The sequence below is a fragment of the Capricornis sumatraensis genome, chromosome 11, assembly GCF_032405125.1.
Source record: "Capricornis sumatraensis isolate serow.1 chromosome 11, serow.2, whole genome shotgun sequence".
Classification (NCBI taxonomy): domain Eukaryota; kingdom Metazoa; phylum Chordata; class Mammalia; order Artiodactyla; family Bovidae; genus Capricornis; species Capricornis sumatraensis.
The window spans coordinates 9,411,850-9,483,938 of record NC_091079.1 but is presented as its reverse complement, the minus strand read 5'-3'; the positions used below and the strand labels follow the sequence as shown (position 1 = coordinate 9,483,938).

Sequence of the window (72,089 nt, the reverse complement as noted above, 5' to 3'; positions counted from 1 at the left end):
GGGTGGGGAGTGGGGTGGTGGCACGTCATAAAATAAAAAATCAAACAAGACCTTTCAGAATTTGCTCTATGGAGGGATAGCCAAGACACGAACAAAAGCACAAGACAGATCTGATCAGTGCTTTGAGAGCTATAAAGCACCGTGGGAATCTGCAGTTGTAACTGGGAAGCTTTGTGAAGGAGGTGGCATTGAGCCGTTGTTAAAGGAGGCACATGAATTTGAATCAACAAAGGTAGATCATATGTATATATATACACATATCTGTGTGTGTAACATAGTTCAGTTGCTCAGTTGTGTCCAACTCTTTGCAACTCCATGGATTGTAGCATGCCAGGCCTCCCTGTTCATCACCAACTCCCGGAGTTTACTCAAACCCATGTCCATTGCGTTGGTGATGCCATCCTACCATCTCATCCTCTGTCGTCCCCTTCTCCTCCTGCCTTCAGTCTTTCCCAGCATCAAGGTCTTTTCAAAAGAGTCAGTTCTTCACATAAGATGGCCAAAGATTTGGAGTTTCAGCTTCAGCATCAGTCCTTCCAATGAATATTTAGGACTGATTTCCTTTAGGATAGACTGATTGGATCTCCTTGTTGTCCAAGGGACGGTCAAGAGTCTTCTCCAACATCTCAGTTCAAAAGCATCAGCTTTCTTTATAGTCCAACTCTTACATCCATACATGACTACTGGAAAAACCATAGCTTTGACTAGATGGACTTTTGTTGGTAAAGTAATGTCTCTGCTTTTTAATATGCTGTCTAGGTTGGCCATAGCTTTTCTTCTAAGGAGTAGGCATCTTTTAATTCCATGGCTGCAGTCACCATCTGCAGTGATTAAACCCATACATGCATACTTATGATGAAGATACACATTTTACATGTATGTGTATATAAGCACATTTATCTTTATTCTATATTTTATTGGTCTGTCTGTAATATTTTGGTCTATCTAGCTATCTTTTAATCCAATAATATCTATCTTTCAATCCATTTTCAGCCCTATACCAATACAACAGAGTTTATTCCTTCTCTGACATTTAGAAACCTGGTGCTCAAGGTTTACAGTATAATTTGCTTTTTTATTCAAGCTCCCACTCTAGCTCACACAAAGTAGGTTCAGAATTGCTAACTCATAACTCTGTGAGGAGCACATTTACTAACTAGAATACTTTTTGTTTTTAGCCTTAATAGTATTCAATCAAAATACTGCTTTCCAAAGCTGTTGGGTTGGGTCCTTCCTTCCCCACCTGAATTAGATAGTGATGTTACATATTCATAGGTTAGATAATAACATTTGTTAGGGTTTGTATTGCATTTAGAGGTGCCCCATACATCCTGCTATCTTTTCATTTAGAGTAAATTTCACTTGTCATGGTGTCTAATTCTCTGGGTTTGACAGATGCTTCAATCCAGGTATCTACCACCACAACCATGAGGCAGGGTAATTTGTGCTGTCCCCACAAAGTTCCCTTGGCTACCTCTGTGCAGACAAGCCCGGCCCCACCTCCAGTCCAAAGCAGTCACACTTCTATTTTCCATCTCTGGGCCATTTCCAGAAAGTTACAAAATTAGAGTCATAGACTCTATGACCTTCAGAGTCTGGTTGCTTTCACTGGCAAATGTATGGGAGAGTCGTCAGTGTTGTCGCCATAGTGAATGGTTCAGTCCCTTCACCTGCTGAACAGGTGACACACCCTGGTCTTCCATTCACAGGTGAGAAATCATTTGGAGTGATTCTGAATAGAGGTAGGAGAGATGTTGGTGTGGACATGAGTTTCCAGCTCTCTCGGGTAAATACCTAGGGGATTTATTTGGGTTTTGGAAACACCCGAATGAACATTTTGCCCAACCCAATAATATTTTCTTCCTCTTTGTGTGTCAGTTTATGTAATATCTGCTGATCACTCATCAAGTTCACTGATTTTTTTTGTTACGTTTCCTGATGAGCCCATTGAAGGCGTCTACTGTGGCTTCATTTTGGTGGTTTGCATTTCAGTGGGTTGATTCTTATACTTCTCATCTCTCTGCTGACCTGACCCCTCAGATCATGCATGCTGTCCTCCTCGCCTCATAGAGCTTTTTCACATTACTCAGAGTTATTTTAAATCTCCATCAGGTAGTTCTCACATCTCTCCATACCTGAATCTGGTTCTGTTGATTGCTTTAATTTTTGACAGGGTGTTGTCTATTCTCACCTTTCTGCATGCCTCATAATTTTTTGTTGAAAGCCAGACACCTTGTTCAGGACTCTTGAGATGAGAAAAATAGCTTTTATGTCTGGAATTCTTGAGAGTCCCTTGGACAGCAAGGAGATCAAACCAGTCAGTCCTAAAGGAAATCTACCCTGAATATTCATTGGAAGGACTGATGCTGATGCTGAAGCTGAAGCTGACTCACTGGAAAAGACCCTGATGCTGGGAAAAATTGAAGATGGGTGGAGAAGGGGATGACAGAGGATGAGATGGTTGGATGGCATCACTGACTCAATGGATGTGATTTTGCGTAATCTCCGGGAGATAGTGAAGAACAAGGAGGCCTGGCGTGTTGCAATCCATGGGGTTTCAAAGAGTCGGACATGACAGCAACTGAACAAAAACAAAAATGCCTGGGAATGTGTGCACATGTCCTCCTGCTAGAATTTTAGCTGTTTGACTTTGAGTTGGGCTTGGATGAGTCTGAGGTTCTCTCCTTGGTGTGCCCGCAGGCATCAGACACCTTAGCAACTTATGTTTCCACTGAGGGCAAGTTGCTGATAGTTTTTGCTCGATGTTTTGTTTGCTCACCCACTGCCCCAGGTCCCCCTTTGCACTGCCCCTTGGGAAAGGTCTGTCTGCAGCCTCAGGCCCTCTTCCAGCAGCAGCCTGTCCCTCAGGTTGTGAGCCTGGTGGTGGGGGAGGAAGTTCTTTGCTGTGACGCCTCCGTGTTCGACAGGCACAGTATCTGGGGTTGTGGTGTCCACAGTGCTCAGCCACATGGTGATCCTTCACCTGGAAGGAATTCTCAGGCCTTGCCCAGGCTTAGGGTAACCATCTCTTCCCAGTCTGCAGGGACTTCCCCAGTCTTAGTGCTGAAGACCCCGTGTCTGTCCAAGGTGAACTGAAACTAGGGGTGGAAGGATTATTTTCTGTTCCTTTTCTCCACTGCAACAGGTTTTCACCCACATCCTATGGGTGACAACATTTGCTATCTGACTCTCTTGGGGGTTTCCTGGTAGCTCAGATGGTAAAGAATCTGCCTTCCAATTCAGGAGACTGGGGTTTGAACCCTGGGTCAGGAAGATCCCCCAGAGAAGGGAATGGCTACCCACTCCAGTGTTCTTGCCTGGAGAATCCCATGGACAGAGGAGTCTGGAGGGCTACAGTCCATGGGGTCGCAAAGAGTTGGACACAACTGAGCGAGTAACACTTCACACTTAGACCTTAAGGCTTTTGTTGCCCAGGCGAGACGAGGGAGAAAGGTCCTGGTAGGGTGGTTTTATTCCTCCTGGTTGTCAGACCTCCACGACCAAGGGACTTTCTCAGTCCCCTCTGAGGTCTGTGAAGAAGAGCCTGCAAAGCTGCACGCCTTCCTCCACTCGCAGTGTTCAGAGGCTCCACGTCTCTCACCAGCTCACACTCAGCCTGTACCGGTTTGCCGGCTGGTCTGGCTGAGGGTCTGGCTGTGTCTGCCCTGGGGAAGCAGTGGCCATGGCTCACCCCTCCAGGAGAAGCCTGTTAATCCCTGGGTTTGGGCCTCATTGGTGGCCCGCAACCTCAGCTCTCAGATGGGTTCTAGAAAAGTGATGGACTTACAATCACGTTGACAGTTTTATTTTTTGTCATGAGTGCTGAAGAAGCGACATCCTAAAGTGCTCTACATCCCTGAGCCAAATCTTTGATTTGTAGCAGTTGTACTAATACAGAAATTTCTGTTGCACACGCACTGCATGCACACACAGACTCCACTCACTCAGTTCATCACGGCCGTGGGTTGGCAAGTGGACTCGTAATCAGCCTCCATCAGGCATGTCCATCTCGAAGCAGGCAGGTCCGGCTGTAGTTTCACTGGACCATCCTGAAGAAGAGTCCTATCTGTGTCTCTTTTATATGCTGACCAGAAAGACTATGGAAGGTTCTTTCGCATCTAGAAAACAGTCACCATGGTGATGGCCTCTCTCTCAGTATATCAGGGCCTGTTTTTTCCCCCACAAATTCGATTTACATTGTTTATTTAGCTTTTTAGTCGCTGCAGTAGATTAATTCAAATGTATTCAAGAAATACATACTGAATGTCTTACAAAGAGTAAGGTGTATTAGAGACATGAAGTATATATTGAGTTTTTATGGAAAATCTTGATATCTTCCTTTTGGGCATCAAGGGTGATATTTTGTGATTTTTCAACTCTGTGCAAGTCTCTGTATTGGGAAGACTTATAAAAGAAAATTCATAGATATTTTTTTGCTATCTGTATCACCTGGTACTAAACACATTCATTTTTTTAAATAGAAAAACATTCTAAATAACCTAAATAACAATTGAGATGGCACTAGAATTATATGTAGGCACAAAATTTAAGTTTTTATTATTTTTATCACTATTAAAATTCTGTTAAACCATAAAAAGAACCATAAAAATAAAAACCATAAAATAACTCTTTTGCTATACCCCTCTATGTATTTTAATTCATGTTTGTGTGTGCGTGCATAGTCATATCTGACTCTTTGTGACTTCATGGACTGTAGCCGGCCAGGTTTCTCTGTCCAAGGGGTTTTCCCAGAAAGAATACTGGAGAGGGCATTCTTGATCAAATTGGTGTCTCCAGTGATCACATTGGTGTCTCCTGTGTCTTCTGCATTGCAGGCAGATTCTTTACCACTGAGCTACCAGGGAAGCCCTAATACATGTGTAGATTCAAATAATCACAACCCAGTCAAGACAAAGAACAGTTCTATAACCGCCAAAGTCTCTCTAATCCTAATACAGTCTCTACTCACCACTTCCCTCACCCCTGGCTCCTGCAGCTCCGCCTCTGTTCTTCCTCCCTGTGAAAACAGGGAAAAAGTTATTGATCGCCAGTTGTGTCTGACTCCTTATAACCCCATGGACTGTAGCCCACCAGACTTCTCTGTCCACAAAATTCTCCAGGCAAGAATCCTGGAGTGGGCTGCCATTCCCTTCTCCAGGGGATCTGTCCAACCCAGGGATAAAACCCGCATCTCTTACGTCTCTTGCAATGGCATGTGGGTTCTTCACCACCCACAATGGATATTACTTATTGTGGAGTAATTCACAATGAAATAATTACAACAGAATATTCATAAAAATGAATGAAATTGGCTCATTTGAAGAGACGTGTATGGACCTAGAGACTACCGTACAGAGTGAAGTAAGTCAGAAAAAGAAAAACAAATATTGTATATTTTCAGATGTAAGTGGACTCTGAAAAAATTGGTATAGACAATCTTATTTACAAATAAATAGACACAGATGTAAAGAACAAAGGTATGGATACCAAAGGGGAAAGTGTGGGGTGGGATGAATTGAGAGATTGAGATAGTCATATTTACACCACTGATACCATGTATAAAATAGGCAATCAGTGAGGAACTACTGGATAGCACAAGAATCTCTGTGTACTCAGTGGGAAGGAAATCCAGAAAAGAGGGGACATATATGTACATATAGCTGATTCACTCTGTTATACAGTAGAAACTAACACAATGTTATAAAGCAACTATACTCCAATAAAATTTTTTAAAGATTGGTGACTATGAATAAAGTTGCTAGCTTTTTTTTTTTTTTTCCTGTGAATATAAGTGTTTATTTCTCTAGGTTAAATGGGATTTCTGGATCATATGGTAAGTGTGTTTTTAACTTTATAAAAAACTGCCAGCTTGTTTCAGAGTGCCTGTGTCATTTTGGATCTCCATCAGCAATATGTGAGAGTCCAGCTGGTCTGTATCCTCAATACTTGGTATTGTCAGTGTTTTGTTTTTCGGCTACTTTCCCAAGTAGGTAGGTGGCTTCCCAGGTGGCACTAGGGGCAAAGAACGCACCTGCCAATGCAGGAGACATAAGAGACGTGGGTTTGTTCCCTGGGTCAGGAAGATCCCCTAGAAAAGAGCATGGCAACCCATTCCAGTATTCTTGCCTGGAGAGTCTCATGGACAGAGGAGCCTGATGGGCTTTGGTCCACAGGGTCACAAAGAGTCGGACCCGACTGAAGCAACTTAGCTCATATGCATGCGTGTAATGGTATCATATTGTAATTTTAATTTGCATTTTTATAAATGGCTAATGTTATGGAAATTTTTTTTTTTATGTGCTCATATGTCTTTTGGCCATCTGTATATTTTCTCTGGTTAAGTGCCTATTCAAGTATTTCGCCCATATAAAAAATTGTGGTTCTTTTCTTTCTTATTGTTTAATTTTGAAGGGTCTTTATGTATCCTGTAGACAAGTAAGTTTTTGATATATGATTTGCTAACATTTTCCCCAATCTGTAGCTTGTCTCTTAATTCTCCTAACAGAATCATTTTCAGAGGAAAGTTTTAAATTTTGACCAAAAATAATTTATGGCTTTTAAAAAGTTTTATGAATTGTGCTTTTGGTTTCATACTTAAAAATTCATTGACTAACCCAAGGTGTCCGTGAGAAGACAAATGGACCAAATCTCTCAGCTTGAATGAGAGACAAAGATAGATCAACAAAGTCAAGAGCCCATCTTAGCCAAATGAGCAGGGCATAAGGCTCTTTAAATGGACTCTCAGTGATGATTATTCTGGCAATGATATACTCCACGGGTTAGAAGAAGGGGAGTGTAGAACAGTAAAGAGCAACTGAAAGTGAAAGTGAAAGTGAAGTTGCTCAGTCATGTCCGACTCTCAGCAACCCCATGGACTGCAGCCCACCAAGCTTCGCCATCCATGGGATTTTCCAGGCAAGAGTACTGGAATGGGTTGCCATTTCCTTCTCCAAGGGATCTTCCCAATCCAGGAATTGAACCTGGATCTCCCTCATTTTAGGTAGACGCTTTACCATCTGAACCACCAGGGTTAAATCCAGGCTTGCAGGGTCTGGAGCTTAAACTAGCATTGTGACAATAGGTCATGGAAACATAAAGGAATAGATGGATAGGGCAACCATTTTAAAGTGAAAAATGAACCCAAAATGGAGATTTATCAGTATGAGAAATAAGCATGAACTAATTAAGAATGAGACCAAGATTTTTAACCTGGGTGAGAAGTTAAGACAGTCTGTGGTTTCAGAAAAGAAAGGTCATGAGTTTAGATTAGGATGTCTTGAACGGGGCTTGTGGGTCATTCATCTTTGTGTCCCAGCCCCTAGTACAGCACCTGATACTCAACACTTGTTCTTCAGATAAATGTCGCTGAGAATTTGAGATGGTAGAAAGTATCCCATAGGATTATATTCTCATCATTCAAAGGTATAGAAGTATAGGATGGCCTTGGGGTCTAGAGACATAGCAATCATGCATAATATATCAGTTAGGGTATTGTGATACACACAGTGACGTGAATTACATGTTAATTACATTGCTCCTCTTGAGAAGTACATGTTCAGTGCCAATGGCAGTGAGTGGGGCACAAAATGTAGCCTTTTCATCAACACGTGTGTACCTGTCATACCTCTCCCTAGAAGATTTGTGTCTCTGGTTTTCATAAACAAACCTGTAACTTATTCAGGAAGAAGAGATTGGTAGAGTTCAACTTGTGAAAAAATTAAAAAAAAAAATTAAATAACCAGCTTTCTTTCTCTACTTTTGAAACAACAATAGAACCCTCATGAGAAGACAAAGGTGAAGGTATAGAATGGTGGCCTTCAGCAGAGAGGTCAGATTTTTTGAGCTGATGTTGTGACAGCTGATGACTTTCTCAAGGGAGTCCGTATAAGGAGAAAAGAGTCAGCAGCCAAGGAAAGGTTGGGAGGTGGTGTGAGGAGAGCCTGGACAGGGGGGATCCTGAACACAGGTAAAGATGGAGCAGGTCATACCAGTGGTCACTGCAGCGAGCAGAATGACTTGTCACAGAGATTTCAAAGCTTATGCAGTGACTTCTTCCAGTTTTGGCAGAGTGGTGGGGAATGGAATACCACCTTGGAGGGAATGAATCATGAGGACGTGGGAACATGTAGACCACTTGGCATTTGTGGAGGGGTTTGGTAGTGAATGGAAGGTGAAGACCGGGATGGTATCCACAGCAGCATCTGCTTAAGTTTATGACTTTTTTTGAAACTAAGGAAGACCTGTGTGTGTGTGTGTGTGTGTGTGTGTGTATGTGAGAGAGAGAGAGAGAGAGAGAGCCAGTAAAGAGGGAGAGACCGACAACCTTGGAAGAAGAGTGGGAGGAATTAAATCAAGGTCCCCTAGGACTTGGCAGGAAGGAGATTGCAACATTCTATTTTCTACCTCAATCTTCACCTCTGCCTTTGTAACCAAACTATAAAACTGTTAGAGCATTTACATTCTTCTGAAGGACTACTGAAATACTCTAGGATATAACTGACTTAATAAGTGGAATTAACACTTCAAGACTGATTTCCTCTATTGAGTTTACCCAGGTTTGCTTCTTCTCACCTTAAAACAGTTCATGTAATATTCTGTCACCATCAATTAATATTCTCTGAGAAACTCCTGTATCAGGGGTTAAAGACAGTGCAGGCTGACTGGTGTCTACTATAAATTCCTAGGAATGACACTTTACTTATTACGGTAGAACTTTGAAAATGTTGTCTTGGGAATTATTCCATATGGATTTCCATGACTCCAAAGTGCAAGCCCAGAAATCTATTACACTGTGAGGTTTTTTTTTTTTTTTTTTTTTTTGGTTCCTTCTATCTTACAAAACATAAAAGAAGAAATTAGAGAAGAAAGTTTCCACTTAAATGGATTGCTAGATAAGTGCTACATGAATAGGAGGTCAGTCACAACTGATGATATGTGCTGTTACTTAGGGAGGAAAAATGATAAGATGGCATAATAATTATTTCAAAGTTAAAAAATACATTTAAAAATATTTGGCAGTTGTGGTTCATTGGTCCTTGGGGTCAGACTGGGCTCTGTGATCCCTCCTAGGATTTTTGAATGATTGAACCTATAGCAAGACACATTAAATGTTTATGCCTTGTTTAATTTTTGTTATACTTTCGAAACTCAAAACAGAAATCACTCCTTTGTGTGTTTTGTAATGGCAAAGATATCATGTCATTACAACCACAGTGTGTGAATGTATTGAATGACTGTTGAAATCCATGAACCGCTAAGAGTTCCCAATGAGAAGGAGACCAGTGAGCTATCTTTGTATTAATACTCTATTTGTTAACAGGTTTTGATGAAAGTCATAGATATCAGTTTGAAGGAACATGCTGTTACTGGGTTAGTCTTGTTTGTTCATTAACCTAATAATTCATCAGAGAGCATTTAAAAGTGCCTGTAATATGTCACCTACTGTGAAGGGCTCTGAGGAAGAAAAATATGAACCCATTGCAATTTGCTGCCTTTTATTAGAAATAATACCTGGGGCAACAATAGTGTATCTTTGAGAACTTGAAAACTGAGCTTTCCTCTGAGAACTACATTTTGACTCAGCATTAAATAGTTCTGGGTTGAAATGAGCAATTACCACAAAGACGAAGACTTCTGAGGGAGTCTGTCCCAATCAAGGTGTTCACATACACAAGAGAGGCTGACAGTGAGTCTGTGGAAGCTGAAAACTGAGACAGTCATGACCGCCACCCCAAGGAGTCCTGCCCTTTCCCAGCCACCCTGGAGCTCCCCAAACCCAGTAGCTGGCAGGGCAGGGGGCCTCCAGCCCTCCTGCAGGCATTCTGCTTGGTTAGAGCCTGTTTGAATGGGTCTTTAGAGACTTCCCTGGTGGTACTAGTGGTAAAGAACCCACCTGCCAAGGCAGGAGACACAGGAGATGTGGGTTGGATCCCTGGCTTGGGAAGATCTCCTGGAGGAGAAAATGGCAATGCATCCCAGTATTCTTGCCTGGAGAAACCCATGGACAGAGGAGCCTGGTGGGCTATAGTCCATAGGGTCGCAAAGAGTCAGACACGACTGAAGCCACTTAGCACACGCGCACATTAGAGACTTGGAATAGCCTCCCTGAGTAATCCAACCTATGAACAGTGGATCATTTGATCACTGATGGATCTTCAGATAGAACCAGAGTCCCAGAGGCACAGGGGACCTAACAGAACAGTGCCTGGATTAGAAGGTGTCCCGCTGTGCCCCCATCACACACAAGAGGCTTCAGACTTTGAATCCAATACACAGTGTCCCTGTCCTGATTCATGCTTACTCCCTCTCTAAGTGCTGGCTGCTCTGACAAAACTGCATAGACTGAGTGGCCTCAACAGCAGACTTATTTCTCACAGTTCTAGAGGCTAATACGTCTGAGATCAAGATGTGATTTGAAACCCGGTTGGGGTCTATTTCCTGATTTATAAGCTTCCATCTTTTACCGTATCCTCATGTGACAGAAGGTGCCAGAGAGCCCTCTGGGATCTCCTTAAAAGAGCACTAATCTCTTTCCTAACAGCTCCACCCTCATGCCCTAATCAACCCCCAATACCCACCCCCGCCAGTACCATCACATTAGGGGATGAATGTCAACCTATGAATTCTGAGAAGCGCTCACCAGGCCTGGTGGGCAGACACCGGTATATACTAGGAACTGTCAGTTACCATTGTGAGAATGAAGAACAGGCCTCCTGGGTTTATGGACTAATCTTTTGAGAGCCCTGGTGATGAGCAAATGCCCTCAAGCTAGGTCAACTGGGTGATGCTGACAAGAGATTCTGGGCCTGGGCTGGGGGCGGCATTTCGGACTTGCAGACTTGGCCTGTTTTCCCTCCCTCATTCCCGGGAAGTTCTCACAGTAAGAGCCAATCGACCTTTCTGATCATCTCAGCCTGCTGACTGTGAACAAGAGACAGAGACCAGCATGGGAATGAAACCCGCAGAGCAGGTGGAACCAGGTTACAGGCAGGAAGGAGAACCAAGCTGTTGACCTCATTCTGTTCCTCTGCCACTAATAGTTTTAGGGAAAAAAATAAAAATTCTATGCCAGCAGCCTCAACTTCCTTTTTTTATTCTATTGTCTGTTTTCACCATTCTGTAGAAACTGCTCCCACTGAAGTCACAATCTGACAAATTCAACTACCCCATTTCCACTTTCTTGTGATGTTTCCTCTGCCTGTGATGTTGGCCTTGAGAACAGGAATGAATGTTTCCACCAGTGTCTATCACAGAGCACAGTGACTGATTCCCAGAAAGCATCAATACCTTTTTTTTGAATTGTTATTGATGAAGGAAAGACAAGCATCGCCTCTTCTCTGGACTCCCATAGCATTTTGCTTAAGGTCTTCTGTTGTCACTTATTCTTCCTCATTTGTGTTCCCAAGGGGTGTGCAGCATCCACTGGCTCCCGGCCTAGCACAGGGCTTGGCATATAATAGACGCTCAGAAAAAGTCTGCGGCATAAATGAAGCTGGGGACTGGTGTGACTCAGCAACGGTGCTTCGGTTACTCCAGTGATTTGTAATAAATCACCTCAGGATGTAGTGACTTAAAAGAATAATCACTTATTATTTTTACTCGTGGTTTCTGCTTTGCCAAGAATCCAGGAAGGCTCGCTCACATGGCTAAGTCTGTGCTGCCTCTTGGCTGGGGTCCCTTGTTCTCCTCCTTGTAGGCCTCTCCATAGGGCTGCTTAAGCGTCATTAGGACGTGACAGGTGGCCTCCCCCCAGGCAACTGCTACAGATCAGGGTGCAAGGCCCAGCGCCTCTTGTGACCTAGTCTCAGGAGTCCCATGCTATCCTGTCCCCGTATTTTACTGACCGCACATGGCCAGTCCTCATACGGTGTGGGAGGAGACTTTGCAAGGGCCTGAATATCAAGAAGTGAGGATCATCAGAACCGTCTTGGAAACTGGGCAGAGTACACGATTAGCCATTGGAAAACAAAGTTTCAAACTGAGACAAAGCTACTCCCTAAGCATTCATCTAAAGGTGGCTGTGAGCTCTGAAGCCTGGAAGAAACTGTTGCGGCTCTCTGAAGAGACGGCCATCTGGATGGAGGATAACTTGCCACCAGCACCCAGGCCCAAGTTCTCTTCCAAGGGAGTTGCGGACAGTCTAGGAGAAGTGACTCTTTAACCTCACACAGCACAGCCATCTCCCATTGGTGAAGACTTGGAGACACTCGTCTTTGTGCAGAAGCGAGACTTGGTTCCTCTGCTGTACTGAGGCTGCCTTCAAGGCCTGGCCTAGACTGGAAGCCTGCCTTTGGGTCTCCCTGCAGCCTCTCTGCATGTCCCTGGGCTCAGTGACAGCACCTCTGCTGGTTCTGCTGTGCCCTCCAGGGGCATCTGGGCTTTGAGAAGGCTGGAGGAGACCACCCCTACAGCATATCTCAGGGAGTCTTTTCACAAGACGAACGGTAAATGTAAAAGAGAAGGGCAGAAGCTCTGAGGAACCCACGAGAGTCACACATTCCCAGCTGTGCATTTAATAACAAGCGTCCTTTTAAGCTGGCAAACAGTCCAGAATGTGTTTACGTACCCATTTCTTACTGTTACTGTCGTGTTTTTAGGTGATCAGAAAAATTTAAAGGGCTACAAACAAGAATTATATAAAATAATAACAAATACTTAATGGTAATAATTGAAAAAAGGAAATATGGGGCTACATATCTATTTTTATTCACAGATAATAAAAAATAACTTCGGAGGTGATAGGCGAAATTTCTTTTCCTTTTTTGATTAAGGTAAAAAATTTCCTATATTTAATAGCTTTTATGCCAATTTTATTTAAAAATTTTGAATGTTTTGTTTTCTTAAAGTGTAGCTAGAAAAGATCTTTTCATTTCTATTTTCAGTACAGTGTGTGAAATGAAAACCCAAAGTATAGGTCTAAAAGCTGCTGACTTGTTCAACTAAAGACTCCAATCACTGTTATTGAACAAATGTTATTACTTTTTAAATTTAAATATGATTCTATTTTTAGTCTACAGGCTGAATTTATTTGCATATTCATGCAAATGATGATTTACTACCAAATTCTTATCAGGTTAATTTCAACCTGCCTTCACTGATATCTTATTATACACTAATTAAACACTCATACAGTCTATGAACATTTACTTTTGCTTTATTAATAATTTTCATGTGATTGAACAGAGGGCTTTAAGCTATGAAAATACTCAGTACTGGATATGGATCTAAAATCGGCCTTTGAATTGTAAACCGTTTCTTAGAAATAAATGAGTCCTTTAAAAATGTTAAACTTCTCTTTTAGCAAACCATCATGATGCGTGAATTGTAGAATGTGCAGCTCTTCACATCTAAATATCTCAAGAATAAGATGCACCATAGAACCCGCTGCTTCTTAGACTCCTTGAATATGTTGTGTTCATACTTTGGGATATTAGCCCAACACTCCAGCGGCCTGAAAATGGCTGCAGAAGACACGTGATGGACACAGCCAGGGCCGCTGACTTCCCAGGTCTGCCAAGGATGTCAGTTACTTCTCCCTGCACTGTTCCCCACCCAGGGACTGAACCCAGGTCTCCGGGATTGCAGGCAGATCCTTTACCATCTGAGCCACCAAGGAAGATCTTTCCTCTTAAAACAATAAAACAAAAAGTGTCCCCTTGGATATAATGGCAATGGAGTTGCTTTTGTTAAAAGAGAGTGATTTTTTTAAATAACATATATATATGTTTTTTCCTCCATGGGTCTTCAGTTCCCAAGAGCTACTGAGACATTAACTCCTGAGGTTAGATAAAATGGCCTTCGGTCTGCCTTTTCCTTTTATTTGAAAAGCTCTTAAAGGAAATGTATAACAATAAACCTTCTCTATTAAATTCCCTAAGACACAACTCACTATTAAAAAAAAAAAAATTATGGCACATATGCCTTGGATTCTAGTCAAAAAAATTTAGATCTTGAAGTAGTGGGTGCCCCTGATTGTCAGCTCACCCTTCAAGGACATGGCTGAAACCGTGATAAGGTGGGAAAAAGCTACACTGGAACATGGCTGTAATATCTGGAGAGCTTAGGATAGCTTCTGGGTGTAGGGAGTCAGACGTTATAGGCCATTTTGACAGTAGTTTCTCCTCATTACATGTATATTTATTTAATTACTGAACTCAATATTCTTGAAGATTCACTGGATGAATTGAATACTGATTCGAGTTAATATATGTCAATTAAAAATTAATATGCGCATGGCAACGAGTGTTGAATTTTTTCCTATGAAACAAAGACATGCTTCTTTGGTGTCAATGAATAAATACTGTCAAAGTTAGGAATAATGAAAACATTTAGGTTTTCAGGTAGAGTAATTCCTGTGTACAGAACCTAAAAGATGAGAGACCTCCAGAATCAACTTTCTTAAACGCGTATATTGGAAACAATGTGATCAAGCATTGCTTCCAAACTTTTAAAAATCACTACTTAAGGTTTTTGGCAATAGTCCACGTAAATTACATTCTTTAGAAAATATACTGCACAATGGCACAAAATCTATAGCCCCACAAAAACTGATACATTTGCCAAAAGGTGGTGGAAAAGGTAAAGACTTAATTGCAGCAGTTATATATACAAATATATCCAGGCTTTTACAGATGTTTTTCATTGTGCCATCATTTGTGTAACAGGCTACTGCAAAATTCAGTGACTTTAAATAGTATTTCCTTTACTGTTTTTCCTATTTTGAGGGTCAGGAATTTGAGCAAGACTCTGCTGGGTGGTTCCTTTGTTCCACATGGCATCAGTGGAGGTCAATAAGAGGTCAGCGGGCAGATGCGCAAGTCTGGAGGATCTAATAAAACCCAGAAGGATGCAGCAGGGGACCCTGGCAGGCAGGATCCCCAGCTGGCCCTGGTGGCCAGAAGACAGACAGGGTGGCCTTTCTGGCATGGTGGTCTCAAGGGAAGAGAACTTCTTCAATGATCGTTCAGGGCTACACGAGTAGGTTCCCAAGGCCTCAGGGGAAGATGCAAGGTTCCTTATACCTTAATCTTGTAAAAAACAGATTTTCTGGAAAATCCTCCATATTCTGTTTTCCAAAGCAAGCCACAGGGGTCAGCCTTGATTCAAAAGGTGGAGAGTTAGACTGTACCTCTCAATGGGAGGAGCACAACTAACGTGAGGCCAATTCTAACTTACAGACATCTAGACCACTTGTTGGAGCACCCGGGTGCAGCAACTGGCACTACACTTTCTTTCCTAGGATGCCCACGGCTCGACAGATACCACTTACTTCTGCGCCTTGTTCTGGTCCTCTGCCAGTGGAAGACGACGCCAAACTCCCAGATCCTAGTGCTGCCCATTTTTCCTTCACTAAGCCCTACGACCAACAAGTCTTTTTATGTGTCTGGTCTGTTTGTGTGTCTATTACTTATTAGTTTCAGGTCATTCATGGATCATAGTAAGTCAGGGCTATAAGGGATGTGGAAGAGAGAATCAGGTTCTATTCTATAGACAAGGAAATTTAGGTTTAAAGAAGCTGTGTGACCTGGCCAAGGTCAGAAACTGATTATGGGTGGAGCCACAGTTGCAATGCTTGAAGAGAAGCCATCCTGACTTCCCTGTGGAATGGGCATCCTGTTCGCCTCTTCTCACCCTAGGAGCCACCCATCATTCTTGATGCAGTCTCCCATTACATCATGAAACATTTAGAAAGAAACTGTTTATTTCTTTTTTTTTTTAATTGTTATTTTTAAATTTTACTTTATTTTACTTTACAATACTGCATTGGTTTTGCCATACATCAACATGAATCCACCACAGGTGTACATGTGTTCCCAATCCTGAATCCCCCCTCCCACCTCCCTCCCCATACCATCTCTCTGGGTCGTCCCAGTGCACCAGCCCCCATCCTGTCTCCTGCATTGAACCTAGACTGGCGATTTGTTTCTTATATGATATTATTCATGTTTCAATGCCATTCTCCCAAATCATCCCACCCTCTCCCTCTCCCACAGAGTATAGAAACGACTGTTCTATACATCTGTGTCTCTTTTGCTGTCTCGCATACAGGGTTATTGTTACCATCTTTCTAAATTCCATATATATGTGTTAGTATACTGTATTGGTGTTTTTCTTTCTGGCTTACTTCACTCTGTATAATCGGCTCCAGTTTCATTCACCTCATTAGAACTGACTCAAATGTATTCTTTTTAATGGCTGAGTAATACTCCATTGTGTATATGTACCACAGCTTTCTTATCCATTCGTTTGCTGATGGACATCTAGGTTGCTTCCATGTCCTGGCTATTATAAACAGTGCTGTGATGAACATTGGGGTACACGTGTCTCTTTCAATTCTGGTTTCCTCGGTGTGTATGCCCAGCAGTGGGATTGCTGGGTCCTAAGGCAGGTCTATTTCCAGAAACTGTTTATTTCAAGCACAGCAATTTAGGCTTATACATTGGACGGTTTTTTTTTTTTTTTTTTCAGTCCTCGGTCAGCAGACAGGGTGCGCAGGCGTGGCCGCGTCGGAAGGTCATGATACAAAGTTAACAGGAGCCACTTGTTTTATCAGACTGTGCTGTTTTACCTTTGAACGTGAAAGTGAAAGCGGCTCAGTCGTGTCCGACTCTTTGCTACCCTACAGTCCATGGGATTCTCCAGGCCGGAATACTTCTGGCCTTTCCTTTCCTTTCCCAGGGATCAAACCCAGGGGATTTTCCCAAGCCAGGGATCGAACCGAGGTCTCCCGCATTGCTGGCGGATCCTCTACCAGCTGAGCCACCAGGGAAGCCCGCTTTAATTACTTCTATGACACCCTTTCCCTGGCTGTCCCTCCCATTTCAGAACAGACAAGGGGTCAAGGTTCCCGAGTTTTTATTCTATCCCGAGCACCGATGCAGAGTGGGTATTAGCGAAAGCATGCACGGATGCATGTGAGCGTCTGGTGGTTCTCGCTGGTTTTGCTGCCTAGATGAGGTGGCTACGGCTTTGACTTTCCGTGTCCGCGGCGCTGCGAGTGTCAGCCCAGACGCAGTCCCTGTAGCTCAGGTTTTCTATGGATGTGCTGCCCCATCCCCAGCAGCTGCGAATTCTTGCCGCGGCCAATCCCTCCAAGACCGGCCGGGAAGGAGGCGGGGTGCGGACGGGAATCGCCCGCAGAAGGCGACACCTCCTCGGACCCCGGTCCAAGCCCGGGGCGGGTCGGAGGCCGAGGGCAGAGGGCCTTCCGCGGGGCAGCGCAGCGGGAGCGGCGCGCGTCGGGCCGGGAGGCGGGAGCGATGGGCGGGCTCGGGCGCGGGCGGCGGCGGCCCCGGGGCCGCGGGCTCCTCCCCGCCCTGCGCCTGCCGCTCGCCGCGCGCAGGCAGAGCGGGCCGGGCGCCGAGGTGCCGCCCAGCGCCCCGGCCGCGGCCCTGCCCGGGCCCTAGCGCCGCCGCCAGCCGGAGCCCGGAGCCGGCGCCCCGCAGCCCCGCCGCGCCCCGCGCCCGCCTCTCCGATGGGCAACCTGCTCGGCGGGGTGAGCGTGCGCGAGCCCACCACCGTGGAGGACTGCGACTCCACCTGGCAGACGGACTCGGAGCCCGAGCTCGAGGAGCCGGGGCCGGGCGGCGGCGAGGGCCCGGGGCGGGAGCCCGCGCAGCCCCCAGAGCCCGCGGAGCCCGCGGAGCCCCCGGAGCGAGCCGGCGGCCGGCCCCGTGCCGGCCCCGCGCCGGAGCCGGACCCCGAGGCGGCGGGCGCAGAGCAGGTAGGCGGCCGCCGGGGCCTCGGGCCGGGGTGGGGCGGGGGGCGGCCGCGGGCGACCCCAGCCCGCAGGGTCCGGGCGCGCGCGGGCGCGGCGGTTCGTCCTCCTGCGGCCGCCCGGGGACCCAGGCCCTGCGCACTGGGGTCGCCCCGGGCCGCCCGCGGACGGCCTGGGGCCTGAGCGCGGGCACCGGCCGGATGGTCCCTCCCTCGCCCCCCTCCGCTACCCCGGTCAGAACCCAACTTGGCAGAGTGTCTTCTCAGCCTCCGCAGCGCAGCCGGGTGATGGAAGGCAGGGTGGGGGTAACCTGCCTGAGAATAGAGGATGGTGAAAACCCGTCTAGTGCGTGTTATTGGTTTCAAAAAAAAAATCGCCCAGAATGTGGTGGGGGCAGCGAGCCCTCTCCCTGCAGCGGGGTCTCCAGCCTTTAGGAATCTCTGGAAGGTCCCCATCCGACGTGAACATGCCAGAGTTCCAAGTCAGGCCTTCTGACCCAGGAGTTCAGGGCATGCTCCAAACATCTTTTTTTCACCCAGAAGACTTGTTGATCCAGATATGCTGAAGTCATCTGCCTGCTTCAGTTCGGAGGAGAGGTTAGTAACCCTTCTAACCTCTGATGGACTGAAAAATCAGGAAACTTTAGAAGGAAGGACTTGCATGACCAAGCCTCTGAAGGGCGCCTGGCTCAGCTCTAACAGGCAGGGTTACTGGGTCAGGCCCTTCTCAGCCGTGAGGGGACGAGGCTGGGAAGTGGAGACCAAGGTCTCTCGGCTCTAGCAGAGGAATCAGAAGGTTTATTTTACAGAAAGGCTGCCTCATCCATCTTGACAATCTTCTGTTTGGGTCAGCAGCAAACTGTACAGGCGCTGCGCTATACACATGTGCTTTCCAACTGCAATTTTTGGAGTGGAGTGTGGTGGCAGTTGCTCTTTTGAACTCCCGTTTTGGAGAAAACTGAGGCCTAGAAAGAGAAGTTTGCCCAGGATCATCCAGGGAAAGAGAGCTGCAGACCCAAGTCTGCCTGTCACCTGCGGCAGAACCCGAGACCTCATTGTCTCTTTGCCCCTGCTGCTGGTTGTCTTGCCTTGCAAATTCATTGTTTTTCCCTTCCACTTGTATCTCAATGAAGAAGTTTGGGATGTCAAAAAAAAAAAAAAAAAAAATCTGGTCAGATTTCGTCCAACTAACCTGGTCCATCTATATGAAACAGGTTTATAATGCATGTTCAATCAGTTAATCACAACCCCAGTAAATGGTAGATGGCTCCAATCTTTTCTTTTCCCCTTTAATGATTAATTTTTCTTGTCAGGATCACCATGTAATGTCTACTCTTTAATGCTGCTTTTGAATGTCCACCTTACTTGCTCCCTACTCCCCATGGTCATTTGCAAGAACTGATGGAGCTACCTTTAAAGTCTAACCCAGTCTACTTTTTAGACTGCTAAAAAGTAGAAAAATGACTTTTCACCAGCTCTGTTGCTGTATTCCTAGTCCAAGTGACTATTTGACAAATGACTGTGCCATTCACCAAGATGGGGAAGTCTAAGGTAGCAAGCAGCATCAGAGGTTAAATCAAGAATCCCCTTGAGTTTAATATCCTATAAGACATCCAAGGGGAGTTGATGAGTAGTTCATCATGAGTAAAGCCTCAGTCCAGGACTGGAATCGTCAGCATGTAAGAATGGAGGTATTTAAAGCCATGGGAAGATCTGGGATCATCAAGGAGCGTGAGAAATGTGGACAGGCCCTGGGCACTGCTCCGTGGAGACCATGTGAGGGAGAGAAGTCAAAGATGAGGCTGCCCAGGGGCAACCAGTGAGATGGAGCAGAAGCAACCCGGGGCAGGTGTGGCGTGTGACTGTGTTTCAGAAGGACAGATGTCAGTTGGCCCAGTGCTGCTGGGAAGTCACCTGGGTGGAGCACTGGGAAAGCTGCTCAGTGAGATGGGAATGTGTTAGGTGATGTTCATAAAAGCCATTTTGATGGCATGCAGAGGATGATAGCCTGGTTGGGGTGGGTTGTGAGAGAAGGGGAGACAGGCAGGGACTATGGGCAACTGTCTGGGAATGTTTTGCTATAAACCGGAGCAAAGCTATGGATCTGTCATTGAGGGGAGTTTGGGTCAGTCCTAGTTGATGCATGTTTAAGATTAGAGATACTACAGCATGTTTGCTGAAGGCAATGACCCAGAGGACAGGGAAATTTTGGGGACACGAGACTTAGTGACACAATATTAAAGAACAAAATCTGTGGCTGAGCAGGTGAAAGGGACCGGGGAGGAGAGCCTGTCGGAGCAGGAAGGGGAGGGAGCACGGTGATGCTGGCAGGCTGGCGCATTTAGAGCCTGGAGGAGGCAGGCGTTCTCAGCATAACCCTGGGAAATATAGGTAGGGCGTGAGTCATTTTCCTCATTTGCAGATGATCAAATGAAGATGCAGTTAAAAACCTCACACGTCAGCAGCTGAGTTAAAGACTCAGTCCAAGTGTCCTGACTCCTAGTTTTGAACTGTTGATATTCCACCATGGTTTCTATGACAGTCCTTCGCATTGGGTAGAGCTGAAATTGATTCAGACCTAATTAGTCAGACTTGGAGCCTCCAGCCTGGGGTTCTCCGTCTGGCCCTATCGCTGGGCTCTAGGCAATAGTTATTGAACTTTATTCCAAGCCTGGGTTCCCTTGTTTCTAAGATGGAAGCACTCCTGATGGCCTCCCAGGTGGGTTATAAGAATCAAATGAAATAATATATGTGCCTGGTAAGTGGAAAAGTGCTTTCTTTATGCTTCTGGGATGATGAGTCATGGGGTTGTAGCATAGGCTAAAGAGATCCAGAAACCTGCTAGGCAGAGCTATTTTGAAACGTGTGGTGAGGACCAGAATATAAGCTTTTCCTTGCTTATGTAAGGAGCAGCTATTGTTAAACATCAGCTAGTTTGGAGTTAAAGTAAGTTGCTCTGTACTTGTAGTAATAGTGAGACTCATGCTGCTTCAGAATCTGCTTGGAGGATGCCAGTCTGTCAGCACCGACTGGGGCGGGGGCCGATGAGGAAAGGTGGGCGAACCTCTTAATGAATATTCAGGCTCCAGCTTTGTCATCTGTTTCATCTTCCTCAGCAGTCTCTGCCCTTCTGCATGACTCTGGACCCAAAGCATGTTCTTGTACATTATGATAGCACGTGGAGTTAAGACCATGAGAACTGATTATATTGACTTCTGTCTTATCCTTTAAAAATTGCTGTGAAGCTGGGAATTTTGTTTAGAATTTAAAAAGTGTAAGTAAACTACCACATACAGGTTACCACAATGTGAAGTTCATTCCAGCTGAGAATTATACTACTTTGTGTATATATTTGGAATCTGCTACCTTCGAAAAGAGAATGGCTACCCACCGCAGTATTCTTGCCTGGAAAATTCCATGGACAGAGGAGTCGAAGAGGCTACAGTCCGAGGGATCACAAAGAGTCGGACACGTCTGAGTGACTAACGCATACACACATGCACCTTATATCACATTGTATTATCACTGAATTAACCGAAGGTTATTCATGCCTTTGTGTGCCTGTTATATACTGTGAAGGATGGAGTTTAGAAAGCTATTTAGTTTGTTTTAAAAGCCCCCTTTTCCTTCACAAATATTATTTGACTTCCAAGTACAACTAAACATTGCGAGATTGATGACAATCTTCTTTGTAGGATTGACTTATTATCTTAACATTTTTCATATTATGTAAAATATTTTAAAATAAGTTTTGTCATAAAATCACTTGTCTAACCTCTGGTCTTTAATTCATTGTAAGTTCTGTTTCTAATAGATACTGATCCATAATATTTGGCCTCTATAGGCTTTTGGTAAATAATAAAGTTTTTTATTTAGTAAAACACCTCAGAACAAATGTTACTGGCTTCAAGTCAGGAAACGAGAGAGCCAACAAATGTTGCTAGTAAGCATTATTAAAAGGACATTTAAAATATCTTCACTCAATGGATAGCTGGACACGGTTCAGCCTTTCTTTATGTGGGCTTGTTATTTCAAGTTTGTTCTGAAAATTCCTCAGTGAAAATGTCTTGCTTCAAAATGTAAATGGAATTTCCCCTTTTATTTTAGGGGACTGATTCCACTGAAGCACCTGCCAAGCCAAAGAGAAGTTTTTATGCTGCGAGGGATTTGTACAAATACCGACACCAGTACCCAGTAAGACTATAGAATGATTTTTTTCTAAACTATAAAATATTTCCCTTCTGTTGCTGTTATTTTATGGTGCCAATGAGCAAATGTACAAGGAAGGTCCTTGTGCCTTTTTTATGTGTCCATGTGCTGGAGATTGATTTATTTTTTCCTTTAGCAGAACTTCAAAGATATCCGATATCAAAATGACTTGAGCAATCTTCGTTTTTATAAGAATAAAATTCCATTTAAGCCCGATGGTGAGTAATCCGCTACCTTGGTAAAAAGCAAACTTTAAATAGTAGTAGTAGTAGCGCTAGCTATTCTTTGTCTACTTCCTGCTCGGTCCATTCTCAGCCTGTTGGTTCGGTGTCTGGCTTGACTCTGCCCTGCAGTCCCTTGTGTCCCCAGAGTCTAGACCCTTGAGCTGTGAGCATCCACTCGGCAGATTCTGGAGGAGTAACCTGAGGATTATCAATTCCTTCCCACCACCTGTTTACAGTGGTGACTTCTATCTGGAAGGTAGTGGGGGCCATTTCTGTGAGAGGAAAAAAGGAGATTTCTAGAAACCTAGGGTATCAGATTATTAAGAAATATTAGGGGAGAACAATTCAGTTTCCTCAATTTAAAGATGAAGTCGCTGGATCTTGATGTTGGAATGATTGGTTGGTTGGTTCACTCCATCATAGACTTGGGTCTCGGTTCCAGAATTTAGTGTTCCTTTCACTGTGCCATAACCCCAAAGTCTATAGAACATGATTGAATGTGATGTTTCTGTTGGGATCATCTTTCGTGTTGGTTTTCAGGTTCAAGGTCAGGAAGCTAGAGGAGCTTCACTTCAGCGTCTCGGTATCTTAGGGAGGGAACTACGCACAGTGCAGGTCTCCACACAACTCTGTCAGATAAGCCCGCCCTCCACAGCTCTGCAGGTTGCCTTCCTAGGACCTTTTCTAAATCTACAGTGAGAGGGTGCAGTCCCCCCGGCACCAGACTGTGGTTCATGGTGGGCAATCTCACTTTATCCAGGTCAAGCCGGAAAGACGGCTGCTCTACATAAAGCCCTTGTCTCTGTGAGGTGACCAGATGGCCCTGGCTGCGGCTCTTTGCTCTCAGTGGAAACTGAGCCAAATTCACAGCAGGGTGAATCAGGGAATGAGGGTCATGGGTTGCAAAGCAGAACCAAGTTAGTTCTTAGAAATGCTTAAGGAGTTCCCTACATTGGGCACTGGCAGACAAACCAGTTGGGAAGTAGGGTGTATTGCTGACATGGCCCAATCCACTTGACTTTAGTTATTTTCTGGTGTCCCAGAAGTCTGCCCTGATTTGGAAGGAACCCTCTAGGTGAAAATGCTCTGTTGTATTTTCTAATGGTGGAAACTGCTTTATATACTAATTGAAATAAGATTAATTAATTGTCTTTTTAGGACCTGGGGTAAGAAAAACTTTTGAAGAAATGCAGTGGTAGATTGTTCATTTGACTCTGATGTGACTTTGATAAAATTTACCCAAAGGGATGCCTTCAAATACTGAACGCATTGAAGAGAGAGATAATGACAATGTTTAACTTCTTTTTTTTTTTTTTTTTTTGTATTTCTACCAGTGAATTTATTTTTGAGGTAGTAATTTAGAGCAATAACTTAAAGCAATGAATCTTTTTTTTGGTAATCTTTATCACAAAATTTATTTGGAAATCTTATAAGACTAGTGGGGGTCAAAAGTTTTAGGTATGGTCACATAAAATATTATTCTAGTTTATTATATAAATTACATCAATTCACATTTTCCTTCCCAGTATGTGTGAACACACACACACCACACTTGTTAGTAAGCATGTCTGCAATGACGTGTATTGGGTTGACCAAAAGTTTGTTAGGTTTTAAGTACAAATAAAAGGACTATTTTTCATTTTCACGAAGAACTTTATTGAAAAACATATTCCCCAACTGAATGAACTTTTTGGCCAGCCCAATATTTTACTTTAAGTAGGAGGAAGGGGAAATGGAAGGGGAAACAAATGGGAAATTATAGGGGTATATGTTTTCAATAGGCTGAGGATTCACTAACAACGTTTTACCAAAAACCTTGAGCGTGAGGTTCTCTGATACAAACCGGTGACCTCTGGAGGAAACAGTAGTGAGATGAGCTATGTTTAGAATGGTATTATGTTGTGTGTTTGTCTGTAACATTGACTAAGTGGCTACAGTTAATTGTGAGGACCTAGACAGATTTGGGAAGCAGAATTTTGCCTGAATAAGTTCTTCTAGGAGAAGGACAGGAGGTGGTGAAGAAGAGGGCTTATGTTTCAGGACCATAAAGACCTGTGTTCCGCTCCTGGTTTTGCTGGTGTGTGACTGAGCAGATCTTACCGTTTTGTCAGTAGTCAAGCAGGAGGAGCAATGCTCCAGAAATGCTGGGTTGAGACGGTGCTGGGCAGATTCAGCGGGCTGGCTGCACTGTGGGAGCAGTCCTGCCGCTAGAAAGCACTCAACACTTTTGCCGTTGCTTTTTCTTTCCTCCCTTTCCTTCCCCTTTTCCGACTTTCCTCTGCATTCTCTCCCTCCCACCTTTGTCCTCTTCCTTCCTTTTTGCCTGGGATACATTTCATTTTTATTTGGTTTAGTATTTAAAGAACTCAATGGCTCTCAAGGGCAGGGGCTGGGCCAACTTTCGTTGTACAGGGCCATTGAGTAAATATACTCAGCTCTGCGGGCCATACCATATCTGTTGCAACTACTCGGTTTAAATACATAATACATGAATGGATATGCATGGCTGTGTTCCAAAAAAGCTTTATTTATAAAACAGATGGCAGGCCATAGTTTGCCAGCTTCTACTTTGGAGTAAGTGTCCAATAGAGTTTTCTGTGATTTGAGGTGCCATGATTTTTCTTTTCAATTAGGCTCATTTCACCACTGAGTCTGTGGCATAGGGTTTTCATCTTATAAAGGCATTGCTCTTGTGTGCTGTTATTAACGTTTTAAAAAATTTTAACGCAAAGCTTAAGTGATTCAGTCTCAAGATGCCTTCAACAGTGTTCTAACACCTCGTTCATGTTCTGAATCTTTCCTCTGCAGGTGTTTACATTGAAGAAGTTCTCAATAAGTGGAAAGGGGACTACGAGAAGCTGGAACACAACCACACCTACATCCAATGGTCAGTCACCTGCTCTCTCTCGAACCGTAACCTGTTTAATCACGTGTGCTTCCCAGAGATCACTAATATACAAATATTATTTCTCTAAAACATAGGCTTTTCCCTCTGAGAGAACAAGGCTTGAACTTTTATGCTAAAGAACTAACTACCTATGAAATTGAGGTGAGGCAAGCTGATTTCATTTCATGCGAGTTAACCAAATTAATGTTGCCGTTTGATGGCCCTGGTAATTCTGAGTCACTCCGCCAAATTTTTCTTTTTTTCATTAGGAATTCAAGAAAACAAAGGAAGCAATAAGAAGATTCCTCCTGGCTTATAAAATGATGTTAGAGTTTTTTGGAATAAAGCTGATAGATAAAACTGGAAATGTTGCCCGGGCTGTTAACTGGCAGGAAAGGTTTCAGCATCTGAATGAGTAAGTAGAGGCCCTGCAGTGAGTCCCCAAGGCATGGGTTTTCTCTGGGTTGGAATACTCTATGGCACATAGAGCCGCAAGCAGATGGACCCATGGGTTTGAATTCAAAAGCTCATCTGAAAAGCACTTTATTCCCAGTTCTATATTCTAAAGCAAAACAAAATAACAATAACAACAGCAAAAATAAAAAATAAAAAGAATGATATTCCAGGTAGAAATATGACTGCTTGGTTTGGGAACTGTTTATTCCTGCAGCCACTCTACTGCCCATAGTCAAGTGTAGCCTCACTCCCTGTTTATACTGTGTTTCTCAGCATTTATGGTTGTTTGTATAGGCTTTTCTAGACCCCTCTCCTAGGCTGTATGCTTCTGGTAGCTCGGGCTGCATCTCAGGCACTGTGCCTTCTTAGATCAAATCCATAATTAAGCCTATGACATATACTGGAGGTCCCCTACATATGAACCTTCAAGCTGTGAACTTTCAAAGGTGCAAACGTGCGTTCATATGTCCCATGTTGTAAGTTAGTTCATGGGTGTGGTGTACATTGTCACCTGTGTGCATCCTCCACAAGTGGCGGTGCTTTTGTGTACTTTACTGAACAATGCTGTGTAGAGTACAGCAGCTCAGTATCTTTATTTCAAGCCCAGGATATCTGGAAGCAAGCATAAAAGCAGCAGTGGTGTCGGTGGTATTTTTCAAGGTACTGTACTGTAAGATTTAAAATGTTTTCTTTATTTTTTTGTGTATTTTTATGTATTACTTGTGTGAAAAGGATTATAAACCTATTACAGTACAGTACTAAATATCCAATTATGTTAGTTGGATATCTAGGCTAATTTTGTTGGACTTCCGAACAAAATGGACCTAGAATATGCTCTTGGAGCGAACTCATTTGTATGTAGGGGACTTACTGTAAAAACCACTTTATAAGACTGAGAGGTACTCATACATTTTAGAAAGAGAGAAAATTAGAATCATCGCCTTATAGGTCAAAATCAGAAGCCCAGTTTTTGTTAATAAATTGAAACACCTGTGAAGAAAATTTTAGCGGTTTATCTGGAACTGATTTTCTGTGTTCTTTTGCTTGGATATTTATAACTTTCATTAATACTTATACCCCAATTTAAAAAAAAAATATTTTCTTTGCATGCAAACTGGCCTTTTTTCCCCCCCTTAATTATAGGGTGACTTATGAGCACTGGACTATAAAACCAACAACTTTAGAACATTTTTAGCACATTATAATTAGCTGAATGCGGCAAATACCAAGAGAAAAAAATTAAAACTAACCTAAGAAATATGTCTTTACACCAAATAGCATTTGTGTACATTGATAAACTAATTTTTTGTGTGTATTTTTCTATAACTTTGATCTTGCTTTGGTAAAATGAGTAGAAGCATTACTGTCTGAGCCTTCTATTTATTATTTATAATCAACACTGTTAAAATGGTGACTTGTAGTAAAACACTCAAGATGTGGGCATAAAACTTTATGATCTTGACTAGAAGACCTGTTAACTCCTACCTCGAGTTAAATTTGATTTATACAGAGCACTTTGGAGAAGGACATGGCAACCCACTCCAGTATTCTTGCCTGGAGAATCCCATGGACAGAGGAGCCTGGTGGGCTACAGTCCATGGGGTCGCAAAGAGTTGGGCACGATTTAGCGACTGACGATAGAGCGCTTACGCTGGAATGATGCAGAGAGCTCCCCTCGAGCTCTCTGTGCGCGGTTTCTAAGCACTTGTGTCATACCCTCAAAGACAGCTCTGTGCAGGTAGTCTGTTGACATGAAGGATGGCAGGAGTCAACCTCAGAAGAGGATCTGATGATGTCTCATCTTCCGTGTGCTCATGAATGTCACTTGAGAGAACCTCCATTTCCAACTTGTTTTTTTTTTTTTTTTCTTGGTTGGAATAGCACTCTTGTTTAGTAAATATTTGTTGAATGAATAAGTGGCGGACAAACCAGGTTTGTCTGCCTAAATCCTCCTTGGGGTTTAATTGTCTCTACCACTCTTGACTGGCGGTTGGAAGCAGAAGGCTTTCCTTAAATGACTTTCTGGCCTGAGACTCGGAGGGGAGCCTGACTGTTACCTGACCCTTCCTGCCCTGTCCTCTTTCCTTCTTTCCACCACCAGTTTTCCTTTCCATGGGTACAGCTTTTTTGTGTGTTTTAATCTGCATAGTATCTTAAGTCTTTTAGAGTAAGCAGGGAATTCAGAGTGTTTATAGTAGTCCAGCAGAGGAAAATATTAAAAGAAAGTCAAGTGAAATAAAGTTTAGTGAACAAGGACCATGGCTAAAACAGGTAAAATATTTCAGCCTTTCCCATTGCCCTCACCTCTGGCTGCAGGCCCAGCTTCTCTCTTCGATCTGCTAAGCCACCCCAGAGTCTACTCACAACATTAGGAGAGTGGGGCTGTTTTGTATTTCTTGGTGACATTTGTTTCAAATCATACTGAAACACCCAGTTTCTTTCTTGTATGATTCTGTTCCATAATCCTGATCTTTATTCACTTTAACCCAAGTGTGTGTTCTTTTCCACTGTTATGTAAACTTTTAAATTGGAGAATGTGTTGATACAGAAAATTTTATCTTGGTCATTCATCTTGGATTGGATATGTGAAATTGAGCTACTTGCCAATATAGTAAATTTTGTTGTGTCATATAACTCCTCTTTGGTTTTTTAAAGGAAAATATTATTCCATGTTACCATGCCTCTCTTTCTCATAGACTTAGGGAGCAGACGTTGGGATTTCACTACCAAGTTATTAGACTATGTAGCGAAAGTGAAAGTGTTAGTGGCTTAGTTGTGTCTGACTCTTTGCAACCCCATGGACTGTAGCCTGCCAGGCTCTTCTGTCCATGGAATTCTCCAGGCAGGAATACTGGAATGTACAATCATGCCCTTCTACAGAGGATCTTCCAGACCCAGGGATCAAACCTGGGTCTCCCTCATTGTAGGCAGATTCTCTACTGTCTGAGCCACCAGGGATGCCAGACTATGTAGACGCTACCCTAATCCAACTACTAGGTTGGTCCTGCTGATAATGGCACTTTGTCTTAACATCACTCAAATTGGTTTTGTCACAAAAGACTGGTACTTGATTCATAAAACTGAAGCATTATGTTTTATCCTTTGGCCTTCAAAGAGTTGACTATTAAGAGAACACTACTTTGGTAAACACCCAGAAAGACGGAAACTTGAAAACTGTTGTACTTCTCCTTTCCAATGTTTGGTGAGCCTGAATCATTCAGGATTTGTTTAGTTTGGTCCAAACTAACTCTCAAGGTCCTGGAACCAGGTCCTTCCACTCCTCAAATAATTCAGCATCCTCCACTTTTCCCAAATAAGTTGCTAGTTATTCCTAAGTGAATACCAAGCATTTGTGGAAGCAAAGGCAGGTATATGTGACGCTTGTAGAAAGTTCAATGCCTGAGGTGTGAAGAGGTTTAAGGAGGTTAGGAATAAGTGGTGGTTGTGGGGCAGTATTGGGTGAATAACTCACCTGGGCTGTTGATGACACATGTGATTAATACATGAAAATTAATCATGTATTAATGATTCCTTTTGGACACAGCCAGGTATTTGTAATAAAGCAACTCTTGGGCTGAGTGAGGTCAGGGAGGTGAGATTATGAATTGTGACAGAATAGGTTTGGAAGGCTTTCATCTGGTAATGGCCTTAGTTTTCAGACAAAGAAGATATTAGTGCAATCTGGGGAAAGAAGCATCTTTGGAATCAATGGCAGTAAAGGCAAAACTGTCAGTTCTGTGATAGGGAAAGACAAGGTGAGAGAGCTCACAGATGGAAAAGAGTTGGGGTGATTATGTTATGATAGGTACAAGCATGGTGGTCCTTAGTATACCAGTACCAACATTTATATGGTTAAATAGTGTCTAATATTTAAGTTTCACATTCTCAGCTTATGGGTCAGCTCATTTGATTCTTACAAACTCAGGTAGGTGTGGGCCCTTTTCCCCATCTGCAGACTGGGATGCTGAGCCTTCGAGATGCCATCATTTCACGCAGCTGCAGGTGCAGAGCCAGGATGTGAGTTCAGTTCTGACTCCAAAGCCCACGCTCTCTGCTGTGCTAAATAAGTCAGTTTTTCATCCTTTGTCGGAATTGTTCTAGCCAGGTAGAATGGCTTTGGCTGCTTCCCTTCCGAGTTGGTTCTTATGGTGGATTCTGCTGACCAGCTGACCCTGGAAATCATACATTCAGCTGGTAGCTAAGGCCCAGCACTGTTGACCTGTGACAAGAATGATACCTTTGTGTAGTCGATATTCATCCTCACTGTATTTCATAAATAATAATTCAACATCCGTGGAGATACATTTTGAATCTAAATGTTTTTCAAATGTGAAGAACTAACAAACCACGGAGAATTTATTTTCTATACTTGAGTTTTATATACATTGGCATTACACTGAGGCACAGAGGTTTAATACCTTCTGTTTTACGCTTCTTCAGGGAGTCTAGTGCGCCTTTTAGCAAAGTCATTACAAGGCATGTTTTCATGGTTTACACTTCCATCAAAAGTACTTTCCCAGTGGTTTTCATTCCCAGGCTTCTTCCCCCGCCTAATATTCTTCCTTCATTTTATTCAACCTGCTTCCAGGTCTCAGCACAACTATTTGAGGATCACTCGTATTCTGAAAAGCCTTGGCGAGCTTGGATATGAAAGTTTTAAATCTCCTCTGGTAAAATTTATCCTTCATGAGGCTCTGGTGGAAAATACTATTCCCAATATTAAACAGAGCGCACTGGAGTATTTCGTGTACACAATCAGAGACAGAAGGGAGAGGAGAAAGCTCCTACGGTTTGCCCAGAAACATTACACGCCCTCAGAGAATTTTATCTGGGGACCCCCGAGGAAGGCACAACCTGAGGGCAGCAAAGCCCAGAAGCCCCCCGGCCTGCCCACCGCGGGCCAGCAAGGCCAGACGTCTATGCACAAAAAACCCAAAGACTCCAAAAACGCCTCCTCAGCCGCGCATGGGATCAGTAAAGCAGCTGAAGACAAAAAGGTGGCCTCTAAGGAGTCAGGAGAAGAGACAGACAAGCCCAGTGTGGAGCCAGGCAGTGAGGCTGCCCAGCCCGGAGACCCAGGGCAGGACAGGGTTGCGGACAATTCCAGTCCTCAGGCAGAAAAGACAGTCACTGACCCCGAGGAGCAAAAGGAGAGTGCGTCTCCCTCGGAGAAGGATGAGGCGGGTGACAAGCAGAACCAAGACGGTGGAAGTCCAGGCGATGCGGGTTCCCATGATGAGACCACGTTGCCGTGAATTATCAGAAGGCCCCTATGCCTGTGCACCCCCGGGAGGGGAGGCTGTGGCGTGTCCTGAGGAGCAGAGGCCGCGTTTCCCAGCGCAGCCGGAGGTTGATGATTTTTCTGTGGTCAGCATTAGTTGTCACCTGGTTTTTAGTCTGGATGGCTGTGAATTTAATATTTAAAAAGAAGTCTGAAGACGAGACCCAGTGAATGAGTGTATCCTGTAACACTTTGGGGATGTGAGTTTTTGCATCCTGTACACAATTCCTTTTAAATTATTTTCAGTGTATCTGGAAGTAATCATGGAGTGTTTGATATAGCTGAGATAGGAATCAGTTCTTGGAGTAGACTGTACTATACCTGGAGGAAATTGAGAGGATAATTTCATTATGTGGCCACACCTTTGCCAGACTTAAAGGTTCCTGTGTTTAAGCTGCAAGAAAAAAAATGTGGTCTTCTTTGAGGTATTCAGAAAGGAATTTGGATTTTTTTTTTTAACAGCACCTCAGCGTGTTTACTTTCAGGTTCTGGTAAGGAGGATGGATGTTCTTGGGGACTTGGAATCACCTTCCCCTGCTTGTCAGTCCCGCTGTCTTTCCCGGTCCTCTCTCTCCACCCTTAGCCTCATTCTCATCAGCCACCTGTGTCGGCCGGCACCTGCATTTCTAGTGTTGACATCTAGACATTCAGATGGTCTCCTACAGTGATATTTACACGAGATGGAAGAGACTGTCAACTGTACGATTTCAAGAATTTGCTTTGTTTAAAATAATAAACATGTTTTTCTGTATTAACATGCTTAAAAACAAATTTTGATGCAAAAGTACAAGAAGAAAATCTTGCCTTTTATGGCTGTTCCATATAAATTTGGTGCTTGTGTCTGAATGCAAATGACTAAAGAATTAAAAAATAAGAGAAGAAATTATTCATTTTTAAAACGCATGCATTTTGTACCGGCAACAAGGCAGTGGTCCCTGAAACCATGAATATCTCAGTGTTATGTGGACTATGAAGTTCATAGTGCTTAGCCCACAGGGTATCTTTAAAAAAAAATACAATTTGCTGTATCTCAGTTGTCAGACCTTGAAATTGAGAGTAGATTTGATATCCCATGTATTCAGCTTTAGTAAGCACAGAATGTGTTAAAATTGGGTAAGAGCAAATAGCTTTATTTCCTATAATATTGTTACTAATTATTACACATTACAAAACAATTAAACACTGTGGTGAAAACTTCAGCATACCTACAAATATAGTAAAAGTAATTAATAGACCTTTTTTTTAAAACTTAATTTCATTTAGAAAGAAATTGCCTCTGTGTGTTTCTTAGGCTTTTACGGGAAGATCTATTCACTTTAACCCCCAAAGAATTTTTACTATTTTTACTGTGTCCTGTTTTTTAATCATATCATATCATCTTCTGTTACCTTTATTGATCAGAGGATTTTTAGCAAGGATTTCTAGAAAATAAACACACCAACAGTATGCTTTTAGAGGATTTTATTGCCTTGAAATTTACATAAAACATCACTGTTTCTCAAATCTGACTTATTTAGTCAGAATATTAGTAACCTGTATTATATATGTATTCCAATAAATATAGAATATTTTCTCATTATAATTTCTCATAATACACCAGTTTTATGTTTTTTCTGTTTTTTGAAGTGAGCATTAGGATTTGGGAAACAATTCTGCTTTTGGATTTCAGTTTCTTTTTTCACTTTAATCTAAAAAAAGCTTTCTTTCATGGCCCCATTCTTTCTTTAATGGCCTCATTGAGCTCAAGAAGCAATTTTGCAGGATTAGGGCATGAGAGTAGGTTGCCACATTGGGCTGAACTGTAGAAATATAATACATTAGAAATATCTTACCAATTTTGCATACATGATAAAGTGTTCACACGACTTTGAGTACATAATGTTAAAATTTTGTGACCAGATATTAAAATATGAATAAGCAGCAGACTGATACTAAAATGGGTATAATCTGAATTACTTAGAAGCTAGTAGTATATCAGAGCCCTTAGAAGTAAAAATGTTTCATTTGATAATTTAACTTTTAGAATATTCCTAATTAGGGATTTGATTAGATTGTACCATTTAATTTGAGAATATTTAGTCTCAAGGGAAAAATTGCCTGGCTTTCATTTAAAATAGGGGCCTTTTTCTACCATGCTGGTTTTGAAAAGTATATTCACATGTAACAGTATCAGTTCTCCATTTAGTCTGTAAATAACTTATGAGAGAATTCTTCAGTGGGAAGAAGTGAGAGAGTGCCATTCCTTTTGCAGATAAAAATTACACCTAAATTTTTTTTCTATTAAGAATATTTTGTACATTCAGTAGTTTTAAAATAAGATCTATAGGTGTGTCTTTATGTGTGTGTTAGACATGAAACAGCCCTCTGGGTTTGACTCTGATGTGTTGTATTTTAAAAAACTACTATGTGCTTGCAGAAACTCACTGAGAAGCTATTATAAAAATGCGGTGGAGCATGGCCAAATAGCTAGAAACTATCGAATTTTTGCAATTCTATAGAGTTTATCATTGTACCATGGACTGTGAGGATACTCAGTATTGGCTATTGATAAAATACTAATTTGTGTTTCATGACAAATAGATGTTATACTGCTTGGTTAGTCTAGTATATTTCTAATATTTTGTGCATTCATATCCCAAAGGAGATAATATACGTGAAAATATTTTGAAATACTATAAAGTGATATATAATTATAAGATATATTTCTGTACAGTAGAGAAAAAGTTTATAACATTAAGAATATTATACCATTATACATTCTCATGCTCAGTCTTACAAGAAACAGAAAAGAATAATGACAACTGAAAATATGTCTGCTTTCTCTAAGTCAGGTCCAGTTCTCAGTTCAAAATTATATGATATAGCTTTATTTTGAATTTTAGTTGTGATAAAAAGCTTTTTTTCAGCTTCAAGGAGAAAACAGAACTTGTAACTCAGGAGTTAGCGGAGAAGTTCCAAGTTTTTTTTTTTTTTTTTTTTGCCAAGTCTTAAAAATATAAATGTTATGTTTATATAATTATCTACTTTGTTTCTAGTTTTTATAGTTTAATCTGACAGAAGGAATGATCTGGTAAAAAAGGAAAACAATACAATACAGTGTTACATCCGAGTCTCTTTAAAAAATCATTTTAGTAAGTAAACATCCATATCAAAGTGGTCAAAAATTGATTGACCTGATGGAGAGAGACTATTTGGTTAACTGTTTAAAGTTAAATTTCCCTAGTTTATAGTATAGTTATGGTTGATTTTTAATCTACTGAGCAACTAAATCACCCTTTTATTTTGTCTTTCTATAATTGAGACTCTTACAAAAGCTTTGTTTTCTAACCTGAGGAAAGGGCAGTCTTGATCTTGTTTGGTCCTAATTGCATCTGTGGCCTCTCAAGTTTATTTGGGGTGAGCGGGGATTCTTTGTTATAGAAATAATTTTGAAGATTTCTCTTTTGTTTCCCACTTTAAAAATATCCATTTTGTTTTCTTCTGGGGTATTTCTGTTAAATGTAAGGTAAGCTGGAGTTAGACACACTGGAAATCATTTCAAATGTAGGTGTAGTTGTAGAGAAAGATGGCATGGATTAATAGAATATAGAAAGTTAGGGATACACATGTGTGGATGTCTTTTACCTCTGAATTTTGTTTGTTCCACGAGCAGATCTGTGTGGGTATCTCCAGGGTGACAGTGAGTACACCCTGCCTCCTCCCATGTTCCAGCCCACCCAGCAGACTGTGCTGGGGGACAGACTGTATTTTAGAAATCCCTAATTACTGAAGTTGATAATAATATAGTTATAAACAAATGAATGCCTGGGGGTGTCCAGATGTGCCTTAACTAATGTGATCAGGCTTTCATTCAGAAGTTTAAATTTTTACTCCATTATAAAATCTTGCCATAAGGAATATTCCAAACCACGAAGATCAGTTATTTTAGTGAAATTTACTTTGGTTGGTGCTTTTTCATTTTGGAGACATTTCCATTTGTATCAGTAACATCAGTTCAAAAGTGAGTATACTTAGCCAGTGTTCATACATGTGTTATATTTGACAAAAGGTCTTTACAGTAAGAAAGATTAGCTACATGGTTACATTTATTTATGCTTCTCCTTAATTTTGCTACTTGCTGTAATTTTCACTATAAACATCTCTCAGTTTCTACTAGTAATATTTATCTGTCTTTTGTTTTTAGATGCAGATGGATGTAGAAAATGGAATTAGAGAAATGATTTAAAAGTTTAATTCCAATAGATGTTTGGAGGAATCTGAAATTAATTTGGACTTTTATGCTGTAGTTTTATTAGAAACATTTAAACAGTACTGTTCTTGCTTTTTACCTTAGGTTGGAGAAAATATTTTTTTGTCATCTGCTTTTTTTCTTCTTTTGTTGAGAAGTTTACTGTTTTAGTTATTTGTGGGAAATGGCTTCTTAATATGTTTGTTTCTTTGAATTAACATGTTTGTGTGGAGGATACAATTAACTGCTTTGTTTTATGGTCCAAACTCTGCCTGGAGGTTGAGTTCAGAGAAGGGGAGTTGGCTGAGAACCATTTGGATGAAGGGGAGCTGACCCTGGGTGCAGCCCCTTCAGTGGAGGAAGGGTCCCCAGAACCTCCTCTGAGTGACCAGGGTCTCGCTCTGCAATTGCTGACTTCTGAGGAGTGAGGGCCACCTGGGACTCCATGACTCCATACACTGTTTCAGTGGGTGTCAGTTTTCATAAAAATACCTGTTGTACTTCATTTGCTACCATTTTGTAGTTGTTTAGAAAATTGTGAGCAATTGGACACCTGCTGTGTAGATTACAACTAAATGTATCTCAGGAAACATTGAAATACCAGTTCTGCCTACCCCTCCCCCCCAGTTCAAAACTTCTAATCTCCAATCAAATATTGCTTGGGTTGTTCTTTCAGAGGCCTCTGTATAAAAGTCTTCATATAATGGTTCAGTGTAAAGATGAAATGAAAGGGAAAAGGCACCAGTGCTGTCTTGTTATGCTGAAAGACCTTTATATATATATTAAAAAATCAGAAACCTTATATATTTTAATATGTAAAATATATGGAAGTTATAAAGTCTACCCTATTTTCATTTTTAAATTATAATGGAGTTTGTGGAAGAGTTAACATTAACTAGAGAGATTAGTTGTGTGATAAGCTCTGGCCCTAAGAAGCATCCGAGTCCTGCACTCACTGCTCAGATGAACACTTAGTGCTGCTGGGTTCAGTGTTATGTGGAGGAGAGGAAAACACAAAATCAGAAGACAGAGACTCCCGGCCGAAACGAAGATGTAACCGACTGTAGGTCTGTGCAGTGAGGGCGAGATGCGGCAGGGTCTGCAGAGCTTTCCAGCGGGGACGTGCCCTGAGTTACACGTGCCAAGGGGGTCAGTACCTGTCTGGAAACAGTCCCATTCCTGCTCTCCTTTGAAGCCTGAATTCTGCTTACTCCACGGTAGACTCAGACCTTGTACAGGCTGAGAGAAATAATCACATGATCCGGAACCGGGTTTAATTCCTCTGCCGGTGCTTTTACTGGATTAAGTGGAGGGGCTGGCTGTAGACCCAAGGAGGAGAGGCAGTGCTAGGTTGCCTATGGCAAAGTAACCGTGTCTCCCGAACCATCACAATGAAGAGCAACAAACTGGACCAAGCATTAGGTCCTTTTACAAGCCTTTTGTTTTCCTCTTTGTAAAAAGTTGGTTTGCTTGTCTCCTCAGTGAGCTCTCCAGTCTTCTTTTGTGCAAACTGATAAGACAGATGGCCAACCGGGTCCAGTCACCATTTCAACTGGGAAACCTTAGTGCCCTTGTATTGTGAGTATTTCAGGAGGATGGGTATGATTCTCAGAAAGATGGGGGCTTCCCTTTCGTTGTGAGCGCTGTCTCTTCAGCAGCGGCGGGCCTTCCGCCACGCGCCGTCGTCTGCAGGATGAATTACAGAATGCTGCGCGTGTCTGTGCGCACCAATACCATGTGTATGTGGTAGGAGCTGTAACCAGTTTCTGGATATGTCTGGTACTATGAAACACTTATTTTATAATCCTGTAACTGTATGGCAGTGTTATGCCAAAAATGTATAAAGAGCAATAGTTTCTCTTGTTTACTGCTGTGTTTAAAAAGATCGTTTCTGAAACTATATGTTTAGAGTCCCTTCAATTATTTTTAATAACTAGTGCCAAATATACGTCCTGTAAAATGACTAAAAGCCACTTCATCTTGGTTAACATTCTGGCCTTATGTTAGAGTACATTATGTTGATTTTGCATGATTAAACTATTTTTAAAGAGCTGGAACAAATGACTTTGCTGTTTTTCTATGATTAGACTTTCTTATGGTTATTGTATGAGATCAACATTATTCTCTTTTTATCCTCTAAAATAAATGTTGTGTTTTGCGGGGTGAAATCTTATTTACACAGGCAGTTATTTTTGTCAGGGATGATTGGAGGGTAGCTCACATGTGTTATATGTGAGCTGGCTGTTTATGGCTCTCTTTCACTTTTCTCTAATGCAAAGATTTAAAAGTATTTTTAATATAAATGAGTGCAGTATGAATAATGGATGGAACAGATGTTTTTCACTTTAGTAGGGCTACTCTTTTAACAATAATTTTTTTTTTTAATTAAGAAAAATGCAGCTGTGAGGGGCAAGTGAGGAGGCTGCTCAAGATGCCACAGGACAGTGGGCTTGAAGGTGAGGAAAAGCTTTACCTTGCAGTATGGCTGTGCGGATCTGCAGAGGCAGATGAAGAGTGGATGACAGAACAAAGAATAAACTGTGGTTAAGATTGAAATTAGGGCTTCTGGGGTGGCTCAGACAGTAAAGAATCCGCCTGCAATGCAGGAGACCCAGGTTCAATCCCTGGGTCGGGAAGATCCCCTGGAGAAGGGAATGGCAACCCACTCCAGTATTCTTGCCTGGAGGACTCCATGGACAGAGGAGCCTGGTGAGCTGCAGTCTACAAGGTCTCAGAGTCAGACACGACTGAGTGACGAACACTTTCACTTTCAAGAATGAAATTGGAATGAAATCATATTGTGCATAAACGAGAAACTCGGTGAGAGGAAAGAAACAGATCACAGCTGCGATGGTGAATGAGCAGGATTGTAACTGCCTGACCTTGGGATGAATTGTTTAGGGAGAGAGCAAGGCGCACAAGCAATTACCATCCTAAGGGAGGAAGGGACATGTTCTGGTGACAGAAAATAGAGACGTTTGCTTTTCCCCAAAGGTCAGAAGGCAGGCAGTCTTACGAGGACAGAGATTCTCAGTAGAGTGAAAGTGTCAGGATGGAGTCTGCATTTCCTCAAGATGCAAAATCTAGTATGGGAGAGAGTTCACAGAAGAGATTTATAATAAAACACATTCCTTATTTTAAGCCTCACATGCTCACGGAGCAGGCGAACTTTGTGTCCGGGGACAGAAGGAAACCTCAGCCAGGGGAAAAGTGATGACAGGCAGGGTGGCCTCTCTCGGTTGAGTTTAGGCCCTTGGATTGTGACTCACTGAAGAGTCAGGCTGATTACACTGAGCAGAGAAGGATGATCCTTTCCTTGGGATTATCCCCATGGATATGTGGGATTAATTGGAAGAGCATTTTTAAAATAGGTTACCCATGGGAGAGATTAGAGAGCCACTGTGGACCTGGCTTCACACAGGAAGGCTGTGTTTATTCATTTTGTTCTAATAGTTAGCATCCCACTATTTTTATAATCTGAGTGTATATTCAGCACTACCAAGGGATAGACAAATATCTTCTTCTGAAATGGTGTAAAACATCTTTTATTGGGATTCAAATAGCTTGCTTGTTCTACTCTCAGCTTGAGAAAAGGAAGAGGTTAGAGGGAGAAGGGACAAACGCTGAAGTGGTGGGTGATGTGACCCAAAGAAGGCCTGACAGCTCACCTCAGGATCCTGAGGGTGTCTGAGATCCCTGAGTGGATAATTTCACTCTTGTCGGGAAGGGAAATTCAAGGAAAAGCCCCAAAGGAGGAAAATGTAAAGGCAAGGAGGCATTTTGCTTGCTGGGGAGAACTGGCTTGGAGGCCAGGTGGACTTGGGTCCCCATGGCAACATTGTCAAAGTCGGCTGTGCGGCTTTGCATGGGTCATGTGAGTCCTCGGGGTCTCTGGTCTCTGTCGGTAACAACGTCTACTTTGTGAGTTTCTTGGGAGGATTGGAGTGTAGCTGAAATGCCAGGGACGTATTCAAGACACCTCTGTATAGTAACTGCTAGCATTCTAGAAAAAGTCTAAATGCGTGGTCACTGCCCACATTGTGCAGCATTTCTCTCAATGGAGATCATCTGACCTTATCTACATTTCCCAAGTTCAGAGAGCAAAATAAACATGCTGAGCTTTCCTTACTGTTTTATTATAATTCTTACTATAAAAGCTACCATGTAGACATACTGATATTGACAGGATAGAAAAATTCCCTTATTGTGAATATAACAAATGTACAAAATAGCCCTTTATTACTTACTGAATAACTTTCAACTGGTTTCCCTTCTCTGCCAATAAAGAGGGCATTTGGGGCAGAGGTGAAGCCTTTTGGTCAGGATTAGGAGATGATCTGAATTTGCTTTAGGACACTGTCAGCACTGATTGTTACTGAAGGCAGGAAATTTTAACTTAAAATCTTCCAAATAGACATTTGCTTCATATCTCAGTAGAAGGCCATTTAACAGTTAACACTATTTAAAAATGTGTCTGTAATCAAGTCTATGAACTTGGTGGCCTTCTTGCCATTGTTTTCTGACAACCAGAACCAGGAGGATGAATCTTCTGCAAAATAAATACTCATCTTTCAAAATTCTAACCTGTAGGTACCTTTACACTGTGAAGTTAAAATGGGGTCACTGGAGTTACAGGGCTGCAGTCTTGTTCAACCATTAATCCTTTCAGAATGCACCCCCCAGACACACACTATAAATAAGATAGGAAATGAGTTCTCAATGACATCAGTAGAAGTTGGACATTTCTTTTTATCCTCTAGCATTCACTTCAACCAAGTACCTCTCATGTTATCTGTTTCCACGTCCAGAAACAAGAAGGGGTATTTCAGACTCTTGTAATCAACAGTGAGTGTGACTACCAATGTCATAGATAGTGTAGAAGGGACAAGACTGTCTTCTTTCAGATGCTGCAGATGCAAGAGTTCAGGGGGCGCCCAAGCCCCAGGCTCTCAGTTCTGTGTGTTTGCCCTTGAACCTGTGAGTGCCCTTTGAGAGTCAGAGGACTGCAAAAGCGTCAGCCTGGACAGCGGGGCCAGTGTGTGCAGTGCTGTCATCCGAGGCTAGGGGCCTGTCTGAGCAGGAGGCTTTCTCACCAGCCCAGGCACTTGCTGCCAGCTAGCGTTCACGCTGACTGGCTCTGAAGCTGGGTCAAAGGTTTCCATTTGGGAAGACCCACAGTGCAGTCTGACTGTGGTTGCCTCCCACATGTGCCTCTCTGTACAAGCTGCTCCTTGGAACTCATGCTGGGGTGACGTGGAGCTGGGTGGCCTTTATGCTCCCTGATATTCCTAATCCCATTGAATGGCATCACCTGACCCCCTCAACAAACTGGAAACCAGGAGCTGTGTCAGAATATTCATTCATCACATTATCTGGTTTGACAGTGGGCTTCCCTTGTAGCTCAGTGGTAAAGAATCTGTCTGCAATACCGGAGACAGAGGAGATGTGGGTTCGATCCCTGGGTCAGAAAGATCCCCTGGAGGAGGAAATGGCAACTCACTCCAGTATTCCTGCTGGCAAATCCCATAGACAGAGGAGCTTGGTGGGCTACAGTCTCTAGGGGGTGCAAATAGTCGGACACAACTGAGTCACAGCACACACACACGGTGGTTTGACAAAAACTTCTGTTGATTCTCCTTTTGGAATTTGTCTCCCACCCACCCCTTTGTTTGCACCCTTGTTGCCTCTATAGGCTTTTATCCTGAGAGAATGCAGGCTTCCCAAGATGCCACAGTGTATAAACACTCAATGAATGGCCACTGAATAAAAAGACATTTAGCAGTGACACCTTGGAACAAGATGTATAAACTATGGTATAGCTATTACTGGATCCATTTCTGAAATAAGATGTCTTCCACAAGACAAACAGCTTTCAAGATAAATCACTTGTATGACAGTAAAAAGATTAACATTGAAACATTTCCTAAGTATTTAATGGTTTGTTTGACAAGCCTAGATCATAATTTTTTTCTTCCTGGTTTCTTGGGTCACTTAGTAACAAATGTCATTAACTGGTGTTAAACTGATTTAACAGAAGTTCCAAATCTGAGGTTTAAAAAAAGAAAGAGAAGTACGTGGCCCTACTTGTCCTGCTTGGTTTGAACTTTGAGATAAGATGGAGTCATTTAAAAATCACATTTGGTGGATTAGCAGACTACCTGTTTCCTTGCCTGGCTGAGTTGGATGCGTGGAAATAAGTGCGAGTGAGACATGGAAGTATTCCTGTAAGAAAAGCATCTGGAGCATTTGGCAGAATAAAGGCAATTCCTTGGCAGTTCACAGCACAGCTCACTTTTTCTATTTTACATTTCAGACCAAAATTCTAATTGACATAAAAGGCTACACTTTAAGAAATGGCTTTTCCCCTTAATGTTTAATTTTCTGATTGTAGTGCTTCTGTGATGTGAGTTTTTCTTTTTCCTCCATGCTAACAACCAAATTGAAACTAAGAACTCACTTATCTAAAGATTTCATTAAATGTAAATGTTATGGAACTCTTCAGGGGTGGATAAGTTGTCACCCAAATTCCATTAACCTTCAGAACATGTGTTTACAAGCCTAAGAAAGGCTTGAGTATGTTATATACTCAGAAAAGCATCTGAGCTGAACTTGACTTTGCGAAGAGGGTGTTTCCTTGTTTTGTTCATCCTTTTTTAGCTTATTATGGAGAAGGCAGTGGCACCCCACTCCAGTACCCTTGCCTTGAAAATCCCATGGATGGAGGAGCCTGGTAGGCTGCAGTCCATGAGGTCGCTAAGAGTCAGACATGACTGAGTGACTTCACTTTCACTTTTCACTTTCATGCATTGGAGAAGGAAATGGCAACGCACGTCAGTGTTCTCGCCTGGAGAATCCCAGGGATGGGGGAGCCTGGTGGGCTGCCGTCTCTCGGGTTGCACAGAGTTGGACACGACTGAAGTGACTTAGCAGCAGCAGCTTTTTATAATGAAACTCAACTTCTGAAATTGTTATGAAGTCACAAAATCATTCGCAGTACAATCAGATGTGTAGAGAAGATGGAGCATCAATTTCTTCCTAGCTTATCTGAACTTCTTCATGAGTCCCACCTCACCGATTGATGGGGGTGTCATAGGCTTGCCAACTGGAGCTATCTTTGTCACTCTTGTTCACATTTCTGTGTGTTCTGCCAAGTCACTTCAGTTGTGTCCGACTCCTTGCAACCCTATGGATTGTACTTTTGGTTTAAACATTCCATCTCTTCAAAATCTGGATCATAGATGGAGTGACAGCCTCTTTGGAATGACCCTATTTGTTTTGGTTAAGCACTAGTTGTTCGTTTTTTATGCCCCCCTCTCTTTTCTTGCTCAAGAAGGCTATGCGGGGTGTTGAGGTGGTACCACTGGACATTTTTAACAGCAGAGAACAGGTGAAAAGATGCCTGGGGTATCCTCTGGGTGCCCCTGTGGAGTGGCAAGCTAGGCTGCTACTGAGTTGGTAACTGCTGACGTTCATGGTATCAGCTGGGGATTTGAACTTAGACCAGGGTGCTGGTGATGGAGGTGGCAGGCTTCAGTGTGGAGCAGCTGCCACACCATTTGGGTTCCAAACCTCCACGGGCTGTGGACATGCCGCCTGCCCTGGGCTCTCCTGGTCAACAGGAACCCAGAAGTATTGATGGGGGCCACCTTCATGCCCACCTTCTGTGGTCATCTCAGCCTCGGGGGAAGCAGCTGCTGGGAGTGTCTCCTGGAGGCTCAGCCCACAGAGGTCACCCAGGAAAGCGGGCAACCTGCCTGGACTCCAGCTTCTTTATACGTCTCTGATGTTTCCAAAGACTCTGATATGAGTTGAAAAGATTACTCATGTAAGACTCAAAAGAGGAAAGAATATTACCCTTGTAATAACAGGCACATTTTTTGGGGGTAAAATCTAGAGTTGGAATAGACTTTAGAAGCATGAAGTCCAATATCTGCATTTACTTATAAAGAAACAGATTTTTTAAAAAAAGAAAAGAAAGAAAGGAACAGGTTTAGGGATTTTCCTTTGATTTTGTGACAATCTGATTTGGTAACTCCCAGCCTCAGCTCTGTGCACTTTCATGATGCACGGCTGCCTTTTCTGTATGTGTGGGTTCCTAAATAGATGCAGGTTGGAAGACTTGTGAAACTCCGTGCTAGAGTCTCCCTTTTTATTCACCCTATGGTTGAATTCAGTTCAGTCGCTCAGTCATGTCCGACTCTTTGCTACCCCATGAACTGCAGAGTGCCAGGCTTCCCTGTTCATCATCAATTCCCAGAGCTTGCTCAAATCCATCAAGTCAGTGATGCCATCCAAACATCTCATCCTCTGTCATCCCCTTCTCGTCTTGTCTTCAATCTTTCCCAGCATCAGGGTCTTTTCAAATGAGTCAGTTGTTCTCATCAGGTGGCCAAAGTATTGGAGTTTCAGCTTCAGCATCAGTCCTTCCAATGAATATTCAGGACTAATTTCCTTCAGGATGGACTGGTTTAAGCCTTTTGCAGCCCAAGGGACTCTCATGAGGATTCCCCAACACCACAGTTAAAAAGCATCAATTCTTCAGTGCTCAGCTTTCTTTATAGTCTAACTCTCACATCCATACATGACTACTGGAAAAGCCATAGCTTTGACTGGATGGACCATTGTCAGCAAAGAAATGTCTCTGCTTTTTAATATGCTGTCTAGGTTGGTCATAACTTTCCTTCCAAGGAGTAAGCGTCTTTTAATTTCATGGCTGCACTCACCATCTGCAGTGATTTTGGAGCCCCCCAAAATAAAGTCTCTCACTGTTTCCATTGTTTCCCATCTATTTGCCATGAAGTGATGGGACCGGATGCCATGATCTTCATTTTTTTTAATGTTGAGTTTTAAACCAACTTTTTCACTTTTTGAATTAATTAAATATTTTGCTTTTAGAGGCAGCTATGTGTGAGAGAGCTGGTTCTGTGATTTGAGTCCTGTTTCCACAGTTGGCCATGTGACCTTGGGCATGCCATGAGGCTCCATGAACTCGTTTCTTTGTAAGATGGGGACAGTAATATTGACCTTGGAGGAGTATGAAGTTATAGAATTGCAATGTTTATTCCTGAAACAGAGAAGTTAATATAGTTGTTATTGGTATTTCTTAAATATTTGTGGCTTCTGGGTTTTTCTTTGAAAGCCCAAAATTTAAAAGAGAGAAAGAGGGAAGGAAAGAAGAAAGGGAAGGAAAAACCAGAACAACAACACATAACCAGGTCTCCGTATAACATTTGATATTGCTCTCTGCATTGGCTCTAGGGTTGGTTTCATGATTTGATAATAACACCTAATCCTTCTTTATCTAATTTGATAGTTAAGAGGAAATCATTGATCTTACAGAAGAAGCACTGTGTAAGTTAATGTGGTGTTGTTATATTTGCAGTATAATTCTTTCAAGAATCTTGAATAATCTACTTTTTAAATGAAGGAAAATCTGTAAATTGCCCATCAGAGAATTTGGTGAGAGGAATAATACAATATCTGGTGGTTCCTCTTTATCATAGTTTCCTCTTTATCATCAATATTTTTCTGTGGAAAGCAAAAAGGCGAGTGAGGTGGTTATATTTCCTGAAAATGTTTTCAAGAGAATTTTGTGCATTTAGGTAAAGTTCTGCTGATAAACATTTCTCTTAATCTTTAGTCTTCTACAAGTGTTCTTTAATTGCACAAATGCTATCACCAATTCAAACTGAAATATGGAAATTTTGTGGAAAGAAATATCTAGCCCTAGGAAAAAAAGTTCAAAGTGTCCAAATCAGATAATTTTTTAGTGGTAACTCCCATTAGCTCTGTAGACTGGGTAATCCATAAAAGAGCTGCTTTCAGCTTTAAAGACCTAATTGCCTGAGTAAGTAGCTTCATTATTGACATCTACACTTGCTCACATCTGCAGTCTCCCTTGATGTGTGTGTATTGACCTTCTGATAAGTGGGGTGGAGTGAGCTTTCATCCAGAGATCTCTTTTTCTCATACAGGCAGGGAATTATCTTGTAACAGAAAAATGCTTCCCATGGGAATGACCTTTCCCCCAGTACCACCCCTCCTCCACTACCATCAATTTGAAGAAATTGTTATTCTGGGAATTAAGCTAATAAAATTAATAAGTAATGGAAGATTGCCTCTCCAGTAGACAACTTCTAAGGCAGGCTGTTTGAAATACAGGGGGATAAATTTAACAAAACATGTGTAAAATACATACATTGAAAACTGTAAAAGATTTAGAGAATTAAAAAAAAAAAAAGGAATAAAAAACTGCACATATTCCCTATGGCCCTATCAACTCCCCAGAGACAGGGGCTGTGCCTTATTCATCTTTGTGTTCCTCGGGTGTGATTTGTGGAGGGATCTTGATAAGTATCTATTGAGTAAATGCACACACTATTTGACCAAAATTTGAAAAAAAAGGATATTCTGTAACTAGAAAACTCATATTGTTAAGATGTCGTTTCTCCCCAAACTGATCTCTAGATACAATGGAAGCCCCAGGACTGCTTTGTAGAAACTGAAAGTGATTCTAATGGATATATGGAAATACATTTGTCCTAGAATTGACAAAATAATGCTTAAAAGGAAAAATAAATTTGGAGGGCTTCCATTTCCTGATTTTAAAGCATTACATCAGAGCTAAATAATCAAGACTGTGACCTTGGTATAAGGATAAACACATAGGTTGGTAGAATGAAAAAGGGAGTTAGGAAATAAGCCAACATTTACAGAATCCATTGATCTTTGACAAAAGTGTCAAGGTAATTTGATGAGGAAATAACAGAACTGTCATTAGGTAGTGCTGGGACACCTGGATATTGAAATAGAGAGAAAAAAAAAAAAGAATCTTGGACACTACTCAGACTTTACACAAAAATAAACTCAAAGTGGGTCAGTGGCCTAGAGTAAAATCTAAACTTATAAAACTTCTAGAAGAAAATGTAGGGATTTTTTGAGATTTGAGGGCAGGCCAAAATTTTGTAGACAGACCATAACCCCCTCCATAAAAACTTATAAATTGGAATTTGTTAAAATCAAAACTTTCTTAACTTACAAAGGAAATGAAAACACAAGACACATAGCAGGAGAAAATATCTCCAACACATACACCCAAAAAAGGACATATCCAGAATTTGCAGAGAGCTGAAGAACTCTCAAAACTTAAAAATAAGACAAATGGCAATGAAAAGTGGGCAAGATTTGAATATACACTTCACACACACACACACACACACACACACACACACACACACTATGTTGTTATTCAGTCACTCAGTTGTGTCCAAATCTTTGCAAGCCCATGGACTGTAACACGCCAGGCTTCCCTGTCCTTCACTATCTTCTGGAGTTTGTTCAAACTCATGTCCATTGAGTCAATGATGCCATCTAAGCATCTCATCCTCTGTCGTCCCCTTCTCCTCCTACTTTCAATCTTTCCGAGCATCAGGTCGTTTCCAATGAGTTGACTCTTCAGATCAGGTGGCCAAAGTATTGGAGTTTCAGCTTCAGCATTGTTCCTTCCAATGAATATGCAGGATTTCCTTTAGGATTGACTGGTTGGATCTCCTTGCAGTCCAAGGGACTCTCAAGAGTCTCCAACATCATAGTTTGAAAGCATCAGTTTTTCAGTGTTCAACCTTCTTTATGGTCCAACTCTCAGATCCATACATGACTACTGGAAAAACCATAGTCTTTTGGTTTTTACTTTGACTATATGGACCTTTGATGGCAAAGTAATGTCTCTGCTTTTTAATGTGCTATCTAGGTTTGTCATAATTTTTCTTCCAAGGAGCAAGTGTCTTTTAATTTCATGGCTGCAGTCACTGTCCACAGTGATTCTGGAGCCCAAGAAAATAAAGTCTATGACCATCTCCATTTTTTCTCCATCTTTTTGCCATGAAGTGATGGGACCAGATGCCATGATCTTAGTTTTTTGAATGTACACTATAGATAGTTTTTTGAATATACACTTTTTATGTATATGTGTATCAGTTCAGTTCAGTCGCTCAGTCGTGTCTGACTTTTTGTGACCCCATGAATCGCAGCACGCCAGGCCTCCCTGTCCATCACCAACTCCAGGAGTTCAGACTCATGTCCATTGAGTCGGTGATGCCATCCAGCCATCTCATCCTCTGTCGTCCCCTTCTCCTCCTCCCCCCAATCCCTCCCAGCATCAGAGTCTTTTCCAATGAGTCAGCTCTTCACTTGAGGTGGCCAAAGTACTGGAGTTTCAACTTTAGCATCATTCCTTCCAAAGAAATCCCAGGGCTGATCTCCTTCAGAATGGACTGGTTGGATCTCCTTGCAGTCCAAGGGTCTCTCAAGAGTCTTCCCCAACACCACAGTTCAAAAGCATCAATTCTTTGGCACTCAGCTTTCTTCACAGTCCAACTCTCATATCCATACATGACCACTGGAATATATATATATATATATATATATACACACACATATATATAGTGAGGACAGGAAGATAAAGATATGAACACATCATTAATTATTAGTAAAATGCAAATTAAAGCTGCAGTGAAACATTACTACAAACCTGTATGTGTGTTAGTCACTCAGTCATGTCTGACTCTTTGTGACCCCCTGGATTGGAGGCTGCCAGGCTTCTCTGTCCATGGAATTGTCCAGGCAAGAATACTGGAGTGGGTTGCCATTCCTTTCTCCAGGGGATCTTCCTGACCCAGGAAGTGAACACAGGTCCACCAGAATGTTAAGATTGGAAAAGATTGACAATATCAAGTGTTGGAAAGGGTGCGGAGCAACTGGAACTCTCCCACACTGCTGTTGGAATGTTAAATACTATAACAACTTTGGAAAACAGTTTTTCAGTTTCCTGTAAACTTAAACATAAATTTCCATATAAGTCAGGCTTAGGTGTTTACTCAAGAGAAGTGAAAATCTATGCCCACAAAGAGTCTGTAGACTATGTTCATAACAGCTTTATTTGTGATAGCACCAAGATGGAAATAACCAAGCATCCACTTACGTACAGATGAATGGATAAACAACGTGTGGGATATTCAGAGATCATATTCAGTAATTTAAAAAGAAAAGACTATACATGCAACAACAATGATGAATCTCAAAAACATTCTGAGCAAAAGAAGCCAGGCAGAAAAGGATATATGAGTATGATTGCATTCCCATGAAGTTTTACAACAGGTGAAACTAAGTCCATAGTGTCAGGGGTCCAGTCAGCAGCTGCTTGGGTAGAGATTGGAGTTGACTGCAGAGTTAGGAGGGACTTTAGGGGCAGGATGGTGACAGGAATAGTCTGTATCTTAATTTTGGTGATGACTGCACGGATGTATAATTTGCCAAATTTACCAAACTTAAAATTGGTGCATCTTATTATATGCAAAAAGTAGTTTGATAAGGTAAAATAAGTAAATGAAATAGACTACCTTTTCAGTTAAAATCAGGAAAAGTGAGCCTAGAAGCCCCTCTAACCTATTTCAAGTTTGAAGGACTGAAAAAAAAGTCAGAAGTGGAAGTGTTAGTCACTCAGTTGTGTCCAATTCTTTGTGACCCCATGGACTGTAGCCTCTCAGGCTCCTTTGGAATTCTCCAGGCAAGAATCCTAGGGTTAGTCTACAAAGTATACAAGCAGTTAATGCACTCAATACCAGAAAAACAAACAACCCAATCAAAAAGTTGGTTGGAGACCAAAATAGAAATTTCTCCAAAGAAGACATACAGATGGCTAACACATGAAAAGATGCTCAACCTCACTCAATATTAGAGAAATACAAATCAAAACTACAAGGAGGTGTCACCTCACACTGGTCAGAAAGGCCGTCATCAAACTACCTACAAATAATAAATGATGGAGAGGGTGTGGAGAAAAGGGAACGCTCTTGCACTGTTGGTGGGAATGTAAATTGCTACAGCCACTATGGAAGATGGTATGGAGATTCCTTAAAAAACCAGGAATAAGACTACCATATGACCCAACAATCACATACTCTGCCTGAGAAAACCATAATTGAAAGAGACGTATGTACCCCAGTGTTCATTGCAACACTGTTTACAATAACTAGGACATGGAAGGTGCTCCTCTGGTGTTTCAGTGTTTAAGAATCTGCCTGCAATGCAAGAGCCCCAGGAGACACAGGTTTGATCCTTGGGTCAGGAGGATCCCCTGGAGGGGGACATGGCAACTCACTCCAGTATTCTTTCCTTGAGAATTTCATGGACAGAAAAGCATGGGGTGCTACAGTTCATAAGGCTGCAGAGAGTCAGATATGACTGGAACTACTTAGCATGCACACATGCAAGACATAGACGCAACCTAGATGTTCACTGACAGATGAACCGATAAAGAAGCTGTGGTGTATATATACAGTGGAGTATTACTCAGCCATAGAAGGAATTCATTTGAGTCAGTTCTAGTGGGGTGGGTGAACATGGAGCCTATTATAGAGATTGAAGTAAGTCAGAAAGAGAAAAACAGACATCATATATTAATGTACAGATATGGAATCTAGAAAGATGGTACTGATGAACCTATTTGCAGGGTAGCAATGGAGACGTTGGCATAGAGAATAGACTTGTGAACACAGTGGGGGAAGGAGAGGGTAGGATGAATGGAAAGAGTAGCATGGGAATAGATACACTACCATATGTAAAATAGGTAGCCAGTGGAAATTCGCTGTCTGACTCAGAGAGTCAAACCTGGTGCTCTGTGACAACCTAGAGGGGTGGGAAAGGGTGAGAGGTGGCAGGGAGGTTTAAGAGGGAGGGATCATATGTATATCTATGGCTGGTTCTTGCTGATGTATGGCAGAAACCAACACAATATTATAAAGCAATCATCCTTCAATTAAGGAGTGGTGAGTGCATGCTAAGTCACTTCAGTCAAGTCCAACACTTTGCCATCCCATGGACTGCAGCCCTCCAGGCTCCTCTTTCCCAGGTATTCTCCAGGCAAGAATATTGAAGTGAGTTGTCAGACCTTCCTCCAGGGGATCTTCCAACCCAAGGATTGAATCGAGTCTCCTATGGCTCCTGCGTTGCAGACAGATTCTTTGCCATCTGATCCATCAGGGAAGTGAGGGGGATAGTGATTTTCTCTCCATCAGCATCCTCCTCATATCCGGGACACTGCTGCACCCTTCTCAGGGCTGCAGATTTACTGCCTGTCGTAGCTTACAAAATAGTTAAACATCTTTACAAACATCAAATCAAATGGCTAAAATTCAAATGTATTTCTTGTTATTTTCAATTTCAAATGTTTTTCGTCCTGTTTTCAAAAGTGTTATATTTTTGGCTTCATCATTTTTTGATTAACGGCATTTTCAGTATAAATGATTGGATCATGTTCAACATAAGGCAAAGAATTTCTTGAATTTGCTCTTTGATCATTTCTTTCATGTCTGTCTTGTCCTAGCTTCCTAACTAGTTTCTAACTAGTATTCCTACCCCTACAAACTGGAGAACAATTATACCAAAGAAGTTCTTGCACTTTTGCAAGAGTTCTAGAGCCCATAACAGATTTCCCAACCTGGGAATCTGGCAAAGGGACTGAGACCCACCAGGGAATTTGACTTTGAAGACCAGTGGGATTTAATGTTCTCCTGTGAAACCTCCAAAATTACAACTTGCTACTGAACAACTATCAACAGGAGAATGTTGAGGCCCACCAAAAAAAGATACCCCACATCCAAGGGCAAAGTAGAAGCCCCAGAAAGATGGTAGGAAGGGCAAAATTGCATTTAGAATTAAACCGCATACCTGCCAGAGATGCTTGGAGGGCTCAAACAAAAACCTGTGTGCACCAGGACCCAGAGACCCCACTACTGAGCCAGACCTATTTGAGTCTCCTGTGGCGGCATGGGTCAGCAGTGGCCAGCTCCAGGGACAGGGGCTCTGGGTGCAGTTACCTGAGTCATAGAGCCTGCGGCATAAGCCCTCTTGGAGGAGGTTGCCATTAAGCCCACCGTAGAGCCACCAAGCAGATGGCCCACAAACTGCAGAACAATTATACCAAAGAAATTCTTGCACTGTTAAGAAAGTTCTAGGCCCCACAACAGATTTTCCAATCTGGGGATCTGGTAAAGGGACTGAGAACCCCCAGGGAATTTGACTTTGGAGGCCAGTGGGATTTGATTACAGAACTAACTTACACAGGACTAGGGAAACAGATTCTGGAGGGGCAAAAACAAAACCTTCTGTGCACACCAGGACCCAGGAGAAAGGAGCAGTGACCCCTCAAGAGACTGAACCAGACGCCTGTGACTGTCCAGGAGTCTCTGTGAAGGAGGGGGTCTGCAGTGGCCTGCTGCAGGGTCGGGGGTACTGAGTGCTGCGATGCGTGCACAGGACCTTTTGACAGAGGTCCCCATTATCCTCATTACCTTCACCATAGTTTGGTCTCAGGTCAAACAACAGGGAGGGAACACAGCCCCACCCATCAACAGAAAATTGGATTAAAGATTTGCTGATCACAGCCCCGTCCATCAAAACAAGACCCAGTTTCCCCCACAGTCAGTCTGTCAAGAAGCTTCCATCAGCGTCTTATCCTTATCTGTCAGAGGACTGACAGAATGAAAACCACAATCACAGAAAACTAATCAAACTGATCACATGGACCACAGCCTTGTCTAACTCAATGAAATTATGACCCATGCCATGTAGGACCACCCAAGATGGATGGGTCATGGTGGAGAGTTCTGACAAAATGTGGTCCACTGGAGAAAGGAATGGCAAACCACTTCACTATTCTTTCCTTGAGAATCCTATGAACAGTATGAAAAGGCAAAAAGATATGACACTGAAAGATGAACTGCCCATCAGTAGGTGCCCAATATGCTACTGGAGGAGAGTGGAGAACTAACTCCAGAAAGAATGAAGGGACAGAGCCAAAGGGAAAACACCCAGGTGTGGATGTGACTGGTGATGGAAGTAAAATCCCATGCTATATAGAGAAATATTGTATAGGAACTTGGAATGTTAGGTCCATGAATCAAGATAAGTTAGAAATGGTCAAACGGGATGGAAAGAGTGAACATCAACATTTTAGGAATCAGTGAACTGAAACAGACTGGAATGGGTGAATTTAATACAGATGACCATTATATCTACTACTGTGGGCAAGAATCCCTCAAAAGAAATGGAATAACCCATTTGCAGTCAACAAAAGAATCTAAATGAAGTACTTGGATGCAAGCTCAAAAATGACAGAATGATCTCTGTTCGTTTCCAAGGCAAACCATTCAATACCACAGTAATCCAAGTCTATGCCCCAACCAGTAATGCTGAAGAAGGTGAAGTTGAATGGTTCTATGAGACCTATAAGACCTTCTAGAAATAGCACACACACAAAAAAAGATGCTCTTTCCATCATAGGACCTGGAATGCAAAAGTAGGAAGGAAGTCAAGAGATATCTGGAGTAACAGGCAAATTTGGTCTTGGAGTACAAAATGAAGCAGGGCAAAGGCTAACAGACTTTTGCCAGGAGACTACACTGGTCACAGAAAACACCCTCTTCTAACAAGACAAGAGAAGACCCTACACATGGACATCACTAGATAGTCAACACCAAAATCAGATTGATTATGTTCTTTGCAGCCAAAGATGGAGAAGCTCTACACAGTCAGCGAAAACAAGACCCAGAGCTGACTGTGGCTCAGATCATGAACTCCTTATTGCCAAATTCAGACTTAAATTGAAGAAAATAGGGAAAACCTTGAGACCATTCAGGTATAACCTGAATCATATCCCTGATGATTGTACAGAAGTGAAAAATAGATTCAAGGGATTAGATCTGATAGAGTGCCTGAAGAACTGTGGATGGAGGTTCATAGCATTGTACAGTAGGCAGTGATTAAAACCATCTCCAAGAAAAAGAGATGCACAAAGGCAAAATGGTTGTCTGAGGAGGCCTTACAAATAGCTGAGAAAAGAAGAGAAGCTAAAGGCAAGGGAGAAAAGGAAAGATATACCCATCTGAATGCAGAGTTCCAAAGCATAGCAAGGAGAGATAAGAAAGCCTTCCTCAGTGATCAATGCAAAGAAATAGAGGAAAAGAATAGAATGGGAAAGACTAGAGATCTCTTCAAGAAAATTCAAGATACCAAGGGAACATGTCATGCAAAGATGGGCTCAATAAAGGACAAAAATGGTATGGACTTAACAGAAGCAGAAGAAAAGGTGGCAAGAATACACAGGAGAACGATACAAAAAGATCTTCATAACCCAGATAACCATGATGGTCTGATTGCTCACCTAAAGCCAGACATCTTGGAGTGCAAAGTCAAGTGGGTCTTAGGAAGCATCACTATGAACAAAGTTAGAGGAGGTGATGGAATTTCAGTTGAGCTATTTCAAATTCTAGAAGATGATGCTGTTAGAGTGCTACACTCAATATGCTAGCAAATTTCAAAAACTCAGCAGTGGCCACAGGACTGGAAAAGGTCAGTTTTCTTTCCAATCTCAAAGAAAGGCAATGCCAAAGAATACTCAAACTACCACACAATTGCACTCATCTCACACGCTAGCAAAGTAATGCTCAAAATTCTCCAAACCAGGTTTCAACAGTATGTGAGCCAAGAACTTCCAGATGTTCAAGCTGGATTTAGAAAAGGCAGAGGAACTAGGAGATCAAATTGCCAAAAGCCATTGGATCATAGAAAATGCAAGAGAGTTCCAGGAAAACATATTCTTCTACTTCATTAACTATGCTAAAGCCTTTGACTGCGTGTATCTCAACAAACTTTGGAAAATTCTTTAAGTGATGGAAATACCAGACCTCCCGACCTGCCTCCTGAGAAATCTCTATGCAGGTCAAGAAGCAACAGTTAGAACCAGACAAGCAACAAGAGACTGGTTCCAAATTGGGAAGAGAATATGTCAAGGCTGTAAATTGTCACCCTGTTTATTTAACTTATATGTAGAGTACATCACGCAAAATTCTGAACTGGATGAAACACAAGGTGAAATCAAACACAAGCGGAATCAAGCACAAACTGGAATGAAGATTGCTCAGATATGCAGATGACACAATCCTAATGGCAGAAAGTGAAGAGGAACAAAAGAAACTCTTGATGAAAGTGAAACAGGAGAGTGAAAAAACTGGCTTAAAATTCAACATTCAAAAAGCTAAAATCATGGCATCTTGTCCCATCTCTTCATGGCAAGTAGATCGGAAAACAATGGAAACAGTGATAGACTTTATTTTCTTGGTTTCCAAAATCACTGCAGATGGTGACTGTAGCATGAAATTAAAAGACGCTTGCTCCTTGGAATAAAAGCTATGACCAACCTAGACAGCATATTAAAAAGCAGAGACATTACTTTGCTGACAAAGGTCCATACAGTCAAAGCTATGGCTTTTCTGGTAGTCATGTATGGATGTGAGAGTTAGACTATAAAGAAAGCTGAGCACAGAAGAATTGATGCTTTTGAGCTGTGGTGTTGGAGAAGACTCTTGAGAGTCCTTTGGACTGCAAGGAGATCCAACCAGTCAATTCTAAAGGAAATCAGTCCTGAATATTCATTGGAAGGATTGATGCTGAAACTGAAGCTTCAGTATTTTGGCCACCTGATGCAGGGAACTGACTCATTGGAAAAGACCCCGATGTTGGAAAAGATTGAAGACAGGAGAAGGGGACGACAGAGGATGAGATGGTTGGATGACATCATTGACTCAATGGACATGAGTTTGTGGAAGTTCTGAGTGTTGGTGATGGACAGGGAAGCCTGACGTGCTGTAGTCCAGGGATTTGCAAAGAGACAGACACAACTGAGAGACTGAACTGAACTGAACTGAAACCTACCCCAACTCCAGTCTACAAACCATCATGTGAGTAATCCTTCTGAAGTCTTTCCTTGATCAGATCACCACTGCCTCACTTCTCAGAGGCCTTTACTTTGCTCCTTGCGTAACACCACACTCATTTGTTTTCTAGTCTGGGTCCTGGCTATCTTGCCTAACTGACCATGCACTGCTCCCCCGTGATGGCATATTCTAGCTGAATCTGACCCTGAGTCATTCCTTTTCATCTCCTTCCCTGCCTTTGTCCTTTACACTTGGACACTTCCCCTCTGACCTGGCCTTCCACACCAGCTTGGAGGTCCCTCCTCCACCATTGCACATGTGGGATGTGACTCCACCTCCCAGAGCATGTTCCTTCCTCCTGCAGCTGCTCCTCTGTTTGCCCATAAACTCCTAGAGGCTCAGGCTCTGTCTCCAGCATCTTTATTTTTCCAACAGCACTGGCTTTGTGTCTAGTAGGAAGAATACACCAACTGAATGAATCTGTGGAATCATGTGGGTTCTGATGTTTGAGAAATAGCAGAGTGAGGACCAGTCGTCTCTCCCCCATTCCTTGCTCCATTACCTTTTCCACCAGGGTGCTGGACAGTTCTCCCACAGGACTTTTTACTGCCTTCAAGAGAAGGACAAGGAGAGCACATGGCCCCAGACATTCAGAACTGAGTCCAAGAAGGTAGTGGAACTTGCTAGGGGAGCCATCCTGGCAAAGATGAACTTAGATGCACATTCTACTTCTAATCTCATAAGGTGGTAGAGCAAATGGACCTTAAAGTCCCCTATGGGTCCTGTGACTCTTTGCTAGATCTTTTTATATGCACTTATTTTTCCTTTCTAAATGGAGCTCGTCTGGAGCCTTACAGAATATTTTGCATATGACCAGTATTTTTAAAATGGGTCTCAAACTCTTTTGTGTTTAAGGAATGCTTTCACAAAACAGAATTTTGGATGACGCTTTTCCCACCTGTGGACTCACTGGCACACTGCTGACGTCACCCTCCAACATCATGATGCTGTTTGGGAAGAAGTGTGTTCATCTTGATCAGCCTGCTCACGCCCTTGTGTGTTCTGGTATGAATTCAGTCTGTCTCAGGTTTGGCACAACTTTCTCTGCAGCTCCTCAACCTCACACCAGATTGTACCTTGTCAACATTATATCTGAAAAATTTTACTAGAAAGTTCGCTTGGAGGCAGCAAAAATAACATTTCTCAGGTGGATAAAGATGTGATCATTTACCTCTGACGTGACACACATGAGGATAGATGCTACTTTTAAAAGATTAAAGTTAAGACAAGGGGACCACACAAGCACTGCGGGTGACGAAGGCTGTTGCCTGTCCTCTGGAATGTATTCTCCCTTGTTCCCTGGCAAAAAGCTGTAGCTGGACCCATGGTTCAGTCTCAAGTCCCAGACGCCTCACCACCCCATGAGTCTAGCAGGGTTAGAGGCAAGGGACGCAGCCTTGTGCCCTTGGGTCTGTGCTCTCTGCCTTTCCTGAGCTGGAACTTCCAAAGGCTCACCACCCTGCTTTCAGCACACAGTGAGGTCCACACCTCAGAGCAGAGGGGGCAAACTTTTGCTAGAAAGGGCTGACTGGTAAATATTTCCAGCTTTGCCACCAGACAGTCTTTGGCTCATGTTGTGAAAGCACCTGAAGAAGATACGTAAACAGGTAGGCATGACTGGATTCAAATAAAAAGTTCTTTACAAAAGCAGGTGGCAGGCCGGATCAGGCTCACAGGCCTGAAGTTTTCCAGCTCCTGCCCCACAGTGGAGACTGTGGATAGAAAGAGGTGCCCAGATGAGGCCTGAGGCTGTGCTCAGTTCACAAGGAGACTTCAGCTGGGCTCTAGCCTCCGGAGATGGACTGACTCATCACCACCTCTTACTTCTCCCAAAGTGAAACTGAAAAGTCACTCAATCGTGTCTGACTCTTTGTGACCACATGCAGTCCATGGAGTTCTCCAGGCCAGAATACTGGAGTGGGTAGCCTTTCCCTTCTCCCAACCCAGGGATCGAACCCAGGGGATCTTCCCTGCCCAGGGGTTGAACCCAGGTCTCCCACATTGCAGGCAGAACCAGCTGAGCCACAAGAGAAACCCAAGGAAGTTCTCTCAAGGAGATTCTTACGTCTCCCAAGGAGGTTCCAAGTGACTCCTTCCTCTCTATTTCATTTAAGGATGAGACTAGTGTTCTCAAATGCCACCTGTCCATATGGCCTTTTGTCTTATGCTTTCTTGAAACTAAGACACGGGTTCCAGTGGCTGCTCTGATGTCTCTCCAGCTTCCTGGGGAGCAGAGTCACGTCTAGATATAACACGTGAAGGAGGTAAAATCTTGACAGAGGGGTGGAATTTTTCAGTCTCTCCTCTATCCAAAGGCCTCTGTCCCCTCCTATGATGTCTCTTCTATATTCTAGGCTTGGATCAGTGCCTTTTCCCAGCATTAAGTTAAAGGGATAGCTCATAAAACATTTCCCCCATTTGATTTGTTTTCATTTTGCTTTTTCCAATCATAAACTCTATGAACTTTAGGGAAAATCTGGAAAATAGAAAGTTGAAAATTTATGCATGGTGAACTCCCGCACATAATCATGGTTAACAATTCTGGTGTATTTTCTATTTGTTTTTGGTTTGTTTCATTCTGTGTTTTCAGTGGCTAAGTCGAGTCTGACTCTTTGGCAACCCCATGGACTATTGCCTGCCAGGCTCCTCTGTCCATGGAATTTCCCAGGCAGGAATACTCGAGCGGGTTGCCATTCCTTCTCCAGAGGATCTTCCTAACCCAGAGACTGAAACTACCTCTCCTACACTGCAGGTGGATTCTGTACCGCTGAGCCACCAGAGAAGCCCTTTGGGTTTGTTTTTAAGCATAATTTAAGAAAACTATTCAAAATCAAAAGGGATGAGAGTCAATTATTAAAGAAATTGGAATTGGTGAATAACATACAGCCATGTCAGATATTTCTACCTGAGGGGTTGATGGGAGGGGTAACATTTCAGTTTGGTCTTAGATTTTAGAAAGCATTATGAAGAAGAGAGAATAAGGAAAAAATCCTATGATAAAAGAAAAAAGCATAGAAGCATTAAAGTGTACACGCATATGAATAATTTAATGGCCAACTGTGGTCTTGAGAAATCTATTAAATTTTGTGCTCCAGTTTGTTTATGCATTGGGGATAGTCATATTTGCCTTTTTATCATCCTAGAAAATGGAATGTGTTAAGATAATCCATTTTCAAGTACTTCAAACACTTCAAAGGAAAGGCATCTAAAAATCTACAGCATAGTTGAGGTATCAGATTTTTATGATTCTTACAATTATTATTATTGCAATAAAAAGGTATTGCAAGTTTTTAATAAATACTTGTTTTATTATCCAGGCTTTTATTCATAAGGAAAATCTATTAGAAAACCATACCTACTCTAGGCTAAATGAGAATAATATTACAATTTTTTTTTCTGGGTGTTTCTGACTGTGATTGTAGTATCTCACAATAACATTTACAGTTAATTTTCAATTTTAATCATGATTAATTTGGCTCTCTCAAAATCAGGCTGTGTATTATTCAAGTACCACTTTTCAGTGTCATGAAAACAGAGCACTGCTGTGTGTTCAAAAATAAAAATTTCAGTTGCAGACACTTGCCAACAGTTCAGGGTATGTGTTAATACAACAGTAGTAATATTTCAGGTATTTCTGCTTACCTTGTGAAAAAAATAGCATCTAAAAAGCAGGGTAACAGAGAAAAAATGACGAGTAATCTTAAATGCTCACATGAATACTTGGAAATGTCAGATATTTACTCATTATAATCTTGAATTCCCCATGTTTTATGTGAAGAGCATTATAGCTTACATAAAATGTCATATAAAATTATACAGGATTATATCCAAACTTTATATTTTATTCTAAAGTTCACATGGGTTAAATAAAAATCTACTTGTTTAGACCCACATGGGAGTAATCTCACTTTTATTTTGCAGTTTCAATTTTATAGTTTCATTAATCAAAAATAGATTTATTTTGAAAATGAACTATATATAATTCAGGTGTGACAGGTGTGGAAATTAACTCAAGCATACAGGAAACATCTCAGTTCTTATGGCATTTAAATCAAATAGAAAAGACTAACTCCAGTATTTTCAGATTTCCAGGAACACTGCAGAGGCCCCAGATTCCCTTTGGGTCCTTCTGAAGAGAGCTTTCTGGGCCCTGCTCCACCGCAAGTGAGGTGGCAGCCAGCACCTAGGACTCCTGGTGACCAGTGACCACAGATCGTCCTGAGTCTCATCGTGTCTTCCAGGGTCACTGGGTCATGGTGTGCTCCATGTCCATCTGCACAGAGGGCTGGATGGACCACAAGGGATTGAAGGCCTGCATGCTCATGGGCCCTGACTGGCACAGGCTGGGCAGAGGCCCCATCAACATGGAAGCCTGTTGCTTTTGGCCTGTATCTGGTGGAGGAGGACATGGCTCTTCCCACTTGAACAAAAGCTTCTCCTGTGGACTAGCAGGCCTTCTTTCTCCAGCACTTCCTCCTCCCTACACTTCTTCCTGCACGTCCTCCTCCTGAACTTCCTCTCTGGTGCTTCCTCCTTCCCGCATTTCTTTCTCTTGCACTTCCTCTCCTGCATGTCTTCATTTTGGCCTCTCCTCTTCCTCTCAGCATTTCCTCCTTCAGCGCTTCCTCTCCCACACTTCCTCTCTCACGCTTCCTCTCCAGCACTTCCTCTTCCACACTTCCTCCTTTGGCCCTTCTTCCTCCCCACAATTGCTCCCCCAGCACTTCTTCCTTCAGCCCTTCCTCCACCCCACACTTCCTGTCCAGCACTTCCTGTCCAGCACTTCCTCCTATGCACTTCCTGTCCAGCACTTCCTCCTATGCACTTCCTGTCCAGCACTTCCTCCTACGCACTTCCTCTTCCACACTTCCTCCTTTGGCCCTTCTTCCTCCCCAGAATTCCTCCCCCCAGCACTTCTCCCTTCAGCCCTTCCTCTACCCCCTGCTTCCTCTCCAGCATTTCCTGTCCAGCACTTCCTGTCCAGCACTTCCTCCTATGCACTTCCTGTCCAGCACTTCCTCCTACGCACTTCCTCTTCCCCACACTTCCTCCTTTGGCCCTTTCTCCTCCCCACAGTTCCTCCCCCAACACTTCTCCCTTCAGCCCTTCCTCCTCCCCACATTTCCCCTCCAGCACTTCCTCCTATGCTTTTGCTCTCCTGGCACTTCCTCCTCCCTGCCTTCCTCCTTCCCACATGGCCAGGGAGCCCAGACCCAGGGGCTGCCCTTCACAGCCCTCTGTCAGGTCCTCTTCCCCCACCCAGGAAGGCAGTCTCTTCTCTAAGCGGCCACTTTTCATAAGCAGTGTTCCTCTCATTCTCCTCAGGGACCCCCAGCACAATCTATTTTTGAGGATCTAGGACTTTGCAAAAGAGTGAGAAGGCCTTTGGATACCGGCTTTAGCTCTCTGCCCATCTAAGCATGGAAGCCCTCATGGAAAGGGGTTGCCAGGCCTGACTGCCAGCATGGGACAGGTGTCATGTCAAATTCCCACCACACAGGTATCATGGGGTAGTGCCCAGGGATAATGTTCATGATCTACTGTTCCTCTCACTTTAAAGGAGGAGGAACCAGGTTTTTTGTCAGACTGGGTTTTTCGTCATGAACATGAGGTGCTGTCCAGGGTAAGAAGGATGGGGCTGCTGCTGCTGCTGCTAAGTCACTTCAGTCATGTCCGACTCTGTGCGACCCCATAGTCGGCAGCCCACCAGGCTCCCTCGTTCCTGGGATTCTCCAGGCAAGAACACTGGAGTGGGCTACCATTTCCTTCTCCAATGCATGAAAGTGAAAAGTGAAAGTGAAGTCATTCAGTAGTGCCCAACTCTTAGTGACACCATGGACTGCAGCCTACCAGGTTCCTCCATCCATGGGAATTTCCAGGCAAGACTACTGGAGTAGGATGCCACTGCCTTCTCTGAAGGATGGGGAGAGAGCCCCAAAGTCATAAAGGCTAGAAGAAAGTCAGGAAGAGTCCAGTGACAAGGACAGAAGAAGGGGAGTGCTGAGGAAGCAGGGGAGGCTGGCGTGATGATGGGGTTGGGAGAGGCTGCCCAGAGTGTCCTGCAGGACGTCCGGCTGTGCAGTGTGTGTCGTAATTCTTTAGCTCTTCCTCGAGAGATTTTCCAGGGTTTAGGGGTGATATCTGTTATTTGTACCCATCACTTCATGGGAAATGGATGGGGAAAGAGTGGAAAGAGTGTCAGACTTCATTTTTTGGGGGGGCTCCAAAATCACTGCAGATAGTGATTGCAGCCATGAAATTAAAAGACGCTTACTCCTTGGAAGAAAAGTTATAACCAACTTAGCTAGCATATTCAAAAGCAGAGACATTACTTTGTCGACTAAGGTCCGTCTAGTCAAGCCTATGGTTTTTCCTGTGGTCGTGTATGGATGTGAGAGTTGGACTGTGAAGAAGGCTGAGTGCCAAAGAATTGATGCTTTTGAACTGTGGTGTTGGAGAAGACTCTTGAGAGTCCCTTGGACTGCAAGGAGATCCAACCAGTCCATTCTGAAGGAGATCAGCCCTGGGATTTCTTTGGAAGGAATGATGCTAAAGCTGAAACTCCAGTACTTTGGCCACCTCATGGGAAGAGTTGACTCATTGGAAAAGACTCTGATGCTGGCAGGGATTGAGGGCAGGAGGAGAAGGGGACGACCGAAGATGAGATGGCTGGATGTCATCACGGACTTGATGGACGTGAGTCGGAGTGAACTCCGGGAGTTGGTGATGGACAGGGAGGCCTGGCGTGCTGCGATTCATGGGGTTGCAGAGTCAGACACGACTGAGTGACTGAACTGAACTGAACTGAGGTCATATTACTGTGCTGAGACTGTCCTCCAGGGTGATTCTGTACTGTTGCCAAGCAGTGTGCTATACCTGACTGCCACAGGAAAGACTAGGTTAGAGAGTTAAGTCAGAGATGAGCTAAAATCCCCTTATGAGAATGGCTGCAATTAAAAAATGGAAAGTACCAAGTGTTGGTTGTGTTGTGGAGGAACTGGAATGCCTCTTCACTAACAACAGGATGTAAGTTGGTGTAACCACTTTGGAAAGCCAGTTGGCTGCAGCTGTTAAAGAGAACACATGTATGGCCCAGCACTTGACTTCTTAGGTGGATGCCCAATAGAAGTGCACACATGTGCACCGAAGGACATAGACTATTCATAACAGCCTCAGACTGCCCATCAAACTGCCACTAAAAGTCATAAGTAAGTGGAAGTGTGTTTATAAAATGGGCTTCTATATAGTAATGATCAGGAACCATTTATAACTACACATAGCAATAGAGCTGATTCTCACAAGCAGAATATTAAATGACATGTCAGATATGAAAGAGTATATCCTCTGTGATTCTATCCTATAGAGACAAATACAGGTAAAACCATGTCAGTGGGGTTTTTAATTGGGGTGGCTATTATCATTGTGGAGGGGATGGTGACAGGAAGGAAGAGCAAAATGCTGCCCATGTTCTGTTTCTTTATCTGGGTGCTGTTTGCAGTTTGTGAAAATATAGCAATCTGTATAGTTATTATGTGTGCATTTTTTCCTTATGTTTCTCATACTTCAATAAAAAGGTAAAACCAAAAAAATGAATTTAAACTTGGCTACATTTTAGATACTGACTTTTTATCAAGACTGTAGTTCTGATAAAAGTATTGAATAGGAATAGAATTGAATATGAAATCATTTTGTGTCCACCAGCCCCTCATAAAAAGAACTGAAAAATATATCATTAGTGGAGGAACTTGGGGAGTAGAATTATCTATTCTCAAAGAGAGTCAGCATGAGAAATTGGATGACATTTTTGTTTCTCCCACAGCAATGCAAAGATAAAGACAAAAATTAAATGATATCATGTTGTAGATGATAAACAAAGCCTTGCATGCAGTGTGCATGCTAAGTCGCTTCAGTCGTGTTCGACTCTTTGTGACCCCGTGGACTGTAGCCCTCCAGGCTCCTCTGCCTGTGGGATTCTCCAGGCAAGAGTACTGAAGAGGGTTGCCATTTCCTCCTCCAGGGTTGCATACAGCAGCACTGAGAAAGTAGAGCCATCTCTGTTTCTAAGGGCTGTAACTGGGTGGTCCAAGCGGTGAGGCACACATTGATCAAGATAACACCTCCCGGGTAGGCTATTGACGTTGCCCACCTTGGACCTGTCTCTAATTCCAGTGTGACTTGGGGCCCCAGTGTGGTCTGTTGCAAAGAGTTTTTTCTTAAGGACTCCAGATGAGCATCTAGTGTTGTCTCACACGTATGGAGTGTTTTGTGCCCGCTGTTGGTCAGAGCAGAGCTGACTGGAAGGAGGGGAAGTGGTACAAATCACTACGAGCTAGTGGTCTGGAAAGGTGGCCTAGGGCATGCGGATGTTATAAATGCAGGTCTTAGATACATATTTTAAGTTGGATGACCCTGTTGATGGGGTCTTTGTTTGTTTGGGTTCCCAACTTTAGGTAGTATTGTATTTCACAGAGGAGGAAAAGTCATAGAAAGGTTAAGGAATTTGCTCATTGTCACAAGGGTGATCAGGATCTGAACCAAAAGGGTCTAAGATGTTAGCAACAAAACCATGCTGTTAAGTAATGGTTCATGTTTATGTCACCGACTCCAGACAGAACAGAATGGCTCAGCCACAATTCAAAGACAGAAGGGTCCAGATGTTAGAGATTAATCCAGACAGTAGACGATGTCTAGCTGGAGGAGTCTTGGTAATCTCTTAAATATTTTGCTGGAAGGTTTTGTAACAAATTAATAAAGAGGAACCTCAATTAAATAGAGTGGGGAGACCAGCAGGGGGAGCTCTCACACCCTGTGATGATCACAGCACAACAGGTAGGAGAAAGACTCCTCTTTCCTAGAGGGGACGCATTTGCTTAAGCTCTCATGCCTTCCTTTCCTCTCTATTAAAGGTTTCATCTTCCCTTACTGGGAATTAGAGGAGGGGCCTTCATGCTGCTCATCATAGTTTCAGACCTTGAATTGCAATTCTCTGCTGATCCCGATTAAACCCATGTTCACTGGAGAAATACCTGGCAGTCTATTTGTTTCAGGTCAAGAGTTTCCTTCCCTGGAGAAGGAAATGGCAACCTACTCCAGTATTCTAGCTGGGAAAATTCCATGGATAGAGGAGCCTGGCGGGCTATGGTCCATAGGGTCGCAAAAGAGTCAGACACTACTGACTGCACACACATCCATACATGCAAGTTTCAAACATAATCGAAATTTATTTAAAAGTCTAAAATAGTTTCTTACAAACAAGAAAAGGCTCCAACATAATCAACTGGATACATATTAATAGCAAATGATCATTTAAGCTCTTCTATATTATTAGAACAGTTTTAAATCAATATTCTGAGATAATACACTTAAGTTGCCAAAAAATTTCTTTTTGCATTTCTTAGTAAAGTATTATTTTTTCTGTCAAGCAACATTTAAAATGCATTCCTTTCCTATTAGTCGAATTTCATGAGCCTGTTAAGTACCACGTGGAAGTAATCAAGTCCCATTATGAACCCAACACCAATTTCAAAGCAGCTTACCCACTTGTACCAGCAGCTGTGCACTTTTTAACTCACAGTTGAACTTTTTAAATCCCTTTGTTTTCATTTCGAGTCTGCTTCTTTGATGTAAGTTAATTGCTTTGGCAGGATTTGGGTCCTGCTGGGGTTTGCACAACTGGGACCAGCACTCACTCCACTGAGGGCTGGCAGTAGATGGTGTGCATGGTGCCGGGCAGTGAAGCTTAGTGTTCCCTGGCAGACAACCAGCTCTCTCTTTGCTTCTGGGGCGCCTGTGGGCTTTTATAGATCACTCAGGCTTGGGTGGGGAGTTATATCAGTGACTGAGAGCATGGCTGCAGGCCCCCACTGGCCTCATTCTCTGGTGGAGTCCTAGCCAAGAGGCATGGGTTCCTTGACCATGAGTGCTGAAGTTGGGCCTCATGAAAATCTCCAGTTTAGTCTTTTCTCCCAGTCCTGACCCTAAATCCAAGTCAAGGGGCCCTGGTGGCTGGCAAAGGCAGCACTAATGAATGGAAACCAGAAGCCTGTCCAGGGCTCCCCCAGTGAGCCAACGAGGATCTGAGTAATGACCCTGAGAAAGTCTGGACTCACCTGCCCTAGCATCGCCTAATATCCTTGGTTGAGTGTCACTCGAAGAATTGACAGGAACAATTTCCACATGGGACACTGCAGCCCAGACAAGGCCAGACTACCTTCTGAAGAAGGGCTAGGTCACTCCCTGTTGCTTTTGGAGGAGCTGACTTGCTTGCCTCACGTGGGGGAAGACTTGCCTGCCCAGAGCTGGCCTTCAGCCCACCGTGCTGACTCAGGTGCCTTCCTGCTACATTGAGTTTGAAGAGCGCTGCCCTCATTTACAAAATCCTATATCTGCGTCGTCAGCATAAGGCTCTTTTCCTTGTCCATAGCTCTCAGTCTGGAAGCCAGCTCCTTGTCTGTGGACATCTGGTCTCTGTGACTGTGCCCCTCTGGCCACCCGCCTTGATGCTGTCCACCCCAGCCAGCTGACATTCTGTGCACTCTGCTTAGACTCTGGGCACACTTAACCGTGTCCTGCTCCTATTACTGTATTGTAGAAACTAGGTCTCATTTTGAAATCCAAACATTGCACAAGAGAACAATAGAGAAAGGAATTTTCCAAAGACTTAGTTTTAGGACAGATGAATATTTTTAAAGGCGCAACATGGCTTCATCAGAGAAAAAGTGGCTTCCTTTGTTCCCATTATAAAAGTGATTCAAGATCTCTGAAGAAGACTCCAGGAAATGCTGAGGGAGAAAGATACCGAGCTAAGCACTGCACACTCCCTCACTCCCTCATTCTTTGATTCAGCACAGGGAGGAGCGTGGTAAACAAATGGACAACGTCTCTGCTCCCGTGGGTCTTGTATTCTGATGAAGTAAATAGGCAACAAAGAAACAGAGGGTTGTAGACAGTTCAGTCAGCTCACGAAATTATATATCATTCCATTCAGTTCAGTCGCTCAGTCATGTCCAACCCATTGCAACCCCTTGAATCGCAGCATGCCAAGCCTCCCTGTCCATCACCAACTCCCGGAGTTCACTCAAACTCACGTCCATCGAGTTGGTGATGCCATCCAGCCATCTCAAGCTCGGTCGTCCCCTTCTCCTCCTGCCCCCAATCCCTCGCAGCATCAGAGTCTTTTCTAATGAGTCAGCTCTTCGCATAAGGTGGCCAAAGAACTGGAGTTTCAGCTTTAGCATCATTCCTTCCAAAAAAATCCCAGGGCTGATCTCCTTCAGAATGAGGTGGTATTAGTGGTAAAGAACCCACCTGTCAATACAGAAGACACAGGGGCCACGGGTTTGATCCCTGTGTCTGGAAGATCCCTGGAGGAGAAATGGCAACCCAGTCCAGGGTTGTTGCCTGGAGAATCCCATGGACAGAGGAGCCTGGTGGACTACAGTCCACAGGATCCCAAAGAGTTGGACACGACTGAGGCGACTTAGCACACAAGGAATAAAGAGTGATGGTGTGGGGTCTAGTGAGGAGAGGCGGTAAGCCTGAGGAGGCAGCATTTAAAGAGGCCTAGTGCTGGAGGCGGAGGAGAGAGGCATGCAGGGTACGTGGTGGAGGACACGCTCGTGGGAACTGTGATGTGGGATGTGGGGTGAGGGAAAGGTGTGGACAGTGAAACTCAGGGTGAGCAGCTAGGTGAAGAACATTAAGGTTTCCTGAGATGAGAAAAGCCTCATGTATTCCTCACAGTGGTCCTCTGAGGTGGGTTCTATTATGCTTCTAATCCTATGCCTGTGTTCATCGCTCAGCTGTGTCCAAATTTTTGCGACCCATGGACTGTAGTCAGCCAGGCTCCTCTGTCCGTGGGATTCTCCAAGCAAAAATACTGGCATGGCAACCCACTCCAGTATACTTATCCCACCCTAAACCTCCGTGTACCTTTACACTGAAACTGTGTCTCTCCTAAATTATTCCTATAGCTATTATATCACACAGGAAGATTAAACCCAATGGCTGGAAGGTAACTTGGCTCAGGACGTGCGATTAGGAAGCAGTGAGCTAGGGTTTGAGCCTGTTCTGACTGGATCCAGGGCCCACACCTTTCTCCACTCTAAGATTACTCTTCACTTACCAACCACAAACCACCATTGTCAGCATCTTTATTTCCTTTTGGCCTTAACATGTATTTCTGTCTTTTAAAACAGACCTGTGACATATAACCTTATGACCTATCCCATAAACCATTATAATATTAGAGCATTATTAAACACACTTTCTAACATCTTCCATGGAACTAGCATCTTTCAAATGTTTCTTTTCAATAGAATAAGACTCTGAGCAGCAGTTTTTTGGGGAAAAACAAGTAAATGGCCTAAGAAAGTTTCCTCAAGGGCGGGAGATGGGGAGCGAAGAACAAATAAATGTTTTCCTTATTAAAGTTATGTTTCTCAAAGATTCTCACCTGGATGTGAAATGTTGTTTTAGTTGCTAAGTTGTGTCTGTTTCTTTCACCACCTCATGGACTGTATCCCACCAGGCCCCTCTGTCCATGAGATTTCCCAGACAAGAATATTGGACTGGGTTGCCATTTTCTTCTCCAGGGCATCTTCCTGACTCAGGGATCGAACTTGCATTTCCTGTATTGGCAGGCAGATTTTTTTTAAACCACTTAACCACTTGGGAAACCCAATATATAAACATACATTTGAAAAATCATTGGATTATATAAAGAATCTTACTGTACATTATGTATTAGTAAACTGACTTAAAAATTATTTACTTTTATTCTTCAAAATTATCTTCCAACTTCAAAATAAATCTTCAAGTCTGAGCTCTGAGCCAGAGTAATTCACCTATTTCTTGGTATCTAGTTTGAAATTACAGCATGTACTCTGCCTCATTGTTTGATTCTGGCTCCTGTGGTTTCAAGTAGTGGAGACCCAATCAAGCTAGTTCAAGTAACAATAGATAGTGGTTACCTTAGATTGAGTTAGCTACAGAGATTGAAAGTGAAAATCGATCAGTCGTGTCTGACTCTGTGATGCTATGGACTGTAGCCTGCCAGGCTCCTCTGCCCTTGGAATTCTCCAGGCCAGAATACTGGAGTGGGTAGCTGTTCCCTTCTCCAGGGGATCTTCCCAACCCAGGAATCAAACCAGGTTCTCCTGCATTGCAGCTGGATTAGCTTGCCTGGTAAAGAATCTGCCTGCAATGCAGGAGAACCCGGTTTGATTCCTGGGTCAGGAAGACCCACTGTAGAAGGGATAAGCTACTGACTCCAGTATTCTTGGGCTTCCCTGGTGGCTTAGATACTGAAGCAAGCAGGAATTTTAACACTGGAAGTTGACTTGGGAGGAGCAAGTCCAGGGGTGTCAGAGTCTTGGGAAGAAGGAAGCTCTGCAGAAAATGATGTATGATGAGTTGTGATACACCGCACCATGGCTTCTGCTCTGTGGGAGCCTGACAGACACAACAGGTCTTCTAGGAACCTCCCCCACCCACTGACAGGTCCGAAGGATAAGTTGGACCTTTGAGGGTCCAGGATGCAGGAAGGAGGGGTTTGCCTGCCTGGCTCCTGCTCATGCTATCCCCCTGATAAGAGTTTGTCCCAGGGGCTTCGACTCCCTCTCACTTGCAGGTTGTCAGGAGGCCCCTGCAGTGACTGGTTGGGAAGTTTGGTGTAGCACCTGGGATGGCGAGTTGGGGAGTGGGCACTGCTCACCCTGCAATGTGGGCTGTTGGGAGGTGGGTGTTGGGAGGTTCTGATGTGGTACCCAAGACTTGTGACTGACATGTCTGAAGAGCACTGGGCTGAGTACTATGTTTGGATGATCCTGTTGAAACCTCATCAAAACCATCTGAGGTAATTTGCACTTGACTTATTGTTAGAAAAAAGTAGGGGTAAGTGGTGGAACTGGACTTTTCACGTAGGAAGGCGGACCTGAGATTTCACACCTTAACCACTGTGCTGCCCTTCCAAAAGCTCTGGAACAGCACAGAGGGTCCTGTTTAAAGCAGTGATATTCCAGGGGAATAGACAATGGGCGCTCTTGGGAATAACTGCTCTTGGGAACTGGACACCCCTGGGAGCCAGGCCATCTCAGAGGTTTGAGTCAGGGACCTTCCTGGCACACCTGCTCCTGTCTATGATTCCTGTCCTTTTATTCATTCCTTGAGTCATCTTCCTCTGCCCCTCCTTGTCTCCAGTTTTGCATCACAGCCACCTTCCCCTCACTTCGGAGCCTTCTCCAGGCTCCGAGTCCTGGCATCCTCTCAGACTCTCCCCTTGGGGTATACTGTTTCTGTGTCTTGGTTTTCCATTTCTGTGTTCCTCCAGGAAGCATTGGCCTGACATAGTTGTTACAGTGTGTTGGCTGTAAGCAACAGATTATTAAGTTCTATTTTAAATGAATTATTTAGAAACTTCACTGGTGGCTCAGATGGTAAAGAATCTGCCCACAATATGGGAGACCCAGGTTCTACCCTTGGGTCCGAAAGATCCCTGGAGAAGAGAATGGCTACCCACTCCAGTGTCTCTTGGCTAGAGAATCCCATGTCCAGAGGCACCTGGCAGGCTACATTCCTTTGCCTGGGTCCAGCCCCAGTGGATCCAGGGTAATTTGAAGCGGGGATGGAGTCGGCAAGTAAAGAGAGATTAATTAGAAATTTAAAGAGAGATTAGAGAAGAAGAATGTAGTGAAAAAATAGAGGAGAAAAGAGGCTGATATTCCTTGGTTTACATGGAAAGCTAATAAAGTCTCAAGACAAGAAACTTGCACCGTTTACGTTAGGCCACAGGCGCCTGCTTGAATAGCAGAGGGTGCCCCTCCTTGGGCTCCCTCTTGAGTGGGTCTTAGAAGCCCAGGCAAATAAGTAAACACGGACAGCCTCTGCGTTCCAAGGGATCAGCCCGAAAAAGAGAGGGAGGAAGAGGGAGAAAGAGAGAGAGAGTCGACACGGGGGAGGCCAAGCTTGTGCAAAAACCCCATAACTTTATTTCAAAAGGTGCTTATATACCCTAAGTTTTACATAATGAAAGATAGAGTCATGCAGGGGCAGCAGTCCTGACCCTTATCAATACCAGGCTTTCTTTCTGCATATCTTTCCATACACAAAAGGTCTCAGGTGATTTACATTACCTTCTGGCCAAGAGGCCTGTTAACACTTTCTGGCTCTCTTCTGTAATGAATGTTAATCTCATTTCCCCTGAAGTGTTTTTCTTTAATCTGCATCACCCTTAAAGCACTAAATAAAGTTACATCCCTGTAGAACAAAGGTGCAGTGGGTTATAACAAAGAAGGTACTTAACTCAAAGATCTATATTGCTACTTGTTTTTTCTATATACCAACTATATCAACAGAAAAAAAGATATGAAAACTTAGCAGCAAGTATTGGCTCAACAATGAAACCCTTAATCAGTCCTATTCTAATGATACTGACTCCTTAGAAGCCCCTACATTCCTAGAATGTTTTAAGCTTCCTGTGCCTCTTGCGGTTGGGAGGCTGTGAGCAATCACATGCACAGTTGTAAAAGGTCCGGACAGACCTGTCAGGCAAGGTAGAAAGCTACCAGAGGGGTTTGAGCTGAGACACTCCTTTTATATGCAGGAGACAGTTAGCTGGAGCTCTAAGTTAACTTTTTCCAGAAAAGGGTGGTGGGGGATAGCCCCCTGTTAATGTCAGAGGAGTTGGTCAAAGGCATAATATAGTAAAGCAGACAGATTTTGGTTCTGGGGGTAGATGCTCGAGAAAATCTGAGGTGGGGGGCCCTGAGGCCTGATCCCGCCTTTGCGTTTTGTCAGGCCCCCTTTCTCATGACCTTTGCCACAGGTGGGATTCCCCATGCTGGCTCCCAGCACTCTTTGGGTAGCAAAGAGTCAGACGTGACTGAGCTACTAACACTTTTACTTCACTTCACAGGTAGATCACAACAGTGCTCTTTGGAACCTACGGGACCTAGAATCTCTAGAGGGTCTCAGAAGGCAGCTCTGAAGGACACTCCTTGTATGTGCCACCTTTGGAATGTTCTTTTTCTTTTCTGCCTTTGCATGGCATGGCCTGAAATTCAAAGTTCTCACAAAGAGGATCTGATTGGCTAAGTGTTCTTGATGTACCAGCCCTCAGCCATGCCAGGAAGTTTTGCCAGGAAGTTAGTTGAAGGAGCTTCCGGTGATTCCTGGATTCGCGCTCCCCACAGGATTGCAGGTGATGACCGAGGGTGATTTTCCGGGAGGGTGTTAGGATGCTGTAAAGGAAGCAGGGGATGAAAGTCACGTAGACAAAGTATGATAAGGGTTTCCCAAGCTGGCTCACCCTTTCTCTCATTGCAGCACACGCCCCTTGTCTGCTGGGTGGTCTGCAGTGGGTGGTGGTGTAAAGTTGTGGCCAGCCTCAGTATGTTTCAGAGTAAAATGTAAATGACTCAATTATCTGCTATTTTGAATTATTTATGCCACCACTTCCTTCAGTTTGCACATCCTAGATCTGGTCATGGAAAATGACTGTGTTACGGCCATTGATATCAGATGACTCTTTGGCACTGGATTTCTTTGTTTACAAACACCCCATCAGTGTTGATCTTTGAACTTAGAACAGGGTATGGGAAACATAATAGAATATATAAATATATATAATACTCTTGAAGAATATATTTAACAAAATAAATATATAATATAAAACAGTGCATAATGAAAGAAAAAGTATATGCATATGGTGGTAGCAGGGTTGAGAGCATAATTTCTATTAGATGTAATGTGTAATGTAACTCTTGAAGAATATATTTAACACAACTGTATATAAAATACAGTTAAAATAGATAGGCAACAAGGTCCAACTGTACATCACAGGGAACTATACTCATTATCTTGTAATACTCTATAATGGAAAAGAACCTGATTTATATATATATTTGTTGTTGTTTAGTTGCTAAGTTGTGTCCAACTCTTTTGCAACCCCATGGACTGTAGGTTGCCAGGCTCCTCTGTCCATGGGATTTTCCAGGCAAGAATAATAGAGAGGGTTGCCATTTCCATCTCTAGGGATCTTCCCGATGCAGGGATCAAACTCGAGTCTTCTTTACCAGTGGCCCACTACAGAAGCCCTGGTTGGGCTTTTATATATATATATATATATATATAAACTAAATCACTTTGCTGTATGCTTGAAGCTAATAGAACATGGAAAATTAACCATAATTCAATAAAAAATAAACTAATCTTGAAAGAATATATTTGATCTAGGAGAGAGAGAAATTTGTAGTGTGGC

At 43.0% G+C, this 72,089-nt stretch overlaps 1 protein-coding gene across 2 annotated transcripts; it reads left to right on the top strand.

Annotated features, from left to right (window-relative positions):
* Positions 1-17,473: 17,473 nt before the first annotated feature.
* Positions 17,474-31,430, top strand: OGFRL1 (opioid growth factor receptor like 1). Of its 2 annotated transcripts, none has more exons than XM_068983839.1 (7): positions 17,474-17,722; positions 21,823-21,909; positions 22,064-22,142; positions 24,957-25,035; positions 25,131-25,197; positions 25,305-25,450; positions 30,080-31,430. In XM_068983839.1, the coding sequence occupies exons 1-7, from the start codon at positions 17,474-17,476 to the stop codon at positions 30,744-30,746; spliced, it is 1,374 nt and encodes a 457-aa protein (XP_068839940.1). In that variant the 3' UTR covers positions 30,747-31,430. The 2 variants fall into 2 exon arrangements, with proteins under 2 accessions (XP_068839940.1, XP_068839939.1); XM_068983838.1 differs by having other exon boundaries at positions 22,061-22,142.
* Positions 31,431-72,089: the final 40,659 nt, after the last annotated feature.

What these genes read in the sequence shown, in the direction of transcription:
- OGFRL1 (XM_068983838.1), top strand. Translation starts at nt 17,474, where the DNA reads ATGGGCAACCTGCTCGGCGGGGTGAGCGTGCGCGAGCCCACCACCGTG. An exon ending in AATACCGACACCAGTACCCA is followed by an intron (nt 21,910 to 22,060) that starts GTAAGACTATAG and finishes TTTTTCCTTTAG; the next exon opens with CAGAACTTCAAAGATATCCG. An exon ending in AGGTTTCAGCATCTGAATGA is followed by an intron (nt 25,451 to 30,079) that starts GTAAGTAGAGGC and finishes ACCTGCTTCCAG; the next exon opens with GTCTCAGCACAACTATTTGA.